Genomic DNA, 72,089 nt, shown 5'->3' with positions numbered 1-72,089 from the left:
AATCTTAAAAAAACACAAAACCTTCAAAAATTACGTCATTTATTCTAATTGTTGTTTTTGCAATTTACGAGCTGCGTTCGCTTCCCGCGTTCGCGCGTCTTACTTGTATATGTGTACTATGTAAACTCTCAATTTCCATTTCCCAGCCATTCAGTTGCAATTTTCTTTTTGAGTGGTGCAACTACTCCAAGGAACAGCAATGTCCATGTTAACCTATGTGTTCGTTCACCTATGTGACTATGTGACCACTATGAGTACCAGTGGGGGAAAAAGTGGCGCTGTTGTGCCAGAAACAGAGAGAGAGAGAGATAGTGCTGCACTGTTGCCTGCTAATGAGAGACAGAGAGAGAGGGGGGGGGGGGGGGGGGGGGGGGGGGGGATTGCACCACTCAGTTCACACAGGTGTGATTTTTTTTTAAATAATAATTTGGGGACCCACCAAACTAATTTGGCGACCCCCGAGGAGTTGCGACCCACGGTTTGAGAACCCCTGGCCTAGCGGAGAATTTTACGCCACAGTGTCTGAGCACTATTTTACGTCATGATCACTTCACACAAGTGTGATTTTTGAGTGGTGCAACCACTCCAAGGAACAGCAATGTCCGTGTTAACCTATGTGACTATGTATGTGTATGTGACTATGAGTACCAGTAGGGGCAAAGGTGGCACTGTTGTGCCATAAACAGAGAGAGAGAGATAGTGCTGCACTGTTGCCTGCTAATGAGAGAGAGAGAGAGAGAGAGAGGGGTAGGGGGAGAGGGGAGTTGCACCACTCAGTTCACACAAGTGTGATTTTTTTTCTTCAATAACACGGGCTAGGAAGGTCGGACGCGACAAACTAGAAATACTAGATACCCGAGTTATCTATTTTGAGCAGCATGCAAGAGAGCCGTATCTCTCTCTCTCTCTCAGGACGGTGTTGTGGACTATATCTGCCAAGTCTCTCCGTGTGCCAAAAACATGCCGTCATCTTTACAATAAGTGGGACGACGCGCGCTTCCCTCAGCCGGCCATGATGTCAGCATGAAGTCACCACATTATAACTTATAACAGGAAGGTTAACCCATTTTGGGGCGGGAACCCCTTTTGGTGTTTTAAACATTATGTTATAATTTAGCTATTGAAAAATAGCAGATCTACAAGCTCATAGCGCGCCACCGAGTGGCGCGCTACGAGCTTGTAGATCTGCTATTTTTGAAAAATCGTGAAAATGTGCCTGAAATCTTTGAATATATGTTCTTTCAGAGCGAGTTTTTAACTCAAATCTTTGCTACTGAGAGGGTTCCTGGAACAACATATTTTCAGATGGGGGTCGGCGGCCAATGTCATATATATTTGGGGTTCCTTGACATGAATAGGTTTGAGAACAACTGACATAGAAACATGGGTTTTTAATAAAACTGTCTTTATTTAGAAGAAGACTTTTTTTTTATTTCAACGTCAGGCCTAAATGGGTTAAATGGTGCCGTGATGTCATCGTCCGCGTCCCGGCACAATGAGGTGTTCTCTGCAGTCCACAGCTAATGGACGTCCATATATCTGAATAGATATTTTGAATCACTTACTGTAAACTGATAATATTCTAGACCGTAAACCGATAATACCCAAACATGGGTCGGGAGTCGGGACCCATTTGTGGGGTTTGCGAGTAAATATCTCCTTTTTTTTATTAATTTCCTATATAAATCAAATCACACCCGTGTGAAGTGAGGGGCGCTCTTATCATCGTACAACATGCTCTCGCCAAAGCACTGTGTTGTCTGTGTAATGTATTTTTATTTTTTTTAATCATTTTTTGTATTTTTTTTGTGTTTTAACAAAACAAACATGTAAATCACCAATGCACATAGGTACACAGGGACAGCTAAAGCAATGAGACAAAGACAATAAAAAAAGGGGGGGGGGGGGTGGAGAAAAAAATGAACCATTAAAGACAAAAACAAAATCGATATTCATAAATATACTGTAACTTGAAAAACTCATGAGTCAGCCAAATATAATAGGAAAAAAACAACAACATACATAACAAATACAACACATACAGACTATACAGACCAGTACAAGACAAACACAAACAAACACAGACAAGGACTAGACAAGACAAATAAGACATGTACGGTACACGCAAGCACTGTGTAATGTCTGACATCTCTCTACCAGCAACACATTACACACACATGGCACAGTCGTTATGGGATGCTCAGACAATGACACATCTCCCAAATGGAGCTTTCTCTGTCTACAGCTATCGGAAATCTATTCTTAAAACCTGTACGTTATTTACTCCCCCAGGGCTTAGTCTTAGTGACGCATATCTTGGGGAAAAAAAGGTGCGATAAACGAAAAAAGCTGAACAGAGGCCGAAATAGATTTAGCAGTGAATGAGATTAAAAAAATATATGTGAACAAACAACCAAGGAAATGCAAAAGAGATAGATGTGGACACCAGTTCATGTCAGTCGAGTTCACAGACCTCAGGTCAGATTGTGTTCTATATAGATGTGGACACCAGTTCATGTCAGTCGAGTTCACAGACCTCAGGTCAGATTGTGTTCTATATCGATGTGGACACCAGTTCATGTCAGTCGAGTTCACAGACCTCAGGTCAGATTGTGTTTTATATAGATGTGGACACCAGTTCATGTCAGTCGAGTTCACAGACCTCAGGTCAGATTGTGTTCTATATAGATGTGGACAACAGTTCATGTCAGTCGAGTTCACAGACCTCAGGTCAGATTGTGTTCTATAGATGTGGAGTGGACACCAGTTCATGTCAGTCGAGTTCACAGACCTCAGGTCAGATTGTGTTCTATATAGATGTGGACACCAGTATATGTCAGTCGAGTTCACAGACTTCAGGTCAGATTGTGTTCTATAGATGTGGAGTGGACACCAGTTCATGTCAGTCGAGTTCACAGACCTCAGGTCAGATTGTGTTCTATAGAGATGTGGACACCAGTTCACGTCAGTCGAGTTCACAGACCTCAGGTCAGATTGTGTTCTATATAGATGTGGACACCAGTTCACGTCAGTCGAGTTCACAGACCTCAGGTCAGATTGTGTTCTATATAGATGTGGACACCAGTTCATGTCAGTCGAGTTCACAGACCTCAGGTCAGATTGTGTTCTATATAGATGTGGACACCAGTTCATGTCAGTCGAGTTCACAGACCTCAGTACAGATTGTGTTCTCTGTAGATGTGGACACCAGTTCATGTCAGTCGAGTTCACAGACCTCAGGTCAGATTGTGTTCTATATAGATGTGGACACCAGTTCACGTCATCGTGCAGTGCTTTGGCCAAAACATGAAACTCAGGGGTAGAGTGGCCGGATGGGGACCGCGAGGTTCCCAGTTCGATCCCTGTGGGCTCCTCCAGAGTTAGTGTCGAAGTGTCCTTGAGCAAGACTCTGAACCCCTAATTGCTCCTGATGTACAGGTTGGTGCCTTGCATGGTTTCCTCCGCCATCGGTGTAGGGATGGGTGAATAAAGCAATAAGCCACGAGAGGTCTCAGGTTACCGGGTATTTTACAATGGCTGGGAGGCGTCGGCAGTCTTCTACCCTCCCAGCCATTGTAAAATACCCGGTAAGCTGGGGCCTCGAGTGGCTTATTGCTTTTCTAAAACGCTTACAAACATATAGCAATATTAACCTAATAAAACTATTACATTCACAAAAGTAGCTACGCTTTGCGCCACCAGAGCGAGCCACATCACTTCCTTGTTTTGCTGCAAGTAGGCTATGTGCCACACAGTCATATGAGCCGGGCGGTGCTTAGACGCCCGCACGGCATGGGTTTGCAAGGCAATCAAGCGCTCCCCTTCCCCAGTACAGCTACAGAGATGCGGAATCAGCTGTGAATGATATAAAGTGATTGAAGGTGTGGATTAACGGTCACGTGACGGTAACCAGCCAATCAGAATCAAGTATTGGGACTAACCGTTTTAGAATGTAATCCAAACACTGGCATATTATCCAGTCAGACCCTGGGCCACGGATGTGCGTGCCCTATAGCCTGGCTAATAAGCCAGACCGAATCAGCCGTTGGCAAAAAAAACATTTGCCTGCCGGCGGATTACGGTCTGGAGAGGCTCAATTGTACACCCATTTCCTACACCAGAGAACTAGTGTGGCCAATCGGGACACGGTATGCAATATGGGCGGGCTTTGGTACAGTGACATTCAATGCTTGAGACCTTTGACTGACAGTAGCTCTGACCAATTGCGTCAAAGAGAAAATGTTTGAACCCGCCCCCCGGGAAACAAGATCCATACACAGCATCTCCAGACTCAAATACCACACAACAGTGTGATTTGAGTCTGGCTTATTAGCCAGGCTACGTGCCCTATATACCTTCTTCAAACATTCACCGGGCAACCTCTTCCAGCACAAAGACACTGCGCCGAAGACGTGCACTTCGAACTGATCCAGAATATGGATCCTGGGATTCAACAGGACCGACCCCTTCCAAAAGGTTAACGAACACCTCGTGTCCGACAGCTGCAGCAGCAGCTTGGGAGTGTCTCTCTGGTCCTCCTTTGAGCAACACCGTCCGTTCTGGTCAACTCACAGATTTGGGCTGATGGTATGCAACGCATAGCGCAGTTCTAGAATGTGTATTAACCCATTTTGGGCCCTTTTGGTGTTAGCATTATGTTATGCTTTAGCTATTGAAAAATAGCAGATCAAAAGCTCATAGCGCGCCACCAAGTGGCGCGCTACGAGCTTGTAGGTCTGCTATTTTTGAAAAATCGAAGAGCGACTGACATAGAAACGTAGCTTTTTCAGAAAACTGTCAGGATGTAGAAGACATTTTTAGAATCTGATCTCAGGTCAAAATGGGTTAATCCCGGGATTGGGAGGGGACGGGAATAAAGGTCGACGGGAGCGGTCAGGAGCGGGAATGACATCAATTAGCCTCACTATATGTTACCACAGATCAACTGTTCCTGGTGCCATATCTTTAGAATTAAAACAAACAAACAAAAACTAAAATTAACACAGTAATCTAAAAAGAAGACAAACTTCCATTGCCTTTACTAATGGATAAGTTATTAATACAAAATGTATCTTTAATATTTATCTTTGTCTCCACCAGGCTGAAGGCATGGGGAGAGAGTATGTTTTGCACTCCGTCCGTGTGTGTGTGTGTGTGTGTGTGTGTGTGTGTGTGTGTCCTTCCTTCCGTCCGTCCGTCCTTCCGTCCGTCCGTTATCAGCTAATCTCCGGCACCATTGGCCCGATCCATGCCAAACTTTGCACACACACTCCATGGATGCCAACGACGAACCTCTGCCCCAAATATTCCTCAACACCATGAGGCCGATTTAGGCAAAACACATTTCTGTAGATTACTCGTACACATTTTATCCATACCTTACACAATTCGGTATACACTCGTGTTGATCTCCATAGTCATGTGATCAACACGGAGCGGCACCATTTCCCATCTTCCATCCTGATTGGCTAAGATTGGCTTCCAAAGCTCACACGATTGGTCCGTTCGAACAAAATGCCACAAATCACAAACACAGTGTGCAATTTCCGTGAAATTATACACGCACATTTCCACTAGGCCGAGGACGACATGCCACAAATTCTTTCCCCAAATCAGCCTCACGGTGGCGCTATAACAGGCCAATTCCTGTTTTTAGTCGACTGCATCGATCTGTATACAACTTATGTATGCACACTCCCTAGAGGCCATGGAAAAACATTGTCCCTGCATCCCTCCACATCTGCCGGTTATAGCGCCACCATGAGGCCGATTTCTGCAAAACACATTGCTTATGTTAGTCGCACAGATTTCATCCAAATCTCACGCAAATCGGTCCACATGATCTCTATAGTCATGTGATCAAGACGAGTCTGTTGGATTTCTCAGATTCTACACTGATTGGCTAAGATTGCCAATCAGAGTGGCCCGTTTCGTTCAAAATGCTGCACAAGTCCGGCTCATCCAGAATTCTATCCTCAGAGATGCTATGAGTGATCTGGCTCTGCATTTCCTCAACAAAATGAAGAAAACAAAAAAACATGTTTATATTACTCCTAAACATTTTGCCAAACATCTCACACAGTCCTATCCTCCTGGTGGAGACCTGTGCCCAGAAGGGCACTTTTCTAGTTTATTATTATAATGTTTTTACTCTGGGAGCAGAAATCCAATCCAAATGTGTCAGTCTCTAGTGTGTGTGTGTGTGTGTGTGTGTGTGTGTGTGTGTGTGTGTGTGTGTGTGTGTGTGTGTGTGTGAGAGAGAGCACTGCGCGGTGCCGTGTGGTGTGGGGTGGTGTGAGGAGAGAGAGGCTGCTGTTGTTAACATGCAGAACACAACGACGTTCATATAGCCCAGAGCTGATGAGAGCGCAGCTGTCAGACTGCACTGCTTGCTAATCAGAGCACACGGCTGTCATCACTTCAGGCTGATGAGAAGGTGAAGTTATTTGGCACCGACCTTCCCTTCAATAAGCTGGCCAAGGGCTGGGCCGGGCAAGGGCTATGTTGGGGAGCTGTCCACGGTGCTGAAGTCCTACTGTCCATCAGACCTTCCCTTCAATCAGCTGGCCAAGGGCTGGGCCGGGCCGGGGCTGTGTTGGGGAGCTGTCCACGGTTCTGAAGTCCTACTGTCCATAAGACCTTCCCTTCAATCAGCTGGCCAAGGGCTGGGCCCAGGCCGGGGCTGTGTTGGGGAGCTGTCCACGGTTCTGAAGTCCCACTGTCCATAAGACCTTCCCTTCAATCAGCTGGCCAAGGGCTGGGCCGGGCCAGGGCTGTGTTGGGGAGCTGTCCATGGTGCTGAAGTCTCTGTCCATAAATGGTTAAATTATGCATCTATATTAGCCTGGCTAATAAGCCAGACTAATATCACACAGTCTGGTTTATTAACCAGGCTACATCTATATAGCACCTTTATCCAAGACGCTTTACATAGATTGTGCATTACATTCATACGCACACACAGTCACACACAGTCACACACAGACACACACACACACACACACACACACACACACACACACACACACACACACACACACACACACACACACACACACACACACACACACACACACACACACACACACACACACACACACACACACACGCACACACACACACCTTGCACTTCTTGCTTACCTATGGTACTTCCTCACTAAAGTCACGCAGGGCCCCACTGGCCTGAGGAGGAAAAAAGGGGGGGTGATTGACAGCTGGGACAGCCAATCGGGTCCACTCAGGTTAAAGTGATTACCCGAGTTCCGAGAAATGTGGGAGCCACTCCAAAAATACCCAGGAGTCACTTCTTGTAAACGGAACCGGACCCGCTGAGGGTCGGTTCTCTTTCTCTCTCTCTCTCTCTCTGTCTCTCTCTCCTCACAGAATACTACAAAATAGAACTCAGATATATATATATTTAAATAAAATCACACCTGTGTGAAGGGACGCTCTTATCATATACATCACATTCCGTGCTCTGCTCAGCCAATCAAATCATCACAAATGTCATTCAAGCTTTTTTTTGGATGATATATAGTGGTATATAGCAGGGGTTCTCAACCTGTGGGTTGCAACCCCTCGGGGGTCCCGGAATTATTTTGGGGGGTCCCCAGATTAAAAAGAAAAAAAATAGTGTACAGTACATATAGTACATGCATAAACTTTCCTTAATGATTATATCTGGTTTCAGTATATATATATATGATGTATTTTCTCAATTTTTTCCCACCCTAAAACATGATCATCAGGTATTATTATAATATAAGGAGGAAGAACTTTTTCCAAAAAGTGTACAGTATTTGTTAAAAATCATGCTTTTATGTGGACACGCCCACCAGTTCATTAAGTATGCCTGGTTTGCCTGGTGGGTGGTGATGGGTGGTGATCCACCTGAACTGAAGCCGCACCCACAGCTGTAGTTGTATGATAAAGGGGGAGGGGTTAGGGGAGGGGCTGATAGTGTCATGTCACTACATTACTGTTTATTTCATTGGCACGTTTGACTGTCAAGGATTCAGCCTCCAGGAAGAAACCCTAAATACAAAGTTAATACACCGTTGCACATAAAAACGACTCCAGGGTGTCTAATGAAGTACTGTCACCTCATAGACACATGAAAAACTGGAAAAATACAAACATTAACTTTAAGGTTACTCTAGTGGCCAACTTGTATTGGGGGTGGGGGGCGGGGGTCGCGAGACATGGCCAAAGCATTTCCGGGGGTCCCCAGCCAAGAACGTTGAGAACCCCTGCAGTATACCGTATAAGAATGTTAAGTTAATATACAGTGTAGTCGGTGGTATAACATGGTAGCAGTCCACGGTCGTGCTCAGGGACAGATTAACCCCCACAGGGCAGGGCCCCCATTTTCGTGTTTTTATCATCTTTTTGACCTAAATTTAACAAAGTCAATGGCCAATGAAGGGCCCCCGCAGGAGCCATTTTCAGGGCGTCAAACCCCAGTACCGTGCGGTCCAAATTCCCCCAAAGGGCCACTGAGAGCCAATAAGGGCCCCTGGGCCACGGCCCCACTGGCTAATTTGTCCCTGGCCGTGCTCTGTGAAGAGACCTGCTCATCTCTCTCTGATAACTGTGCACTAATGTGTCTCTAAGGAGTGATTGATTAGCGGTGATATTGATGCATCTGTCAGGGCAGACGGAGAGGCGGACCCAGATGCAAAACAGGCCAAAAGGAGACGTACACGGTATATAAATGGAACGTGTTCGTTCACTATTTACAATTTTGGCATTTAGCAGACGCTCTTAATCCAGAGCGACTTACATTAAGCAAGAACAAAAAAGCATGGGAATACATCACATATATAAAAAGCATTTATCAAGAAACATGCGTAAGCTAAGAACGTAACTAGAACATATCTATATAATGACACTATACATATAAACTATACTATACTATGCTGTACATATACTATGAAGTGCTATGACTACATACAATGCAATTATTGTGCTGTCTACATGACATGCTATAAGTCTGTTTCAAATGCTATCTGAGTCTAAAAAGTGCTGTCTAAGGGGGGTAGAGTAAGTGCTATGGGCCATGATGGAGTCTGAAAAGGTGGGTTTTCAGACTACGGCGGAAGATCGGGAGTGATGTTCACTATAGAACCAACCAAGCTACAGGCTTGGTAGATATGATAACTTAAAGATGGATTTCACCAGAACAAGGAGAATACACAGGGGTCCAAGTAGCAAGGAACAAATAGGCTTTATAGATCTCCGCTCTCTTCTGTATAGCCAGTGTTGTTTTCGTCGACTAAAACTATGACGAAAAACGTTCGTCGACTACCTTTTTTCACTGGCGAAAACTGAATATAAACGAAATGAAAACTATAAGCTATGACAACTAAAACTAAGACTAAATATATTGACAATTTCGTCAACAAATAAAAACTAGACTAAAATGCTAGGAAGGGACTAGTGGACAGGAGATCCAGTATGTAATTTTACACTTGCCTATCTATTTTCAGCAAGTGTAAAAACAGTCATTACGACGGCATAAAGGCCCACCAAAATAAATGTTAGTCGACTAAATCTTATGATATTTAGTCGACTAAAACTAGAGTAACACTAAGACATTCCGGGTGACTGAAATATGACTAAAACTAAATGAAGTTTAATTCCAAAGACTATGACTAGACTGAAATAGAAATTTGCTGCCAAAAACAACACTGCATGGTACTAGCTGCCCCAGCATGTTGTTCACTCTCTGGTTAATATCACTCAGCTGTACCCTTGTACACTAATGTGTATCTAAAGATTGATTAGGAGTGATAATGATGCATCTCTCTAATAACTATACACACTAATGTTTATTTAAAGAGTGATGGATCTGAATACGAATTGAAACTGAATTTAAAGAGTGAGGGAGCGAATACAAGCGGCCGAAATGAGTTTTCTTCAACGGGTGGCTGGCATCTCCCTTAGAGATAGGGTGAGAAGTTCAGTCACACGAGAGAGACTCGGAGCTGCTCCTTCGCCTGGAAAGGAGCCAGCTTAGGTGGTTCGGGCATCTGGTTAGGATGCCTCTCGGGCGTCTCCCTAGGGGGAGGTCCTCGACGCACGTCCCACTGGGAGGAGACCCCCGGGGGCAGACCAAGGCGCAGTTGGAGGAAACACATCGACTCACTGGCCTTGGAACGTCTCGGAATCCCCGAGGAGGAAGTCACTAATGTTGCTCTGGAGAGGGAAGTCTGGAGCACTCTGGTGGAGCTGTTGCCCCCCGCGACCCGACTACGGATAAGCGGTTGAAGATGGATGGATGGATGGATCTCTCTCTGATAACTGCACACTAATGTGTATCTAAAGAGTGATTGATTAGCAGTGATATTGATGCATCTCTCTGATAACTGTATACACTAATGTGTATTTAACCCATGTTGTGCGGGAACCCCTTTTGGTGTTTTAAACATTATGTTGTAATTTAGCTATTGAAAAATAGCAGATCTACAAGCTCATAGCGCGCCACCGAGTGGCGCGCTACGAGCTTGTAGGTCTGCTATTTTTGAAAAATCGTGAAAATATTTATTTCAGAAAACTGGAGGATTTAGAAGATTTTTAAAAAAATGTTGAGGTCAGGCGTAAATGGGTTAAAGAGTGACGGATCTCTCTCTGATAACTGCCAGCCGGTATAAAGTGTCTCTTCTTGGCTGAGGTCGATGCTCTTTGGCAGACTGGCTTTGACTTTAATCCATTTTGGGCGGGAACCCCTTTCGGTGTTTTAACTAAGCATCATGTCATGCTTTAGCTATTGAAAAATAGCAGATCTACAAGCTCATAGCGCGCCACCGAGTGGCGCGCTACGAGCTTGTAGGTCTGCTATTTTTGAAAAATCGTGAAAATGTGGTGCAAATCTTTGAATATATATTCTTTCACAGTGAACGTTTTGAACTCAAATCTTTGCTTCCCAGGGGTCCCTGGAACAACATATTTTCAGCTGGGGGTCCGCGGCAAAATATATATAATTCTGGGGGCTCTTGGCATGAAATAGGTTGAGAACCACTGACATAGAAACAAACTGTAGGCTTTTTCAGAAAACTGTTAAAATGTAGTATACATTTGTAGAATCGATGGTACTGTAGGTCTAAATGGGTTAACCCATTGAGACCTGGAACGCATCCATGTCACGTTAGCGTTAGCGTTTTAAACATTGTTATAATTTAGCTATTGAAAAATAGCAGATCTACAAGCTCATAGCGCGCCACCGAGTGGCGCGCTATGAACTTGTAGATCTGCTATTTTTTTTAAATCGTTAAAATGTGCCTCAAATCTTTCCGAAAATTGTCATGATTTAGAATTATTTTTTATTTTATTTCGACGTCAGGCCTGAATGGGTTAATGCTTCCAACACGTGCACAAGTCAAAGGTTTACACCCCGTCTAGGAAATAACAGTTACCATATTATGAAATATAGATCGTGATCGGGTTTTTTAAGTGGTGCAACTGCAAACCACTTCCTTAAGTGACTATGTGTGTGGGTATAGCTGGCTGGCTGCCTGGGTATGAGCACGAAAACAGCATGGTTGTTTTTCACCACCTGTGCGCAACCTAACACACACACACACGCACATATTAACTGTATATATGGTGATTTCAGGTGTGCCAGTACAGTACAGTGACAGTACAGTAGAGGGACCCCAACACGGTAACTCTGTCATTTCTCAACCGCTTCGGACGCGGGGCGGCTCGCCGGAATCGGGCCGGTACCCTGGGTGCGTTGCTGTGGGTCTGGACTCCTCCGGGGGACCCCCACACGGAGTTGCACCACTTACTTCACATGGGTGTGATTTTTGATTATCATCATTTGATTTTGAGTAACTGACGATAACCGATCTTCCCGATCCGAGGTGTGAAGGCTGAAGCTAATTAGCTTATTTTGCTTACCTCACCAACTACAAATAATATATATGACAAACAAAGAAAACAAAAACAATCCCATCCCAGACAATATCCAGTCTAATACCATGATATGGATATAATATTGATATAAGGATGTCCCGATCACTTTTTTTTTGCCCCCGATCCGATTCCGATCATTTGAAAATGACGTAATCGGCCCCCGATTTCTGATCACGTGATCAGATCGGTACAACCCTACTATGAATGGATTGATTGATATTTACTGCATGCTTTATTAGCGTGTGTGTTAACAGTACAGTCAAAAGTTATGGTAAAAAGGATCACACAAAAAGCCTGCAGGGGGCGTGTTGTTTCAATTGCGTTCCATTGTACTCAATTCATCAGTATGGGAGGGTTTCACTTCGGTAAGGTGGAAGGCGTTTCCACCCCAGTCGAGGCGAGATGCCAATTAAATTAGCACGGCGTTTTAGGACAGCTGTGTGATGCCGGGGCTCCACCGGACATGTTGCGTCTCCGTCGCGTGCGTCAAAAAACGAACAGGGGCAATTTTAATGCAGTCACGCAACGCAACGCGAGAAGTGGAGCCACCCTTCATTGATTAAAAAAGGAACATTCCCTGACGGTGACGGAGACGCGACGCTGACGCGCCCGGTGGAGCCCCGGTGTTACTCTGGTGGGGTGAGTGTGGAGGACGATAGAGATGGGTGCATGTGTATGGACCGACGTATACTTACAGTCCGACAGGCCTCGGTCCAACACGCTATACCTCAAACCCTATAACCTCACAGGGAAGCCACATAATGCGTCTTAACCCGGCCACGCATGTCGGGAGCCACGGGTGAGTCTCAGAGCCATCTAATAGAAGAGTTACGATATTGAGGGGGCAGAAACGGCGCGCTCGACAAGCTGGAGATGGAAATACATTGTTTTCAACGAGGGCGGCGCAAATAAGAGCAATTTTAGGCATGTGTGCAACATGACAACTGTTTTAATGTATTGTACAGTAACAACTAAAGTGTCTGCAATGTTTATGTTGTACGTTTACTACAAAACAATCTAAAATAAAGGGATTTAAGATCATTAAAGCTGGGCTGTTGCCTGGGTCCAATGCATTTCTGCCTACTTCCGGTCCAGGTCTTTATTTGTTGTCCCCATTCTCAATAGAAGTCTATGTCGGAGAGCCGCCATTGGACTGAAGCCCCATGAAGTGAACAGAGTTGTCTTACTCTATGGCTCTGGTCTGGTGAGTCTTAACCGGCCACACATGTGTCAAACTGTTGCATGTACGTACTATTCGTACTAACGTACAAGCAGTCTGTTAGTACGTGGGAGCGACGTATATGCACCGATATAGATGCTATAGAAATGTGTTAAATAGAGAGATGTCATGCCACCAGAACCATAACAAATTGATTGTTATACATCTTTTAGCGTTATATCCTAAACCAGCTGTAAAATGGGATCCTTACAGAGAAATCTCGTCATTGGCAGACAGTGAGGTAACAGTGATATCGGCTCACATTCAGAGTGGAGTGAAAACAGGAGGGGGGCCTAGTACGCAGCCCTGTGGGACGTATAGAGAGGTTTAAGTGGTACAACAAACAATAATAATCATGTCTCCACAGACAGTAAGTAGCTGAGCATACGGTCAGTTCATATGGTAGACATTTATTTGTGCACAAATACAGTACAAGGGATTCGAAAACCAACTCATTCGACAGACGACAAAACAGTCGAGATTGATCACACGTCACATGATCACTCGTCACATGATCACACGTCACATGGTCACACGTCACATGATCACACGTCACATGATCACTCGTCACATGGTCACACGTCACATGATCACACGTCACATGATCACTCGTCACATGATCACTCGTCACATGATCACACGTCACATGCTGTAAAGAACGATACCGTACAAGTCCTGATACCGTGGGCATGGCAGCGGCGGCCATTTTCTGGTTCCACCGATCCAAACCCTGTTCATTTTTCCTGCAGAGATTTCCAAAAATATATTTGTTTTAATATGAATTATTTTATAGAATCAAGCCATGCAGGATCCTGGTGAATCATGGCCATAAAACATTTGATTCAGCAAAAAAAAATGTTACTGTAAAAATAATAATTGAAAACCGAAAAACAATATAGTATATCATATAATTAAATATATAAAGAAAACATTCCCGTCACCATAAAACATTTGATTATGTGGAGGGAAAAAAAATAATAATTATATCATATATTATAAATAATACCCTTTCTTTTCAAAAGAATCACATGTTTTATGGCCTGCATGGCTCACCATGGATGACTTGATTTTAGGCTTTAATTCATATCAATATTTTTGGGAAATTCTCTATGGGGGGGGGGGGGGATGAATGGGGTTAGGTTTCTGGTCTAGAGGGGCGGGTCGCGGCTGAGACTTGCGCACGGCCCTGATTGGATCTCACCGATCCGTCAGTCAGAGCCATTTAATAGAATAGTTGCGACATTGAGGGGGCAGAAAACAGCCCGGTCGCGTGGTTCATGTACTCGCGCACGGAGCCCATAGACTCCAATGCATTCCGTAAACTTCCGGTTATCCCCATGCTCAATAGAAGTCTATGTAGAAGGTCTGCTAATTTTCAAAAATGGTGAAAATGTGCCGCAAATCTTTGAATATATATTGGACTGAAGCCCCACGAAGTGAATGGAGTTTGCGTAACTCTGTCTTACTCTATGGCTCTGCTGTCGGTCAGCCCCGGCCCCTCCTCTCCCCCCCCTATGCGCTACGTCACATCATTTGGAGCGACGCCCACCCTGACTCCCACTTCTAGCGGCCAATGCGTTCCTCCAGGTTTTCAATTTTCACGCCGACGATGAAATGAAAGCCTGCAATGGGTACCGAAGGCTATGCTCGGTGGAACATGGAAAAATGGCCGCCGCTCCAATGCCATGTACATGTGGACGCCAAAAACAACAGCTCAATTCTACACATAAATACATAGCAGGTGAGTTACAGTTCCTTAATGAAGCCAAAAATCATGACAAATAGCTTCTCCATAATATGCTGTATGTACACACTATATAAACTATAAAGGCAACACGCAATCCTGTACAAACATAAATGACACGTATACATACGTTTTTTTAGATAAAACAAAATCTAGCTGCCTCAGCAGCAGTCAAATAACTTATAAAAAGGAATGGAAAGAAGAAAAAAAAAACATCTCGGCTGACGCACAACAGAGGACCCACCCCCGTTCACTTCCCTGTTTACCACTCAGAAAGAATGCCTCGCATCTCCTAATCTAGGGCGCTCTCCGTGGTTTTGACCAGATGGATATACTAAGCTCTTCATTTCTGACTTCAACATGCCTCTCGTTTTAAAATATGAACGCGAGGGATTATCGAGCGACTTTATCGTAATCATAGCGAGGTAAGCAAGCAACATTATTTCTCCCGGTTTTTGTACGGAACGAAAGGCGGGGGAGGGGGGTTGAGCTTTCAGAGTAAAAGCTGGCATATCTGCACGGCACCCCGAGCTGTTATTTTGAAAGAAATCCCGGCACTGATTGTGTTAAAGGACCACTTCACCACTTTTCAACATCTCTTCATATAATTGGTCCTCACTAATGTTCATGATAAAACACCACCATTTTTTTCCTACTCAGTCTGTGTCTCATAAGAGGGCTTTGGGCAGTACGGACACCCGTCCACCAGTGACATCATCATTAGGCAGATTTTCTTTTAAACAAGATTTGTTTTAAAATATATTTAGATTCTTATTATCGTGAGAACGATGGCTTTCAACTTTTGCATTGCAACTTTTCAGGAAAAGAAAGCCTGCCGTTTCTATTAGCTTGGATTCACCATTGATGATGTCACTGGTGGACGGGTTTCTGAACTGCCCACAGCATTCCTATGAGACACAGACCGAGTAGGAAAAAATGGTGGTATTTTATCATGGACATTAGTTAGGACCAATTATAAGAAGAGAAGTTGAAAAGTGGTGAAGTGGTCCTTTAAGGGTCAATTTGGTTACCAACTCTCCATCATTTAGCTGGGGACCACCTGGAACCCCCTCAAGGACCATTGGTGGTCCCCGGGGCCCGGACCACTGGTTGAGAAACACTGCCCTACTTGGTCATACTACGGTCACACAAAAATAGCCGATCTACAAGCTCACGAGGCGCTTATCATTTTTGATCTGCTAGTTTGTGTTTCATATATTTAAAAAGAAAAGAAAAAAAACGTTTAAGTGAAAGTGCTCAAGTCTGTCGTTTGTTCGTATGAATATTGAATATGTAACCAATGAAATCTATTAACCAGAGCATGTGACTAAATGTATTAACCAATTAAATCTATTTACCAGATCATGTGACTAAATAATAACCACGCCGTACCCAATGGGAAACAGGTTATTGGTTTTGTTCCCCATGCACCATTTCCTATAAAAAGAACAGTTTCTGCCCGACAACAATGATTTCAGAATGGAAGCTGCTGGTCAGACAGAGCCCAGTCTCTCACTTAACATTGATTTTACAATATACATTGGGGATAGGAATGTAGACTAATTCATGTCAAACTAGAGGTCCTTGAAATTAAACGGATTTGACAATCACTGCGTAAAAAGGTAAATGTAATTTGTCACATCATCCCAGTGACATCTGCTGGCAGATTCCTATGTCATATATGGGATTTGTGGACTCTTACCTCACAGTCCACATGAGGCAAATCAGAGCACTTGTTTGAACCAGAAAACCCTACAGTCCACATGAGGCAAATCAGAGCACTTGTTTGAACCAGAAAACCCTACAGTCCACATGAGGCAAATCAGAGCACTTGTTTGAACCAGAAAACCCTAAACCACAGAAAATCTACTGAATGTTAAAAGTTCAGGTTTTTTGGGGTGCAATTGAGCTCAGAAAACCTAAAGAAAATAAGTATGTCACGAATCACGATCCCTTTAAACACGTAGCATATGGAACAGAGACATGTTGAGTCATAATTAATTAATAACCAATAATTAAGAAAGAATTCATTACTGAAGGTATACTAAAAACCATATAAGCATTCCAGCGTATTTGGTTGTACTTGGTGATTGCGACCCCTGAGAACCAGCGTTACAGTGAACTTAACCCAATCAGGGCGGGAAGCCCTTTTGGGTTTTTTAAGCATAAAGCTAAAGTTTAAAATAAACTTTATCTATTGAAAAAATTGTGAAAATGTGGCGTAAATCTTTGAATATATATTCTTTCACAGTGAACGCTTTTAACTCAAATATTTGCTTCTGGGGGGGGGGGGGGTCCCTGGAACACCATATTTTCAGATGCGGGTCCGCGGCCAACTACAGATAATTCTGGGGGTCCTTGACATGAAAAAGGTTGAACACCACTGACATAGAAACATAGGCTTTTCCGAAAACTTTTAGGATTTAAAAGACTTTTTTCTGTGTGTGGGGGGGGGGCTATACAATAGCCCCCCGGCTATTGTATCCAGACAATCCTTAGCCTCCCCGGGAGCTGGTGGGCGCTGTTACCTCTCCCGGACACCGGGGGGAGCTCTAGCAGTGGGACTCTGCCACGTCCTCCTCGTTGGGAGGTCTCTGTTTGAGGCTGTACAGTTCCTCCTCGTAGTCCGAGTCCTGGAGGGTGAGACACATAGATATTAAAAAAAATAGATGCCTCATTGGCCGCTGCAGTTCGTTGGAGCGATGTGTGTCGACGGGAGGGCGGAATAATTTACACTGGGGGAATGAAGTACGCCGGAAGAAAGGCACGCTACGTCACGCTGCCACTCAAGTGACTACTGGCCAATCACAGCGCATCTTTTCCGGGACTTATCAGACCCGAACATGCGTTCTGTGACGCACGCTCATGCTTCCGAATTTTTTGCTCTCCCTCGAGCACATACGCTCCAGAGGCGAAAGGGGCGTCTACCTTTATGTGTCTATTGTGAGACAGGCAGGCAGGCAGTCAGACACGTTGTACAAAGACAGACAGACAGACAGACAGACAGACAGACAGACAGACAGACAGACAGACAGACAGACAGACAGACAGACAGACAGACAGACAGACAGACACAGGCGCGAATAGTTCTTAACAGGCAGTGGGTGCCCCCCGCCCCTTAATTGCTAATAAACACAGTGGTACGCTTTCAGTTCACAACAAACACATTACATTGTTTCAGCATCTTGTTTCAACATTTCAGCATGATCAATGATCAACGGTAAAGAATTAAATTGTTTCAGCCATAAGCGGCGGGTGGATTTCACCTTTAGGTATAGGCTAGAATTGTGTGGAGGGGGGGGGGCGGAGATTTATTTATTTATTTCTGAGATGGGTCTTTTTCTCAAGTCTCAAGTCAGTGTGGAGATTACCCCGGCGGTGTTGCTGCCCCTCCCCTCCCTCCCGGCTCATGGCTCTTTACAGTCGGGCCGACGGCACACAGACAGCAGCCTCTCCGCTGACCGTGTCAGTGTTGCTGCAGGAGTGTGAATGGACCGTGCGGTCACTGGTGCTGCTGACAGTGACAGCCAACTCACAGCTTCTTCTGAATTACTTACTGTATCTTTGCCTCAAGTATGGGCTCAGGGGCAGGCAAAATCGCGCGTGCGTGCGGAGTCCCCGTACATGCGCACTCTACAGATCTCGCCTGTAGCGCCACCTAGGGCCCAACCGGCCCTGTATGGGCTATATCCATTTAGCTTTTTGCCGTTTTCCAAAACAAACCAGTGCGCGCTACCGTTTGCTACAAAGCGACTGGAAGTACGAGGTTTACAGACATACCAAGTAGCCAATCATATGCTGATTAGGCCCGTTGCTGTATTATTAGCCTACCCGTTCAGTGATCACCAGGGGGCAGCGACAACACACACACACACACCACAAATAGGTTTATAGTCTACCTGGCAACAGTGAAACAAAGGCCACCATACACCATATTAGCAGTTGAATACCTCTTCTGTGAACAGGGAACAGGCGGACAGACAGACAGACAGACAGACAGACAGACAGACAGACAGACAGACAGACAGACAGACAGACAGACAGACAGACAGACAGACAGACAGACAGACACACTTTCACATGAATAAAGAATAAACAAACTGTCGCACGCACGTACGCACGCACACACGCACACACACACACAGTCAGACAGACACCATGTAACATTAATTATGTGAGAGGCATCTGGCAGACATGTTTCAATAAGTTATTCATGGGTTGAAACTTGAAATTAAAGTCGATGCACGATATTGAAATTGTGCTGATGCATGTGTCCCTAGCGATGACATCAGGGAACAACCGTTTTCTGTACCTCTGGTCTGCTTTTAGAGGCAGCATTCCAGAGAAGAAGGGAAGATATATAACCTCATTGTCAGCTCTGTAGCAGTGGCCGGCAAACTGTGTTCTTCTGGATCGGACTAGTGAAGAAACACGGGGAAGGTTGCCTTATATTAGATTAGTCGGTGGCTCTTCCAAGACCATGTGCCATCCAACCGTTTCTCTAGTTTCTTTGAAACTGTCTCGGAGCCATAGAGTAGAGGGGCTCAACGGTCATCCTAAATATTTGTACTATTCAATAACTGTTACTGTAACACGTGCCATCAGATAGAGTTCACACCGTTACTGTAACACGTACCATCAGATAGAGTTCACACCGTTACTGTAACACGTACCGTCAGATAGAGCTCACACTGTTACTGTAACACGTACCATCAGATAGAGCTCACACTGTTACTGTAACACGTACCATCAGATAGAGCTCACACTGTTACTGTAACACGTACCATCAGATAGAGCTCACACTGTTACTGTAACACGTACCATCAGATAGAGCTCACACTGTTACTGTAACACGTACCATCAGATAGAGCTCACACTGTTACTGTAACACGTACCATCAGATAGAGCTCACACTGTTACTGTAACACGTACCATCAGATAGAGCTCACACCGTTACTGTAACACGTACCATCAGATAGAGCTCACACTGTTACTGTAACACGTACCATCAGATAGAGCTCACACTGTTACTGTAACACGTACCGTCAGATAGAGCTCACACTGTTACTGTAACACGTACCATCAGATAGAGCTCACACCGTTACTGTAACACGTACCATCAGATAGAGCTCACACTGTTACTGTAACACGTACCATCAGATAGAGCTCACACTGTTACTGTAACACGTACCGTCAGATAGAGCTCACACTGTTACTGTAACACGTACCATCAGATATAGCTCACACTGTTACTGTAACACGTACCGTCAGATAGAGCTCACACCGTTACTGTAACACGTACCGTCAGATAGAGCTCACACTGTTACTGTAACACGTACCATCAGATATAGCTCACACTGTTACTGTAACACGTACCGTCAGATAGAGCTCACACTGTTACTGTAACACGTACCGTCAGATAGAGCTCACACTGTTACTGTAACACGTACCGTCAGATAGAGCTCACACTGTTACTGTAACACGTACCATCAGATAGAGCTCACACTGTTACTGTAACACGTACCATCAGATAGAGCTCACACTGTTACTGTAACACGTACCATCAGATAGAGCTCACACTGTTACTGTAACACGTACCATCAGATAGAGCTCACACTGTTACTGTAACACGTACCATCAGATAGAGCTCACACTGTTACTGTAACACGTACCATCAGATAGAGCTCACACTGTTACTGTAACACGTACCATCAGATAGAGCTCACACTGTTACTGTAACACGTACCATCAGATAGAGCTCACACTGTTACTGTAACACGTACCATCAGATAGAGCTCACACCGTTACTGTAACAAGTACCATCAGATAGAGCTCACACTGTTACTGTAACACGTACCATCAGATAGAGCTCACACTGTTACTGTAACACGTACCATCAGATAGAGCTCACACTGTTACTGTAACACGTACCATCAGATAGAGCTCACAGCACGTCATCTTCTTCTCCTTGCCTCTCATGGACTTCACTGCGTATTCCTCCCTGGAGACCAAACAAACAGGAGGAGAGAGGACACTGCATTTAGCCGCATGGATCAACACAATTTAGGCATTTAGCAGACACTCTTAATCCATTGAGACCTGGAACGCATCCATGTCACGTTAGCGTTTAACCACATTAACCATTAACCCATTTTGGGGCGGGAACCCCTTTTGGTGTTTTAAACATTATGTTATAATTTAGCTATTAAAAAATAGCAGATCTACAAGCTCATAGCGCGCCACCGAGTGGCGCGCTATGAGCTTGTAGATCTGCTATTTTTGAAAAATCGTTAAAATGTGCCTCAAATCTTTCCGAAAATTGTCATGATTTAGAAAACTTTTTTTTTTTATTTTGACGTCAGGCCTGAATGGGTTAATCCAGAGTGCCGGGGCGTGAAATGCGTATGGCAGGATATGGCAGCTGCCATACCTCGGCTACAAGGGGGAAAATAACATGGACTTTGAAAAACGTTGTGCTGGTTGGTGCCTTGCATGGCTTCCGCCGCCATCGGTGTATGAATGTGTGTGTGAATGGTGGGTGAATCGATTGCACAATCTATGTAAAGCGCCATGGATAAAGGCGCTATATAAATGCACCATTTACGCTTACGTGTTTCGGCTATGCAGCCTTCATGAAGGCTGCATAGCCGAAACGCGTAAGCATTCCTTTTTGGATTTTTTTTAATTCCTATTTTTTTATGTATACTGGAATTTGGGTTTAGCACTCCACTGAAAACCATTGCTGATGCGCAACCTCTTTTTCTCATTAAATTCCTAACATGTTTACACAAGTGTAGCCTTCGCATACACCTGCAAGGTTGTCCCCAAAATTATGTTTTTAGGCCGCAGACACCAACCCCCCCCCCCCCCCCCCCAATCTGAAATTGTTTAGTGCCAGGAACCCCCAGAGGAGATTTGTGTTACAATTCTTTTTAATACCGTCGTGATGGGTCAAAAAGTAAAATATAGCACATGCCTACAAGCTTGTAGATGTGCTATATTTGACTGGCCAACGTATAAAATATGGATAAAAGGTGATAAAATGACAGTGATGCTTTATTAACCCATTTTGACCTGAGATCAGATTCTAAAAATGTCTTCTACATCCTGACAGTTTTCTGAAAAAGCTATGTTTCTATGTCAGTCGTTCTTTGATTTTTCAAAAATAGCAGACCTACAAGCTCGTAGCGCGCCACTCGGTGGCGCGCTATGAGCTTGTAGATCTGCTATTTTTCAATAGCTAAAGCATAACATAATGCTAACACCAAAAGGGGTTCACGCCCAAAATGGGTTAAGACATTATGTTGCTGGGGGTCCCTCAAGGACCCCTAGGGGTCCCCGGACCACACTTTGAGAACCACTGAAATCCGAGCCTTAACTCAGCCTTCAACCTCGTTTAAGACACACCCATCCCCCCATCCCCCCCCGGGAACCACCCCCGGCCACTGATTGATTGGTCAGACTCACCCCTCGGTGACCTCTATGGGCGACCTGTAGGCTTTGGATTGGCCGCGCTGCGGTGACGAGCAGCAGAGCATGCGTCCAATCAGGCCCAACGTGATGAGAGCGGAGGGAATCAGCACGAACGCCAGGAGAACCGCCACGTCGCTGAACCTGACGGAGGGGGCTGGGGGTGAGACAGGCAGAGAGAGACAGACAGGTTAGAGAGACAGACAGGAGAACCGCCACGTCGCTGAACCTGACGGAGGGGGCTGGGGGTGAGACAGGCAGAGAGACAGACAGGTTAGAGAGACAGACAGGCAGAGAGACAGACAGGTTAACACTGAACCTGATGGAGGGGGCTGGGGGTGAGACAGGCAGAGAGACAGACAGGTTAGAGAGACAGACAGGCAGAGAGACAGACAGGTTAGAGCAGGGGTCGGCAATTGAGATTGTCCTCGGGCCAATATTATTCCCAGACATTCCATCGCGGGCCGGCCGTCTGGCGCGTGCGCGCGTGCGCGCGCGCAGCGCGCGTGCGCGAAAAAATTCGGGTCTAATTCGGGTCTAATTCGGTCTAATTCGGGTCTAATTCGGGTCTATTTGACCAATATAAATCAACTTTTTTCTTTTTTTTTTGCTGGAAAAATATGGTGCTGACACGACGTTATGCTGCTTTCACACGGGCAGATGCAAAGCTACACTAGTACACCTAGTCACAGAACAGTGTCGTCGTTAAGCAGCAGGAGGATCCCACTGGCAGCACCTGTCCGTTTATCATTAGCACAACCACGAACGTCCAACACTAATGATAAACGGACAGGTGCTGCCAGTGGGATCCTCCTGCTGCTTAACGACGACACTGTTCTGTGACTAGGTGTACTAGTGTAGCTTTGCATCTGCCCGTGTGAAAGCAGCATAACGTCGTGTCAGCACCATATTGACTTTAAAAAAAAAATCTCAAAATTATCTCACGGGCCAGATATTATTTCTGGGGGGCCAATTTTGGCCCGCGGGCCGCCTATTGCCGACCCCTGGGTTAGAGAGACAGACAGGAGAACCGCCACGTCGCTGAACCTGATGGAGGGGGCTGGGGGTGAGACAGGCAGAGAGACAGACAGGTTAGAGAGACAGACAGGCAGAGAGACAGACAGGCAGGTTAACACTGAACCTGATGGAGGGGGACTAGGGGGTGAGACAGGCAGAGACAGACAGGTTAACACTGAACCTGATGGAGGGGGCTGGGGGTGAGACAGGCAGAGAGACAGACAGGTTAACACTGAACCTGATGGAGGGGGCTGGGGGTGAGACAGGCAGAGAGACAGACAGGTTAGAGAGACAGACAGGTTAACACTGAACCTGATGGAGGGGGCTGGGGGTGAGACAGGCAGAGAGACAGACAGGAGAACCGCCACGTCGCTGAACCTGACGGAGGGGGCTGGGGGTGAGACAGGCAGAGAGACAGACAGGTTAGAGAGACAGACAGGTTAACACTGAACCTGATGGAGGGGGCTGGGGGTGAGACAGGCAGAGAGACAGACAGGTTAGAGAGACAGGCAGGTTAACACTGAACCTGATGGAGGGGGCTGGGGGTGAGACAGGCAGAGAGACAGACAGGTTAGAGAGACAGACAGGTTAGAGAGACAGACAGGCAGAGAGACAGACAGGTTAGAGAGACAGACAGGTTAACACTGAACCTGATGGAGCGGGCTGGGGGTGAGACAGGCAGGAGAGACAGACAGGTTGGAGAGACAGACAGTAGAACCGCTACGTCACTGAACCTGATGGAGGGGGCTGGGGGTGAGACAGGCAGGAGAGACAGACAGGTTAGGGAGACAGACAGGGGAACCACTACGTCGCTGAACCTGATGGAGGGGGCTGGGGTGAGACAGGCAGAGAGACAGACAGGTTAGAGAGACAGACAGGTTAGAGAGACAGAGAGACAGACAGACAGACAGGCAGAGAGACAGACAGGCAGGTTAACACTGAACCTGATGGAGGGGGCTGGGGGTGAGACAGGCAGAGAGACAGACAGGTTAGAGAGACAGACAGGAGAGGGGGTAAAATGTGTACCTTTAGGGAGGAGAGGGTTAAATGTGTACCTTCAGGAGGAAAGGGTTAAATGTGTACCTTTAGGAGGAAAGGGTTAAATGTGTACCTTCAGGAGGAAAGGGTTAAATGTGTACCTTTAGGGGTGACAGGGTTAAATGTGTACCTTTAGGGGTGACAGGGTTAAATGTGTACCTTTAGGGGTGACAGGGTTAAATGTGTACCTTTAGGGGTGACAGGGTTAAATGTGTACCTTTAGGGGTGACGGTGAGCACCGTGTGGGAGGAGGGGGGGTTAAATGTGTACCTTTAGGGGTGACAGGGTTAAATGTGTACCTTTAGGGGTGACAGGGTTAAAAGTGTACCTTTAGGGGTGACAGTGAGCACCGTGTGGGAGAAGAGGGTTAAATGTGTACCTTTAGGAGTGACAGGGTTAAAAGTGTACCTTTAGGGGTGACGGTGAGCACCGTGTGAGAGGAGGGGGTTAAATGTGTACCTTTAGGGGTGACAGTGAGCACCGTGTGAGAGAAGAGGGTTAAATGTGTACCTTTAGGGGTGACGGTGAGCACCGTGTGAGAGAAGAGGGTTAAATGTGTACCTTTAGGGGTGACGGTGAGCACCGTGTGGGAGGACAGGGTTAAATCTCTACCTTTAGGGGTGACAGTGAGCACCGTGTGGGAGGACGGGGCCCCGTGCACGTCGGGGGGGTTCCTGACGGAGCAGGTGTAGGTTCCGTTGTCGCTGAGCGTGGCGTTGATCAGGGCCACGGAGGCGTCGCCCCGCGCGGGGCCCCCATGCCAGTGGATACGCCCCTTAAACTGACCCTCTGTCGGTGGGAAGGCCTTGGACGAGAAGTGGAAGAACTGGATGCGCACACAGACACAGACACAGACACAGACACACACACAGACACAGACACACACACACACACACACACACACACACACACACACACACACACACACACACACACACACACACACACACACACACACACACACACACACACACACAGTTAAACTAGAGAAGTGGAACAACACAACCACACAGTTAAACAGTTATGGGTGGAAATACACTACAATATCGTAAAATGATTTTGAAGTCTCAATAATCGTGTAACGTAAGGCAACCCGACCTGGAACGCATTCTGTGTGACCTTAGCTTTTAGTGTAAGAACGGCACAACACAACAGGAACATGTGCCAATCAGAATCAGCTTCATTGTCACATCACAGACTTACAGGAACATGTGCCAATCAGAAGCAGCTTTATTGTCACATCACAGACTAAAAGAGTGGGTGAAATTTGTTATGTTCTAATTTCACTCTACACAAATGGATTCGCCAAAAAAATAGCAGGTCTACAAGCTTGTAGATCTGCTATTTTTCCGTCAAACGATCCCGTCAGAATAAAGATGCTGGGTGCTATTTGGTTAATGGAGAAGCTGGATGAAGTTCTGACCAACTCCCTCTCCACAACATTTCATTCACCAGGGCAGTCGTTTTGGCGACAGAAATCTTTTCAATCGACATATTTCCACTTTTCTCGCTTTCTCTCGTTTTAGAATAAACTAGAAAAAGTGCCCCTCGGGGCACAGGTCTCCACCAGGGCAGGTCAGGTTGTGGCCTCCTGGTGGCGCTATAATAGGCCAATGTGAAAAGGGTGCCATTTCTTCATACGCCTTTGATGGGAATTGGATGATTTGAGGCATTGTGTTCCAAAAATGTGTTTTGCAAAAATCAACCTGTTGGTGGCGCTATAACAGGCCAATGTGAAAAGGGTGGGATATATTCCTCAGCCTAGTAAGAAAATGTGTGAAAGATTTCACGTAAATTGCATGCTGCGTTCATGATTTGAGGCTTTTGTTAAAAACGGGGCAATCTTGCAAACTGTGAAAGCCAATTATAGCCAATTAGGATGGAATATGAAATATCGGACAGATCCGACTTGAGCACATGACCATAGAGATACTGTGTAACGATTTGTGAGATTTTTGGACAGAATCTGGAGGAGTAATATCAAAAAATGTGTTTTACAAAAGTCGGCCTCCTGGTGGCGCTATAAAAGCAGATGAGGAAAATGCAGGTCAAATGACCAGGTTTACGGTGCCGGAGATTAGCTGGTAACAGACGGACGGAAGGACGGACACACGGACGGAGTGCAAAACATACTCTCTCCCCATGCCTTCGGCCTGGTGGAGACAACCAGGGATTAGGCTATGGGTGCCATGTGCCCGACGAGCAGCCCAAGCTGCATGCACACTTCATGGAGGAGACTCGTAGTACAGCAAACACACGCGTGTGGCCAGTGTCACGTTAAAGAGATTATTGTTGCATTTATTGCTACCGTGTTTACACACTCGCACGTTGCCAGTGGCTGTTAGCTAGTATATGATGGCTTCATAAAACACAACACTGAAGCTTTACGGCTTCCTGGTTTTATAGAGCCGTCCGTCCGCCCACCCGCCTGCCTGCCTGTCACTTAAAGGTTTTGTGACGTTAATTTTCATTTATTTTTTGTTTTTCTTTTAGGTTTTATGACCTCATTTACACCCCAAAAAACCTGAACTTTGAACATTCAGTGGATGTTCTGTGGTCTGGAGTTTTCTCTGGGGTTTGGAAGCCTTTTGAGCTGCAATGAAAACAGGCAAAACAGTGAAAACAGTGACATCTGCTGGCAAATCCCATTGACATAATATGGAATTTGCAGGCTCTTACATCACAAACAGCAGGAAAATCAGAGCACTTGTTTGAGCCAGAAAACACCAGACCACAGAAACTCTACTGAATGTTAAAAGTTCAGGTTGTTTGGGTGCAATTGAGCTCAGACAACCTAAAACAATTAAGAAAAATTACAAAAACATTTTTTTCATGTCACAATACCTTAAACACCTAAAAGGTAGGAAAGTAAAAGGACTTTACTCTTTGCTCTAAATCTACGTCGCCAAAATGACAATGTTCTGTCTTCATCTCTGACTTAACCGATCTTCTCGTCTGGAATATAAACGCTTCTAAAAGAGAGATCAGACGAGGTAGCGCGAGGAAGTAACGGAAGATCATGCCTCGCGGGTTTGGGGGGGAAATGGAAGGCAGGGCTTTTCAGAGTAAAATCTGCCCAATCTGCTTGGCACTATAGCGCCATTATTTTTGAAAAATTCCGGCGCATTCTAGGTGTTAAAAGGTAAGGAAATAATTATGAAAAAGAAAGCTGGCACTGCTGATTTAGGTATTTTTAACCTGACATCTTATGTCGTGTTTGATAATCAGGTGATCAGGGTTTAATTAATCATGGGTTTAATCTTATGTCGTGTTTGATAATCAGGTGATCAGGGTTTAATTAATCATGGGTTTAATCTTATGTTGTGTTTGATAATCAGGTAATCAGGGTTTAATTAATCATGGGCTTAATCTTATGTCGTGTTTGATATGATAATCAGGTAATCAGGCGTCGTTGGAAAAGACCGCCTGCCCTCAATTGGCCCGATTTGAATAAATGAAGCTCAAATGAAAAGTATATTTTATATATAATGTCATTATTCAGGTAGAGAATCGGAGCAGCAGGGGCGGTATTGCAGTCGCTGTACCGCTCACTGTTGTGACGAAAAGAGAGCTGAGCCAGAAGGCAAAGCTCTCTGTCTACCGAGCAATCTTCGTTCCTACTCTCACCTATGTGTCATGAAGTGTGGGTCATGACTGAAAGAGTACAATACAAGCGGCCGAAATGAGTTTTCTTTGACGGGTGGCTGGCATCTCCCTTAGAGATAGGGTGAGAAGTTCAGTCAAGCGAGAGAGACTCGGAGTAGAACCGCTGCTCCTTCGCCTGGAAAGGAGCCAGCTTAGGTGGTTCGGGCATCTGGTTAGGATGCCTCTCGGGCGTCTCACTAACGAGGTCCTCCAGGCACGTCCCACTGGGAGTAGTCCCCGGGGAAGAGTAGTCCCCGGGGAAGAGTAGTCCCCGGGGAAGAGTAGTCCCCGGCGCAGTTGGAGGAAACACATCGACTCACGGGCCTTGGAACGTCTCAGGATGCCCCAGGAGGAAGTCACTAATGTTGCTCTGGAGCTCTCTGGTGGAGCTGTTGCCCCCGCGACCCGACTACGGATAAGTGGTTGATTCAGGTATCTGAGTCTCTCTCTCTCTCTCTCTCTCCCTTATTCAAAAATAGCAGATCTATGAGCTCACAGCGCATCGCTTAGTGCCACGCTGTGAGCTTGTAGATCTGCAATTGTTTTAACACAGCGCTTGCTATGCCACCCATGTCGCTGTGCAGAGGGCTATAGTGGTGGCAGAGTGGCAGAGTGCCACCACTAAAACGGCATAATATATAATGACATTCATGGTGATTGAGCTTTTCAAATGCGTATTCATGCTCTGGTTTTTTTCCCTCTCCCATGCTGATATACGACCGGCTAGGAGGTACCCGTAAAAATAAATAAAAAATAAATAAACACCGGGCCAAAGCCGCTAATGAAATTGGACCGAGGAGCGAATCAAACGCCCTTAAGGAATATAAGAAAAAAAGAAAAAAAACATACATTCACATTATTGTGTTGTGTCTGTGAGCTTCTTTGTGCAAACAGAGCGTGACAGTGTGTGTGTGTGTGTGTGTGTGTGTGTGTCGAAGTGTCCTTGAGCAAGACACTGAACCCCTAATTGCTCCCGATGTGCAGGTTGGTGCCTTGCATGGTTTCTGCTGTCGTCGGTGTATGAATGGGTGAATGTAATGCACAATCTATGTAAAGCGCCTTGGATAAAGGCGTTATATGAATGCAGCATTTACCATTTAGCAGTACTAGTATTGATACTTTTACTTAAGAAAAGAATGCAAGTTTTTTTAAATCTTTTTTCCACCACTGGGGGAGGGAGGGGGGAGGGGCTTTGCCACAGTCCAGGGCAACGGGTTCATTTGGCAGCTCAGATTAAAACGATTGATAGAGTGTGACGTTCTGTCTGCCGCTTGTTTCTGATGTGCCGCGCACGCACGCACGCGCGCGCGCGCGCGCACGCACACAGGCGCACACACACACACACACACACACACACACACACACACACACACACACACACACACACACACACACACACACACACACACACACACACACACACACACACACACACACACACACACACACACACACACACACACACACACACACACACACACACGGCTGAGTACAATTTAGGCATTTAGCAGACGCTCTTAATCCAGAGCGACTTGTGCAGTAATCAAGAACACCACATGGTGATACATCAAATACATAGAAATAGTCGTCAAGGATCATGAGTATAAGCTAAGAACCTAACATCCGTCTAACAGTAGAATATCTGTACTGTGCAATGAGAGAGAGAGAGAGAGAGAGAGAGAAAGAGAGAGAGAGAGAGAGAGAGAGAGAGAGAGAGAGAGAGAGAGAGAGAGAGTGTTATTGTTCAACGGCAAATGTTGTACTTTTGTGTAAAGTGTATCACTTTGGAGATTTCTGTATTATATTGTATAGGTACTTTGAGAGGTATCATGGATGTATTATTGACTGTTCGTTGTACGATGTAGCATTGATGTGTAATTTTATTTCTGCCTCTTGGCCAGTTCCCACTTGAAAAAGAGATGTGATTTTACTGGTTAAATAAAGGTTACAAAAATAACAATAATGAAACTGCATGTACACTATAGAATGCTACACATACACTACTTTGTCTTACGACGGAGTCGGGCGCTCGAAATAGCCGATCTACAAGTTCACGTCGCGTGGCATTCTGCACCACATTGTGAGCTTGTAGAGCAACTAAGCAACTGAACTCTGTCGTGCAATGAAGATGTTAATAAAAAGGTATGGCACGCCCCATATCAACCCCTACGGATATTCCACTGTTAGACGCTATGCAATTCACCCTTTGTCAAGTCCCGCCCATGGCTGTTCCCTTCTTCGCACCCATTGGTTGCCGTTTCGTGGCTGGACAAAAATCCTCTCTCTCCATCCACTACCATTGAAATAACGTGTTTTTCAGTTGCTTCATATTGATATTCTGTGCACTCAATTCTTATTTTAAACTTGGTGTCAGTAAAAAAGGAACATCACAGGTGCAGCATGGAGACTGGGCATTATCATGTTTGTTTTTAGTTTTTTCCAAAAATTATGTTTTTTTACAAATTCAACATAAACAAGGCGAAACCAGGGCGGAACAAGGCAGAAAGAGCCTGCATGTTAGTCAGCCAGGGACCAATCAGAAGGCTGACAAAGGGTGGATTGATGTATTACCATGTGTTGTTCCTGCTTACTGTAAATCACTCTGGATTAGGAGCGTCTGTTGCTCTTGTTTACTGTAAATCCCTCTGGATTAAGAGCGTCTGATAAATGCCCGAATTGAAAATTGCACAAGACGAGTATAAAATATAAGCGGCTCAGTGGCCTTGTTGTTGTCAGAGTATGTAGTTGAGAGGTTTGGGGTTCCATGTTCACGGCTGGGTCATACCAAAGACTAGAAGAAGAGGTTTGGGGTTCCGTGTTCACGGTTGGGTCATACCAAAGACTAGAAGAAGAGGTTTGGGGTTCCGTGTTCACGGTTGGGTCATACCAAAGACTAGAAGAAGAGGTTTGGGGTTCCATGTTCACGGCTGGGTCATACCAAATACTAGAAGAGGTTTGGGGTTCCGTGTTCACGGCTGGGTCATACCAAAGACTAGAAGAAGAGGTTTGGGGTTCCGTGTTCACGGCTGGGTCATACCAAAGACTAGAAGAAGAGGTTTGGGGTTCCATGTTCACGGTTGGGTCATACCAAAGACTAGAAGAAGAGGTTTGGGGTTCCATGTTCACGGCTGGGTCATACCAAAGACTAGAAGAAGAGGTTTGGGGTTCCATGTTCACGGTTGGGTCATACCAAAGACTAGAAGAAGAGGTTTGGGGTTCCATGTTCACGGCTGGGTCATACCAAAGACTAGAAGAAGAGGTTTGGGGTTCCATGTTCACGGTTGGGTCATACCAAAGACTAGAAGAAGAGGTTTGGGGTTCCATGTTCACGGCTGGGTCATACCAAAGACTAGAAGAAGAGGTTTGGGGTTCCGTGTTCACGGCTGGGTCATACCAAAGACTAGAAGAAGAGGTTTGGGGTTCCGTGTTCACGGCTGGGTCATACCAAAGACTAGAAGAAGAGGTTTGGGGTTCCGTGTTCACGGCTGGGTCATACCAAAGACTAGAAGAAGAGGTTTGGGGTTCCGTGTTCACGGCTGGGTCATACCAAAGACTAGAAGAAGAGGTTTGGGGTTCCGTGTTCACGGCTGGGTCATACCAAAGACTAGAAGAAGAGGTTTGGGGTTCCGTGTTCACGGCTGGGTCATACCAAAGACTATAAGAAGAGGTTTGGGGTTCCGTGTTCACGGCTGGGTCATACCAAAGACTAGAAGAAGAGGTTTGGGGTTCTGTGTTCACGGCTGGGTCATACCAAAGACTAGAAGAAGAGGTTTGGGGTTCCGTGTTCACGGCTGGGTCATACCAAAGACTATAAGAAGAGGTTTGGGGTTCCATGTTCACGGCTGGGTCATACCAAAGACTATAAGAAGAGGTTTGGGGTTCCATGTTCACGGCTGGGTCATACCAAAGACTAGAAGAAGAGGTTTGGGGTTCCATGTTCACGGCTGGGTCATACCAAAGACTAGAAGAAGAGGTTTGGGGTTCCATGTTCACGGCTGGGTCATACCAAAGACTAGAAGAAGAGGTTTGGGGTTCCGTGTTCACGGCTGGGTCATACCAAAGACTAGAAGAAGAGGTTTGGGGTTCCGTGTTCACGGCTGGGTCATACCAAATACTATAAGAAGAGGTTTGGGGTTGCGTGTTCACGGCTGGGTCATACCAAAGACTAGAAGAAGAGGTTTGGGGTTCCGTGTTCACGGCTGGGTCATACCAAAGACTAGAAGAAGAGGTTTGGGTTTCCATGTTCACGGTTGGGTCATACCAAAGACTAGAAGAAGAGGTTTGGGGTTCCGTGTTCACGGCTGGGTCATACCAAAGACTAGAAGAAGAGGTTTGGGGTTCCGTGTTCACGGCTGGGTCATACCAAAGACTAGAAGAAGAGGTTTGGGGTTCCGTGTTCACGGCTGGGTCATACCAAAGACTAGAAGAAGAGGTTTGGGGTTCCATGTTCACGGCTGGGTCATACCAAAGACTAGAAGAAGAGGTTTGGGGTTCCGTGTTCACGGCTGGGTCATACCAAAGACTATAAGAAGAGGTTTGGGGTTCCGTGTTCACGGCTGGGTCATACCAAAGACTAGAAGAAGAGGTTTGGGGTTCCATGTTCATGGCTGGGTCATACCAAAGACCAGAAGAATTGAACTAGGGGTGTTAATAGTTAATTGTTGATTGAGCAAGACCCAGAACCCCTAATTGCTCCCGATATGCAGCTTGGTGCCTTGCATGGTTTCCTCCGGCATCGGTGTATGAATGTGCGTTTCTTTGGTCTTTATGTTTTTGTTTTGTTTGTTTTTCCAAACTACAAGCTTGCGACGTGGTGTGGGCTTGTAGATCTGCTATTTTCAGTGCACGACTTTCTTCCACACACAAGTCAAATTAGTCGTGGTGGCGACTGAGAAACTGGACTCCATGCGGTCCTCAGTCATAATGCTCTCTCTCTCTCTCTGTCTCTCTCTCTCTCTCTCTCTCGCTCTCCCACATCCACTTTGAGGGCTAACCAGAACTAGTACATTTTAATGACCAAACCCAACAGCACTCCATATGTCGGTCAGAGCCGCAACTGCATTAGCCTCTCCTCCACTTAGTCCATTGAGACCAGGTTCTATACACACCATGACAGTTTTCTGACAAAAACCCTATGTTTCTATATCAGTGCAGGTGCCCAAACGCGTTTTTTCATGTCAAGGAGCACCAGAATTATCAGTATTTGGCCGCCGACCACCAATGTGAAAATATGTTGTTCCAGGGACCCCCCCCCTCCCCCAATAAGCAAAGATATGAGTTAAAAACATTCGCTAGGAAAGAATATTATATTCCCAAAAATGTGAACACGTTTTCACGTTTTTGAAAAAAAAATAGCAGATCTACAAGCTCATGGCTCGGTGCCACGCTATGAGCTTGTAGGTCTGCTATTTTTGTCCAACAACTAAAAGTATAAAATAATGATTAAACTGGTTATAAGAGCTATAAAGTGACACGGATGCGTTCCCGGACCTTAACCCATTTTGACCTGAGATCAGATTCTAAAAATGTCTTCTACATCCTGGCAGTTGTCTGAAAAAGCTATGTTTCTGTGTCAGTGGTTCTTCGATTTTTCAAAAATAGCAGACCTACAAGCTCGTAGCGCGCCACTCGGTGGCGCGCTATGAGCTTGTAGATCTGCTATTTTTCAATAGCTATAAAGCATAACATAATGCTAACACCAAAAGGGGGTTCCCGCCCAGAACGGCTTAATGGGTTAGCTGTGAGTGCTCCTATAGGAAATAACATACTGTATGCACACACGGTTATAGGAGCAAGACCGCAATCTATGGATTCTGCACGTCACGCAGCCAGCCCCGCTGGTCCAAATGGAATTACCACGCAGACCGCACTTTATGGCCCTATTGCTGCTGCTGCTCTATACTCTGCTGCTGCCGCGGCTCGCTGCAAATGGAGAGAGAGAGAGAGGCGGTCCGCTCGGCGTGCGTCGAGACGTGTATGGGGTTACACACACCGCCGAGTGCACTTATATGAGCAGGGCTTGGAGGAAGCCATCCACATTATCAGTGGTGGCGAGAGTAACTATAAGTATTTGCGCAAGATAGTGTTGAGCAAATGGGGTGTTGTTGTGTTGTTTGTGTGTGTGTGTGTGTGTGTGTGTGTGTGTGTGTGTGTGTGTGTGTGTGTGTGTGTGTGTGTGTGTGTGTGTGTGTGTGTGTGTGTGTGTGGAAACGCCAGGGGAGGAAGATGATCACTGCAGCCAAGGCCACAACTAACACTGACACTTCATATGCCCTCACTGCAATAAACAATGTGGCGCTCGGATTGGACTTCACAGTCACCTCAAAACTCACCAGTAGAAGAAGTAGAAGTCATCATCGGATACGATGGACTACCATAAGCAGTGTGTGTGTGTGTGTGTGTGTGTGTGTGTGTGTGTGTGTGTGTGTGTGTGTGTGTGTGTGTGTGTGTGTGTGTGTGTGTGTGTGTGTGCGTGTGTGTGTGTGTGTTGCGTCAGTGCAGTGAGGCGGCAGTGGCTCAGAGGTAGAGCTTTAGAGTATATATTAATAGAGACGTCACCGGATTTCTCCTCCCATCCGCTTGCATTAAGTTGCTCAAAAGCGCATGAGAAGCGATTTCACTCGTCCTTCCGGGTAGGAACAGAGTGCATTCTCTAAAAATGGGACCCAGTGCCTCCCTGCTTGACACTCAGCATCAAGGGTTGGATTGGGGGTAAATCCCTGCGACATACTAGCGTCATGTCCAGGGGGTGTACTTGTACACCAAGCTGCCGGCTCACGCTACAGAAACAGGAGATAGGCTCCTGCCCTATGGGCCTCATGCAAGGCTACTACTACTACTACTACGTATGAAACATAGCGTTCACGTGTCATGGGCCCATGAATGTGCGCAATGATAGTCAACGGCCCAGCGCTGGCTCAGCGCTGCAATACCAAATTTGGCCACTATGTCCATTTCGCCACAGGGTTTCCTCCCGGTGCCGTCTCTATGGGTAGAGTGACCTAATGGGAACCGCAAGGTTCCCAGTTCGATCCCTGTGGGCTCCCCCAGAGTTAGTGTCGAAGACGTGCCCTTGAGCAAGACTCTGAACCCCTAATTGCTCCCGATGTGCAGATTGGTGCCATGCATGGCAACAATCCGGCATCGGTGGATGAATGTGTGTGTGAATGGGTGAATGTAATGCACAATCTATGTAAAGGTGTGTGAATGTGTGTGTGTGTGTGTGTGTGTGTGTGTGTGTGTGTGTGTGTGTGTGTGTGTGTGTGTGTGTGTGTGTGTGTGTGTGAATGGGTGAATGTAATGCACAATCTATGTAAAGGTGTGTGAATGTGTGTGTGAATGGGTGAATGTAATGCACAATCTATGTAAAGGTGTGTGAATGTGTGTGTGTGTGTGTGTGTGTGTGTGTGTGTGTGTGTGTGTGTGTGTGTGTGTGTGTGTGCGTGTGTGTGTGTGTGTGTGTGTGTGAATGGGTGAATGTAATGCACAATCTATGTAAAGGTGTGTGTGTGTGTGTGTGTGTGTGTGTGTGTGTGTGTGTGTGTGTGTGTGTGTGTGTGTGTGTGTGTGTGTGTGAATGGGTGAATGTAATGCACAATCTATGTAAAGGTGTGTGAATGTGTGTGTGAATGGGTGAATGTAATGCACAATCTATGTAAAGGTGTGTGAATGTGTGTGTGAATGGGTGAATGTAATGCACAATCTATGTAAAGGTGTGTGAATGTGTGTGTGAATGGGTGAATGTAATGCACAATCTATGTAAAAGGTGTGTGAATGTGTGAATCAGGGGTGCCCATGCACACTTTTTTGACTCAAGAACTACTTTTAAACTGACCAGCTCAACAATTATCCCATTGCTGAAAATAGTTACCTGAGGCGTTAGATATAAGACAAACACACTTAGAATGGGAAATAGAAGAGCAAAATGGAATTGGTAGGTTTTTTATATATATATTATAATAACTTTGTAATGTTTGTCTGCAATGCTCTTGAAAACAATGTATTGCTTTGTGGGTTTGAGCTGACAGGTCCTTTTTATGTCAATCAATCAAGTCACCTGAATTCAAGTGGCAGTTTTTTTCATTATATTATATATTTCAGGGGCATGTCATGTGGTCTACCTGCACAGCCTATGTGATCTACTGTTAGATCACAATCTACCTTTTGGGCACCTCTGGGCCGCACAGTGAATTTAATGCACTATTTAACCCATTTTGGGCAGGAACCTCTTTTGGTGTTAGCATTATGTTATGCTTTAGCTATTGAAAAATAGCACATCTACAAGCTCATAGCGCGCCACCGAGTGGCGCGCTACGAGCTTGTAGGTCTGCTATTTTTGAAAAATCGTTAAAATGTGGCGCAAATCATTGCATATATATTTCAGAGCGAACATTTTTAACTAAAATATTTGCTTCTGGGGAGGTCCCTGGAACTACATATTTTGAGATGGGGGTCTGTGGCCTAATAGAGATAATTCTGGGGGTCCTTGACATGAAAAAGGTTGAGCACCACTGACATAGAAACATAGGTTTTTCAAAAAGATGTTAGGATTTAGAAGCCTTTTTTTTTTTTTTAAATCAAACTCAGTCCAAAATGGTTTAAAGGTGTGTGAATGTGCGTGTGAATGGGTGAATGTAATGCACAATCTATATGTAAAGCACCTTGGATAAAGGCGCTATATAAATGCACCAGTGCTTGTAGTATAGTTAGTGTGTGTTGCATGCTGCTCCTGCTTGCTACTCTGCTTTCAGCTGTATGCTGCATGCTGCTCTCTGCTTTCAGCTATACTGCCTCCGGCTAGCCCTCCCTTTGGGAGTTAAAAGAGGAGCCTACACAGCCTCTCCACCAAACTAGACTCCTGCAGTGCCTCCTTGTGGACACACGCTAACTGTGCGTACGTAGTCAGAGGATATTAACCCATTTTGACCTGAGATCAGATTCTAAAAATGTCTTCTACATCCTGACAAAAATAGCAGACCTACAAGCTCGTAGCGCGCCACTCGGTGGCGCGCTATTAGCTTGTAGATCTGCTATTTTTCAATAGCTAAAGCATAACATAATGCTAACACCAAAAGGGGTTCCCGCCCAAAATGGATTAAAAGAGGAGCCTCTCCACCACACAAGACTCCTGCAGTGCCTCCTTGTGGACACAGACATTAACTGTGGGTGTAGTCAGAGGATATTAATACAATCTGGGAATACATTTCTTACCGAGAACTTTCTTCACCAATGTGTTTGTAAGGGTGTCTACTAACATATCCCTATATTCAACCACATTAGGGGATTTTTTTTGACAGCTGCTGAAAGTTGGGGTATACCATCGACAACCAATACAAGGCAAAATGTTCTAAATTTCATTATGCTTTAAGTAGCATGTGACATGTCAAACTAGGGGGTTTTCATGATTCTGAATCCATTCCAAGCATTAGTTTTGCACGAAAAAACACTCCTTGGGCTAAAAACGGCCATAACCATCATCACAAATGTGATGAAGTCGGCACATTTGGGCAAGTGGCTATGGCCGAATTTAGCCCAAGGCGTGTTTTTCATTCGCTTATTTCCATCGAAATAAGTAGTAAACTGTGCCGCTTGGGATATTATTTACATTATGAAGAGAGGATATATACAAAAAAATTCTAATTTTGAGCGATGGAAATAAGCGAATTAGCACAACACCCCATAACCCCATTCAATTCCTATTCATTTCAATGCAATTCATTTAGGGATTATGGTAAGGGAAATAGCCAATAAGGAGCTTTTGCACAAAATAACACCTGGACCTCTTTGGTGGGGACGTAACGACTACAAATAAAGGTAAGAAAGCCTTCTAGCATGGAATTCTCCTTTAAAGTATAATGAAATTTAGAACATTTTGCCTTATATTGGTTGTTGATGGTACTAGGGGGGTGGGTCCCGAACCTCAGGACCAAGCAGGTATCGAACCGTACATGCATGGGTACCGCGTACCCATTACAATAATTCAATTTCGGTTCTAACTATCGCTTCCTACAGGCGTGCGCAGTCACGGTCACGCGCTAATTATTTATTTATTTATTTAACAGCAAAATCCTGTTGTAAGTAAGGAGTAGAGTAGCTGCGAGCGTCTCTCTCTCTCTCTCTCACTCACTCTCTCTCTCTCTATGCAGCATTGACGACGGGGGACGTGGGGGTGGGGGGGATCGTTTGGGGATAATGTTTGCGCTTCAGCCAGTCAATCAGTGAGACAATAGCACGCAGCTGAGTGATCTGTGAAGGCTGCATCAAAGGCAGAGTCTCACGGCTGTACAGAGTTGCTAAGCTCATCTGACTGCACTCCCAACGCACGCAAGCAAAGAAAGAATCACTTCTGTCCGTGACAATAACCATTCTTACAGTTTGAATTGTACAATGTGTGTGCGCGTGTGTGCGCGTGCGTGCGTGCGTTGCAGTGCTCCTGCAGATAGGCTTTCTTTCCTTATTGTAAAAATGTGTTATTACTCTTCATGTGACCACTGCGCTCTGACTTTAGGTGCGTTACCCGTTCAAAACAAATCAGATAAATAACGGTAGTGGGTCGCACTCACCAAGACTGCTGTTCAAAACATTTATTTAATTTTGAACAGGGACAAGACGTTTCGGCTATCCAGCCTTCATCAATGTGGAGAGTGACTGAATGTAGGTTCCTTTTAAAGGAGTGGTGACATAGTGCAGGTGCACAAAACCTCACATCACACCCAGGTGGGTAATCTGGGTAAACTGTGTAATAAAGTCTCTGTTAGCAATCAACAATGTGACTAGCAATTACATCTCAAAATATACATATATTGTGGTCTAAGGCAGGGGTTCTCAACCCATGGGTCGCGACCCCTCGGGGGGTCGCCAAATTATTTTAGGGGGTCCCCAAATTATTATTTTTTTTAAAAAGTTTTTTTTTTCTTTTTTTCCCCAAAAATAGCAGACCTACAAGCTCGTAGCGCGCCACTCGGTGGCGCGCTATGAGCTTGTAGATCTGCTATTTTTCAATAGCTAAATTATAACAATGCTTAAAACACCAAAAGGGGTTCCCGCCCAAAATGGTTTAAGGTTATTGTAGCAGTCAATTTATATTGGGGGTCGGGAGGGGGCGGGGCGGGGGTCCCGAGACATTGCCAAAGCATTTCCGGGGGTCCCCGGCCAAAAACGTTGAGAACCCCTGACTTAGCCTACCCTTAAAAGGCACCCCCCTATGTTGGTTCTGTTGCTTAGCTACGTGACGTCACGTGCCTCTGTCTCCCTGTCAGAAAACGAAGGGAAAGAACTGTTATACTAAATACCCTCCTCACGCCTACCGGGGACCTCGGGAACCTGGAAGGAGAGAGGAAGAGGATAGACTGTTTATGTTGCCTGAGTGCCTCTATGTGAACGCCTAACTTAAGTTCATCTTTTCGTTGTCGACTCACTTCTAAATAAATCAAGGCCACAAATACCTAGTAGCACTGCCTCTGTGTCTTGGTTTTGTGATCAAAGTGCGACAATACACAAAGCAAAAACAATTTAGAGATTGTTTAAACAAAGCTAATGCAGGTCGCTGAGGACATCAGGCTTTTTTACCGTTCATAAATCAGACATGCATTAGAATAAAGCATCATTCTTTTCTACCGTCAATAGCATCCACCCAATACATCATGTGCGTGGCACCGGGGAAGCGGCCGTGCCCAGATATCCCCATTGCGGGATTAAATACATTTGATTTATTTTTTAGTATTTAGAATAAATAATCCTCAAAATTGACTAAGGCAATAAATTGGGATAAAACTTTTTGTTAACTAATAATTTGACTGTCTTTTGTCCTCTTTTGTCCTAAAGAACCTAAGTTATTTCATACTATTTGGAACCAAAATAGGAAACCGCTAGGAACCGGAATCGATAAGCAGAACCGGAAACGGTACCGGATTCACAAAAATCCCAACGATACCCATCCCTGGATGGTACCACAACTTTCAGCAGCTGTCAAAAAATCCCAGAGGGTGGTTGAATAGAAACCAATGTGGGATACCGGTATGTTAGTAGACACCGTTACAAACACATTGGTGAAGAAAAGTATTGGTAAAGAAATGTATTCCCAGATTTGACATTATTCTGATAATATTCCCTGACTAACTGTGAGGTCCCGGGCTGAACTGGAGGGGATCTCGGAGCAGCGGTGGGCCCCAGAGGCGAGGTGCGTGGGCAGGCCCCCCGGTGTCTGAACACGCCCTGGCAGCCGCCAACCACTGCCCCACATATGGGTCAAATAGTTCTAGATTGTGGAATTAGTACCGGTACTTAAAAGTAAAACAATGTGAGTACTTCTTACATCACTGCATGCTGCATGTGAGCTATGATGACATCGGACCTATGATGTCATCAGACCCTGCTGTGATGACATCAGACCTATGATGACATCAGACCTATGATGTCATCAGACCAGAAGGCCCAAACCCAGACAGAGGGTGTCTTTATTTGGAACGCATCAGTGTTATTTTACATCTTAAATGATTCTCCTATACCTATATACTTATACTTTAACTATTCAAAAATAGCAGATCTACAAGTTCCATATCACTGCACTTTGTGTCGTGCTATGAGCTTGTGAATCTGCTTGTAATTTTGAAAATCGTTTTGAACTCAAATCTTTGCCTCTGGGGGTCCCTGGCTGGAACAAAATACTTGGAAATGAGGGGGTAGGCCATAATTAGACCATAATTAAAATAAATTGTGTAAACAGTAAAACATACTGTAATGTAAATTGTCCACAATCTACACGCTCACAGCAACTTGACACACTATTTAACATAACAATGAACAGAGATGAATGTGAACAATTCAGGAGAGCATGCCAAATAATTGTTATCATCTCAAATAATTGCAATTAGGCGATTCATATAATAATTGACACAGGCCTAGACAGAGTTGTGAGCGAACAAGAAGAGAGGTTTCAGGCCTCAGGACTCATGCAGGAGGAGTGGTTCATTCTTGGCACAAAGACAAGACGGACGTGGGAAAACCATGACGACCAAGCAGACACGCCCGTGACAACCGCCGTGCGTTTCCAGTGGGCGTTGATGAGAGGGCAGGGCAGCTGTGATGAAATCTAGAGCAAACTATAACGCCTGGAAACTCAGCTACACGCTGTGCTGTTTTGTTTGCATAGCAGGACAAAAGAAAATACTTCTGTGTGACACAGCTGCTTTATCAGTGTTGCACACAAGCCTTTAGAGCGTGGCTTTCTACATATTCACACTTTTACACTACAATGAATACTGCTATTAAACTCTGCCATAAGAATATCTCTGTTATTCTTACTCATGGTCATGTGTCTTCTCTAAAACACCCTAAAACACCCTGGACAACGCTCCACACGTCCTAGACTATTCTCCCTTCTCTAAAACACCCTGGACAACGCTCTACACGTCCTAGACTATTCTCCCTTCTCTAAAACACCCTGGACAACGCTCTACACGTCCTAGACTATTCTCCCTTCTCTAAAACACCCTGGACAAGGCTCCACACGTCCTAGACTCGTCTCCCTTCTCTAAAACACCCTGGACAATGCTCTACACGTCCTAGACTCTTCTCCCTTCTCTAAAACACCCTGGACAATGCTCCACGTGTCCTAGACTCTTGTCCCTTCTCTAAAACACCCTGGACAATGCTCCACGTGTCCTAGACTCTTCTCCCTTCACTAAACACCCTGGACAACGCTCCACATGTCCCAGACTATTCTCCCTTCTCTAAAACACCCTGGACAACGCTCCACACGTGATAGACTCTTCTCCCTTCTCTAAAACACCCTGGACAATGTTCCACGTGTCCTAGACTCTTGTCCCTTCTCTAAAACACCCTGGACAATGCTCCACACGTCCTAGACTCTTGTCCCTTCTCTAAAACACCCTGGACAATGCTCCACACGTCCTAGACTCTTGTCCCTTCTCTAAAACACACTGGACAACGCTCCACACGTCCCAGACTCTATTTGTGTGACTGTATTGACCAGAGTTAATGTGGCTCTGGATAAGAGTGTCTGCATAATGTTTAAATTGTACATTGTCATTGACGTAAACGTCCACACCTGTTGAGATGACCACTGTGAATCGACCGGAGAATCCGCCCGGTTGCCATAGCAGCGCTAATTATAATCCACGTCCCCCCGTAGGCTATGGGAACATTACGACCCCCTGTGGGCTATGGGAACATTACAACCCCCCCGTAGGCTATGGGAACATTACGACCCCCCCGTAGGATATGTGGTGAGGTGGGAACATTACGGGGACAAACAGAAAGTAAACTTATCTTGAGGGGGCTTTAAGTAAAGCTCAGATTTGACATGATTGAACAGAACATCGATGTTTGGGGCTCATAAAAGAAATTGTCACTACTTCGCGGTTACAATATTAATGCTTCTGGTGACTTTTAAATCGCCACATTCGATATAAGCTTGACAATAAGCCGACCTGCGAGCTCACAACGCGTCGTTTCGCGCCGCATTGCGAGCTTGTAGATCGGCTTATTGTCACCAATTTGGGGCTGGAGCTGGAGCTCTGGACGTCGGGGAAGCAGCGCTCTGTACTCACGATCTCCGGAGGCCCCCCGGTGGGCGGTCGGTAGGACCAGTCCACGGACATCTTACTGGTGGGTCTGCTGGTGGAGGTGAAGGCGCAGGACAGGGTGACCGATTCCCCCATGGAGGCGTGGAGCTCTGGGGGAGATGTTACCGTGATGGAGGACACCGAGGAGATGCCTGGAGGGCAGAGAGAGAGAGAGAGAGAGAGAGAGAGAGAGAGAGAGACATGCAGACGTGGAGGAGATGTTACTGTGATGGAGGACACTGAGATGGTTAACCCTTAGAAGATGAAAGACGCCAATTGGCGTCTTCATCAGAATTCCGTAAATGATCAATGACGCCAATTGGCGTCTTCGCCGTTTTTGATTAATCTAAACATATTAATATGCTCCGAAGCGCTGTTTAAATTCCTGAGCTTATATTCCAACTACATTACCCAGAAAACCCGTGTCACGTGACACACGTGTACGTGTTGCCATTGGAAGCTGGTCCCACCCCCTGTAAACAGTGGGGGCAGAGGGAGTCTTCATAGTTTTCATTGTTTTGCCTGTTTACCCGTCTCGCCCGAGCGATTTTCTAGCAGAAAAAGTTGAAAGCAGTACTATTTATTTGAGCGAGTTTTGTGGTAGTAGTATTGATCCATACGCGTCCCAGTCGCCTTCTCCAGGCGGAGTAGCCCTGGTCCAGTGCTTACAGCGAGACTCGCTGCTCCCTCCCTCCTTTTTTCATTGTCTCCCCATCGTCGTCCGATGAGCTATACCGGGAAACCATTGAAGAAGACGATCAACCCGGAATGTTTTGAGGTAATCTTATTGTAGATCCTTCTATAGTGATCAGAAATCATAAGATGATCGCTACAAATAGATGCTTGGATAATTACTACTACTAGTCAGATCATGACGCCAGAATGACTCACCACGATGGCCCCCAGCCATTAGCCAGCACCAAAGGTGCTGGCTAATGGGGGGGTTGGTGTCGGTCGGTGCATTGGTGCTGGCTAATGTCTGGATGGTGGTGTCGATCGGTTGGTCGGTGCAGTACAAATGTATCGTAGCAGGCATGCACGCATGGCAGTACAAGTATTTTATATTGTAGCGTGCCTTATAGGCGATCTGATCTTTAGAGTAATGTTCGCTCCTTTTATTTACTGTCTACAAAGACGGAGAACAAACATGCATCGTTTACTGAAGCAACGCGTGGTTGTTGATGACCTTGCTACAAGGATCGGAGGGGGGACGGGGAGTGAAGCTAACAGTAGCGTATTATATAAGATCTGTATGACGTTTCATTGACGTCTGAGCTTGCATGATAATCGCATTCATTGAATATTGTATACTATCATGATTGTACATTGTTTAGTGTGTCTCCGTGTGATGATGATGATGACGATGATGTCAGATAGCCTACGTCCCCCCCCCCCCCCCAACTGGCTATTGGCCGGGCTGACTACAGCTAAATGTTTATTTTTATATATTTAGAACTGGCATCGGAGGAGGAGGATGATGATGATGATGATGATGATGAAGACGAAGAGTCAAGACTGCGATGGAGTTCTCCGACACTGAACCGGATGCATTCATTCATTTCAGTTGTTGTTTTTTTTTAATTTAGCCTACACACACACACACACCGTCAAGAACAACTGGAATGCAGTGGTTTGGGGACACTGGGGAGTTTGGGGACAACTGTTTTGTATGTAGGCCTATTTATTTTCTGTAATATTTATTATAATTGTATTATGTTAGTAGTCATAAAAAATAAAAGACGCTTTACAATGAGTTAGACCTGTCATGGCTATTTTGTTCACTATTCTGAGGTTTATGGTTTGACTAAGCGAGTTTCAACTGTGATTTACTCTGTAACGGTAGATGGTAAGAACCCAATTTTTTGTTATAATACAGTATACATTCAAGTCTATATTTTGATACATATCATGGGCACAAAGTCATATCAAAACAATGTCCTTGGATGTGTTTGTTTATCAAAACTGTTTCTTCACAACAGGTTTTTGAGATACATGCATGAATAGACAAGGTACTGGTAAGACTATGTAAACATGGTATATATCAAAATGTGCGTTAGAATGTCTAATTTTACCCCAAAAAAGAATTGAGTTTATATGATGTTCCATTTCAGAGCTAGGGGGACTTTTAGCTGGATAGGTCAGATTGATCATGACTGACCATGCTATTTATAGATGGCAAAATATCTACAGTGGTACATGTGAGAAACTTTTTATTTTATTTTAATTGAACTAGACAACTCACCCTTTAAAATGAGATATTGCATGGCTATGTACGCCCAGCAGAAAAAAAGTTATTTAGAAAATAAAACTTCAACCGGGCATAACTTTTTTTGTTGTCCTAGAAACACTACCCAGTGTAAATGCAGGCTCTTTTAAATGGCTTCCAACACAAAAACTAAACATTTTATCAACTCAGTTCATTTTTTTCCTGGAAGCAGACAAGCCAAGCTTTCTCTGAAGGTCTTTCGTTGTCACACATTCACAACAGAGAATTTTCAATAAATCATTCAAAAACGCCATTCTGCCATAGAGAAGTCTAAAAACTATATAGAAATCCATGAAACTCTCAAAGAGTTAAAGGAGAATTCCAGACCAGCGCTTTTCTCACAGTAAAAACAACAACCCAGAGCTATTCATACGATTGCGATCGATCATACGGTAAACCACTACGTATGTAAATGTACGCCATCTGCGCTTAACCTCTGGATTGGAGGTGGCATATACTAGTCCACACAATGGAAATCCACATACACTTAACTCTTGTTTATATTTGTACCTCCCTGGCCCTCCACCTATGGGACATTATTTGCTAGGTACTTACTGTACATATTTGTACCCCCCAACTATGGGACGTTATTTGCTAGGTACTTACTGTACATATTCGTACCCCCCAGCTATGGGACGTTAAGTATATGAAGCGGTTGAGCCCCAAAGCAGCTTTTAACATTGGTCCGGTTGCTATGCAACGCATCCGTCACCACCAGCTATGGGATCTTTACTACAACTCTCCATTTACCTTGATTAAAATCAGGGAATCAGAATCAGGAAAATACATTCCAGTATTTTCTGCCTTTTCATTATTTTCAAGAAAAAAACAAAAAGGAAGAAAACTACTAGTCAGGCAACGGTGGATTTAACATAGCTTTGACGTACCAACCAAAATGTGTCAGCATACATAGACAAGATGCAAGTTCCAGTTCCACACTCTGAGCTGGTTCAATATTAGATGGTAAAAAGAAGCAAAGCGGTTCCACCCCGGTGGAGAACAGGAGTGAGAGAGTGAGAGAGTGAGCAGAAACAACAGAGGGAGGGATGGATGACACAGTGATGGGAGGAGGTTGTAAACAATGCCTTTCTTCTTTTGTTAGCAAAAACATTGTTGAACGTATTCTTTGGACCCCTCAGGGTCTCAGTGAACCTACTGAACGTATACGTCTTGGGGGTCAGGGTCTCACCCTACTGAACGTATATGTCTTGTGGCCAGAGGGTCAGGGTCTCACCCTACTGAACGTATAGGTCTTGGGGCCGTAGCACTTGCCGTAGCCTCGACGACCTTACAGGCGTATGCAAAGACTAAATTATGTAATTTAGATAGCATATTAATTATGTAGACATAGCATGACTCTATAGTGTATACGGTTCTTTAGCTTACTCATGATCCTTGATGACTATTTCTATGTATGTGATGCATTTATACCATGTTTTGTTCTTGCTTACTGTGAATCACTCTGGATTAGGAGCGTCTGATGAATGCCCACACATTGTAAACGGTATAAGAACAAGGAGTTTGTAAATCAGGCTAAATCAGAACTGCAGACAAACAAGGAGAGAGAGGGTGCTGCGGGCTCACATGAGCACAATGATTAACCAAACGAGCACTGACTGATGGACGGCTGCATTACTCAATAAATATATAAATACCCTTCTCTCCTCAGCCACAGGCACGTGTGTACATTATTTACAACGCACGCACGCACCCACGCACGCACGCACACGCACACGCACACGCACACGCACACGCACACGCACACGCACACCAAGTGATAACAAGAGAGAGAGAGAGAGAGAGAGGTGTATGTAAATCTCACAACAAACAGCTGTGGTTCGAATTTGAGAGTGTAAACGGAACCCCTCCTGGTCTCTTTAACCCATTCTTGGTGGGAACCCCTGTTGGTGTTCTAAGCATTGTGTTATACTTTAGCCATTGAAAAATAGCAGATCTACAAGCTCATAGCGTGGCACCGAGTGCCGCGCTACGAGCTTGTAGGTCTGCTATTTTTGAAAAATCATGAAAATGTGGCGCAAATCTTTGAATATATATATTCTTTCAGAGCGAACGTAATAAATTGGGGTCGGACGGCCAAAGACACATAATTCTGGGGGTCCTTGACATGAAATATTGAACACCACTGACATAGGAACATAGGTATTTCAGAAAACTGTGAGGATTTAGAAGACATTCTTTTAAATTTCGACGTCAGGCCAAAATGGGTTAAGAGGACCAGAGCAGAGTTTTCTCTATCAGAGTTCACCTCCTCCCGGCCTCTTTAAGAGGACCAGAGTTTTCTCCGTCAGAGTTCACCTCCTCCTCCTGGCCTCTCTAAGAGGGCCAGTGTTTTTCTCTAAAGCCCGGGTATACGGTACGGCCCGAGAGGCATTTCACGTCCAGGCGTCACCGGCGTACAGATAGCGTGTTTCACACGTACCCCCGCGGCAGAATGTCCAACGGAACACGTGCCTCCGCGTTTCTCCGTGTTTGTCTGACTCCTTCTCATGACCCTAGATCCCTCCTGTGAGAGAAAGGTCGCACGAACAGCCCGGGCCGTCACACAGAGAGAGAGAGAGAGAGAGAGAGAGAGAGAGAGAGAGAGAGAGAGAGAGAGAGAGAGAGAGAGAGAGAGAGAGAGAGAGAGAGAGAGAGAGAGAGAGAGAGAGAGAGAGAGAGAGAGAGAGAGAGACAGAGAGAGAGACAGAGAGAGACAGAGAGAGACAGAGAGAGAGAGACAGAGAGAGAGACAGAGAGAGAGAGACATGAGAGAGAGAGACATGAGAGAGAGAGACAGAGAGACAGAGAGAGAGAGAGAGACAGAGAGAGAGAGACAGAGAGAGACAGAGAGAGAGACAGAGAGAGACAGAGAGAGAGAGAGAGAGAGACAGAGAGAGACAGAGAGAGACAGAGAGACAGAGAGAGACAGAGAGACAGAGAGAGAGACAGAGAGACAGAGAGACAGAGAGAGAGACAGAGAGACAGAGAGAGACAGAGAGAGACAGAGAGACAGAGAGAGACAGAGAGAGACAGAGAGAGACAGAGAGACAGAGAGAGACAGAGAGAGAGACAGAGAGAGAGACAGAGAGACAGAGAGACAGAGAGAGAGACAGAGAGACAGAGAGAGACAGAGAGACAGAGAGAGACAGAGAGAGACAGAGAGACAGAGAGAGACCGAGAGAGACCGAGAGAGACAGAGAGAGAGAGAGAGATTCACTGTGTCTTGTGTGCTTTAGATGAGTGGTTTTTCACCCTTTTCTTATCGAGGTCCATTATTTATTCGGCATTTAGAGCCACGGAACCACCATTTGATGAGATTCGGTCTCTCAGACCCCGAAAACGAAAGAATATTTTGTTATCGTTGGATAACATTTCGCCCACAATTCATTCCATGCTGTTATTGAATTGATGTTGGTACCATTAGGAGAGATATCAGGCACACGCTGATCAAAGTGACAATTATTCTACATTCTCTAATTGCGTAGACTTCTTGTAAATTAAGTGATGCAGATGTTTAACAAAAACATAACTCTTGAAATGAAACCACATTAATGGACCCTTCATGGGTCCATTTGGTTTCATTTCACGCTCTCAAGAGTTAAAGGATCTATAAGGGTCCATTTGGTTACAAACTCCATCATTTAGCTGGGGACCACCTGGAACGCCCCTCCCGGACCACTGGTTGAAAACCAGAAAATAAAAAATAAATGAAAAAGGAGAAAAAAAGTGTTAAATTGAAATGGTAATTAAAATTCTATCTATAATTGTACAATGGACAATGTACTTTTTGGGCGAGTGGGCATAACCAGAACATGACCTGTTCTTGCCCGACCGGCAAGTGCCTCTGAGACCTTAGTGTCAACCCCTCGGCGAGTAGCAATGCCACACGTAAACATACGAGCTTGTAGATCGGCCAACTCATTGTGCTAGGGACCACCTGGAAGGCCCTCGGGGACCCCTGGGCTAGCCTGGGGGTCCACAGAGCACGCTTTGAGAACCGTGAGTGCAGTGAACACACAGTGTTGATGTGCAGACGCAGAACACCAGCCTGCGGGCTCAACAGGGTCCTCACAGACAAACGTATGTATGACCCAGGCAGCTAATGTTTGGAACAAATCAAATAAGACAGACAGTCGGTCATGTATGGGTTTTTGGTTTTTTTCCAGATGTGTTTAACCCATTTAGGCCTGACGTCGAAATAAAAAAAATAGAAGAATATATATTCAAAGATTTGTGCCGCATTTTCACGATTTTTTCAAAAAATAGCAGACCTACAAGCTCGTAGCGCGCCACTCGGTGGCGCGCTATGAGCTTGTAGATCTGCTATTTTTCAATAGCTAAAGCATAACATAATGCTAACACCAAAAGGGGTTCCCGCCCCAAAATGGGTTAACACCCGGGATTCGAACCCAGGTCTCCTGCGTGGAAAGCTATCATCTTAACCACTAAGCCAAAGGCTGTGCCTGTGGCTAGGGGGAGATATTAAGACTTTTGAGGCCATCAGGCCGAGGCTGTGATAGTGCTGCACGATTCTTGCTCAAATGTGAATCTCGATTTTCCTCCACAAGAATTGAGACCATGATTCTAATTTTTTTCCCCCTGAAAATATGTATTAAAAAAAACATAAGCGAAAAACAAACAAAACTGTAGTGCTGCACGATTCTTCACAAAATGAGATCGCATGCAGGGTGTCTGAATCTGGATCTTTTTGTGATGAATTGTGCAGCACGAGTCTGCGAGCCACTCTGCTTGTATACCATAATCATTCCCTGCACGACATGTATCCACGTATGGGCTAGAGTCTAGCCCATACGTGAGTGTCTAGCCGCTAGACACTCACGTGTGGTCAATGGATCACATGATTAGCAGACGGGAGATGGGTATATGCTTTTTTTCCCCCCACCCCCTAAAACGTCACCCCAGCATACTATGTAAATAGCGCATAGTGGTAGAACACGCACACCACTGATATGGGCAGGCCGGCTACTCCATATGCAAAGGTCAAAGTTCAGTAAACTACTAGTTTTGGGACGCACTGACTTTTTTTGTGTATCCCAAAAAGGTCAAAATTAGCTTCCACAATTTTGTTTTGGGGGGGAGAGAGAGAGAGAGAGAGAGAGAGAGAGAGAGAGAGAGAGAGAGAGAGAGAGAGAGAGAGAGAGAGAGAGAGAGAGAGAGAGAGGTTTGCATGCAGGTAGTTTGAACTCTCTCCTTGGCACAGACTGAGTCAGTCAGTCGTATCAGAGCACATTCCAGTTGGCAGAACAATGCCAGCCCAGACGCCTCTGGTCCTGTTCTGACCTGTACTATACTTCATTCACTTTACATGTCCGTCTAACCTCATTTCAACACACACTGTTAACCAGCAGCACAGCCCTGGGGTAGGCTGTATGCTTCCAAAACAGCCTACATCTTATGTAGATAGATTGATTGATTGATTGAAGTAACAGTTTGCAGAATTACAGTACCTATCTTATGATGAATTGAACAAGGTGGACCCTCTTGTAAACAAGTGTAATGCTTTATTGGGTCGTCCACTGACTCCACTCACAGTTAGGTTTTTGTATTGAGTTGTGCTTGAAATGTACTGTAATTCTGCAAAATGTTAATAAATACTTCAATCAATCTATCTATCTTGTACACAGGATACTTTCACTGTTTTGAAAACTTCACATATACATACCAAAGAACACTATGTACACTATGTAAGAACAGTATGTAGCTTAGTATAGTCTGACATGTAATAATAATAATAATAATAAATAATAATAGTGTTGGCCTATTGACACTTCCACAGCCCTAAAACAACCCCTGTCCCCCCCCAGGGGCAAGGCCCAGGCAGGGGGTCTGCAAGGCCGAGGGATCGGTCCAGCACGTCCCCAGGGGGTCCCCAAGGGGAGGACCATGATAGGGGGTCCCCCTGCCACAGCAGCAAAATAACAAGAAGTTCATTGCTGTCGATGCGACGCGCTGTCAGCTTGTATGGATCAAACTTCTCTCATGAGGGCAGGGGTGTGAAACAAAGGGGGGGGGGGGTGGGACTGTCCATAGAGTAGACATATACACTATAAACCCCCAGGGGGTCCGTAGATATGCTGCCTGTAGTGTTACATTAGTATCCCACCCACCCCTTTTCCCCCTCACTGTATATGTTTTGTCCCCCTTTTTACCTCCTCTATGATGATTTCCTGTTTTTGGCTAGAAGTGTATATTTGTATGTCTCTAAATGTTATGATGAATTGAACAAGGTGGACCCTCTTGTAAACAAGTGAAACGCTTTATGGTAAAACTGTTAACAGGTTTTGTATTGAGTTGTGCTTGAAATGTACTGTAATTCTGCAAACTGTTAATACATACTTCAATCAATCAATCAGAGCCTATTTATCAAGCGGGGGGATGGGGGGGGGGGTCCGTAGAGTGGACAGGTACACTAGAATCCCCCAGGGGGGTCCGTGGACATGCTTCCATTGTAGCGGCCTGTAGTGTTACACAGTATCGGTCAGGTTCGGTTCACTCGCCCCGGACACAGCGTCAGATAACAGCAGCCTTTATTTGCCCCTTTAGTTTACCTTCTCTGTATTTGGGACGTCGGTAATAACAGACTTCAGGGTCCCGATGATAAGGGGCTACAAACAAACGAACAGCAGCAACTTTTACTGTTCACTTCAGACGTGTTTGGAATTGGAACTATAATCGGTTCGGTTCGGTTCCCACTAACTACTCACCCCATAGCGTCACATAGAGCAGCAGCACTGTGTTCAGCGGCGTGGAGGTTCTGCTCGTTGTTGTTGTTGTTCGTCGCATTATTGTGACTCCTGAATGGTTCCGACGACGAACGACCATAGAATCCTGTTGTTGTTCTTGTTGTCGTTGAGTTAAACTGTGGTTCGGTCCATGTTGTTGTGATCGTATTGTCATGATCTGATCTCTCTCCGTGTGTGTGTCAGTGTGTGTGTGTGTGTGTGTGGGACGGATCAACTACCTGACAAACAGGTGGATCAGGAAGTGGAGTATTCGCCTACAGCCACCAGCTGCGGCCGGGTGTGTAGTGTGAATGGGACAGATAATCTGTCACAGATTACTACATACTATTATTATGATTATAAACCCCTGGCTATACACCACAGCAGTGGTTCCCAAACTGTTTCATGTCAAGGACCCCCACATTAATTAATACACTAATTATAGCCCGCGGACCCCCATTTGAAGAGATAATGCCAGGGACCCCCATATTATACATTTTTAGCAGTGATTCTCAACCAGTTTAATTTCAAGGACCCCCATGCAGTTTGACATGCTGCATGCATTAGTGTATGGACCCCCATGTAATGGTATTTCTATCTCTTGAGAGACAGAGACCCCCAATTTATATTGTAAAATTAATGTTAATTTAACTCTGAGAGTGTACAAATGGAACCAAATGGACCCGTTAGGGCGCATTTGGTTCCATGTGTATCACTCTCAGAGTTACAGACCCATGGCCCATTTGGTTCCTAACTATCATTTAGCTGGGGACCCAGTGGAACTCCCTCAAGGACCCCTGGGGGTCCCCGGACCCCATTTTGGGAACCACGTACTGCACTTATACCCTTAGTAATGTAATGCACTGTAGAATATTTGTTTAAATTGTATTTTCTTTGTAATGCTGAGAGTGTAACCAAATGGACCCTTATGATCCGAACGAATACATTTCATTAAAAATATCAGGCTACAATTAAGGTCATACAGTACATTATTGCGCCTATATCATTGTATATGTGATTATGTAGGTGTGCTATAGGCCTACCTAAACAGTAGCTATACTGTACTGTACTGTACAATAGGTTACACCAGGTTCTCAACGTTTTTGGCTGGGGACCCCGGCCCCCGGAAATGCTTTGGCCATGTCTCGCGACCAATCATTTGGGGACCCCCAAAGGGGTCAAGACCCATGGGTTACACATATTTAACATTTGAATTAAAATGTATAATGCAATGTTAATTCTTATGTATTTATTCATTCATTCATTCATTGGGCCCACACACACACATATATACACATGCATATCTGTTGATATCATCTGATCTTGCTGTGCAGTCTTAATTTAATCACATCCCATGTGGGTGTCGGGACTGGCATATTTCTCATGGTAGATGCTTGGTATTGTTGACCTTACTGTATACCTGGAATTGTTGGCCTATATTTCTACCATATATAGAACAACTCTCGTTCAACTTTGACCCCTCTGTCACAGGGAACATGTCAACATGAACGAAAGTTGCGCTATATGGTGCAGAACAAAGCATGAGCCACTAGAGGTCTCAGGTTACGGGGTATTTTATAATGGCTGAGAGGCGTAGCAGCTGCCTTAGGCTTCATTCACACGTACCAAACACCAATCAAGCAATGTTTGGTCGTTTTTTTGTTTTTTTGGGCCACCACAATGCTTTTCCAATGGGAGTCACATGGTTTGATCAAACATTTGTGTTTGATTGCTGATTGCTGATTGCTCCCCCCTCATCAAACAAAAATGTTTGGTCAAACCATGTGACTCCCATTGAAAATGAATTGGAGCAGCAATCAAACAGCAATCAGACATCACACACGGACCAAACATTTGTTGTGTACGTGTGAATGAGGCCTTAGGCCTCATTCACACGTACCAAACACCAATCAAGCAATGTTTGGTCGTTTTTTTGGGCCACCACAATGCTTTTCCAATGGGAGTCACATGGTGTGATCAAACATTTGTGTTTGATTGCTGATTGCTGATTGCTCCCCCCTCATCAAACAAAAATGTTTGGTCAAACCATGTGACTCCCATTGAAAATGAATTGGAGCAGCAATCAAACAGCAATCAGACATCACACACGGACCGAACATTTGTTGTGTACGTGTGTGTACGAAGCCTCACAAGCACGGCCAGTGTTTGTAAGGCAATCAAGTGCTCCCCTTCCCCAGTTCAGAGCAGCTGTGTGATCAATGTAACGCAGCTGGGAATGATATAAAGTGATTGAAGGTGTGGATTTATCGTGAGATTTACCATGGCAACCAGCCAATCAGAATCAAGTATTGGGACTTAACCGTTTTTAGAAGTGTCGTTCTTGATTGCGTTCCACGTAAACGGAACACGAATCACACGCTCGCGACGCGCATGCATGATGTGGCCTTTTGATTTGGTGTAGCGCCAAACGGCCCTAGCAGGGTTCATCCGTCACTCTGCCCTCGGTCACTCTGCCCTCAGTCTGTCTGTCCGTGTGTCTGACACACTCACTCTCCCACCGTCTCCACACCTTAGCGCAAAACGGTCTTAAGCTGCGCACTTCTTAAGCTGCGCGCAGCTTAAATTCTGAGTTTTTAGACAGCTGGTGGATGGAAAAGAAGCTCCACCTCCGCGGACTTTTTGGGCAGAGGAGAGCGTTTCCGGGAATCTGGCCGTCGCGCAAGTATTCCGCGGAGGTGGAGCTTAATTTCCATCCACCAGCTGTCTAAAAACTCAAGCTTTAAGCTGCGCGCAGCCGAGAACGTGCGCAGCTCTTTCGACCGTGTGGCAGCACCTTCCCCCTGGGCACACCTTAGCGGACAGCCGCAGACAGAAGAAGCTGTCTTTTACGTAATTTCCGAGTTTTTAGACAGCTGGTGGATGGAAAAGAAGCTCCACCTCCGTGGCTGACTGCCGCGGAGGAGAGCGTTTCCGGGAATCTGTCCGTCGCGGCAGTCAGCCGCGGAGGTGGAGCTTCAGGCAGGCAGGCAGGCAGGCAGGCAGGCAGGCAGGCAGGCAGGCAGGCAGGCAGGCAGGCAGGCAGGCAGACAGACAGAGTATCAGTGTAAACCATCATCTGGATCAAACCACTGCTCTGAGGGGACAGGCCGGGCCGCTATCTGATGTACCCTTTATTTTATTTACTCGAGTAGTTCCATTTTTAAATATTTGAATACTCTCATACGCCACTACTACAGCAAAGAGGCAGCTTTTATACTTTTTCTTTATTATTATTACAAATACTCTAACCAACTACTAAAAATAGCAAGATAGAAATTAAGATCTGGCCTGGGCCGTGGCTCAGCGGTCCAGGCACCTTGGCTGGCAATCCAGTCTGGCAGTGTGCCGCGGGTTCGACTCCCGATCCCGACGGCCTGTCACTGCATGTCACTCCCCCATCTCTCTCCCCATTTCCTGTCAGCCTACTGTCTGTCCCTCCATAAAAAATAAATAAAAATAAAAGGCGGAAGCCACAAAAAAAAAACATAAAAAAAAATAAAAAAAATAAGATCTTGACACCTTTTGAAACCTCTGCAAAAAAAAGGGCTATTCTGTATAACGAGTATACTTTGGATAAATTGGCATGTACATTTATATTTTAAGGGCAATACTTTTGCACTTTTACTCAAACAAAATGTAAGAGTAGTATTTCTGCATGGCAGGCAGCCAGCATTCCTATCCTTGTACTAACTACGTGTCTGCAGTGCATACTCTTCCACGGTCCACCAGAGCGCGTTATCTGTGAAGCCATCCTCCAACGCTCCTCTGATGGACCCAGCCTTTTATTTCTGGACAAATCCGTCTCCCTAAGCCCCGGCGTTTAGCCCCCCTGATGTGTTTAGCCTGCCGTAATTACCTCTAATGGGACAAGATATTTGTTTTTCTAGGCTTCACTGCTTAAACGTGACCGTGTTTATCTCAGCTCTCCCTCTCCTGAGCCTTTGATGTCTGTCTGTTTGATTTATTTAATTCATTTGTGTATATGCCTGTATTTGGTTTTGAGTCAGAACATCACAACCAAAGTGGCGATCTGGTGTTTGGAGAGGAGAGGAGGAGGGCTTCAGTTATGTAAGCTAGTTGTTCCTAAACTATTTTGGGGGAAGATACGGGATAACATTGATCATTTTCATATATAGATAGATAGATAGATAGATAGATAGATAGATAGATAGATATTGTTGTTGTTAAACATCTGCATCAGTTAATTTAATTTAGTCTACACAATTAGAGAATACAGAAGAATTGTTATTTTGATCAACGTTTGCCTGTTATCTCTCCTAATGGTATACCAACATCAATACAGCATGGAATTGAGGACAAAATCATATCCAATAATGACAAAATATTCTTTCGTTTTAGGCCTGAGAGGCTAAATGTCATCAAATGTTGGTCTGTGGCTCAAATGCTGAAAAAAATAACGGACCTTGAAAAGGGTTGAAGGAAAACAATACCTGCCTGGGGTTTCATAATGGTTTAATCCGTCATGATCATCCCTGCAACAACAATACCTGTCCGGGTCGGTCCAACTCACACAGAGGTAACACAGAGTCTCGTTGTATTGCGTGTGCGTGTGTGTGTGTGTGTGTGTGTGTGTGTGTGTGTGTGTGTGTGTGCGCGCGCGTGTGTGAGTGTGTGTGTGTGTGTGTGTGTATAGAGGGTCCTCTGTCTGCCCACACTACACTACAGTAGTGTGTGTTTCAGCTCAAAATCTTCCCATGTCTCGGTGAATAGAGGCCCCCCCCTCTATCCCCCCACCTCTGGCATCGCTCAACAGCACCCCTGTTCTCCTGTCTGTCGTCAGCACCCACTGGGTGGGGGTGGGGGGTCCCAGATATAGAGCTCACAGGTATTATCCATGCAGAGGTCATTATTATTCTGAACATTTCGTTTGTGTTGTTTTTTTTAGTACCCCCACACAGTTCACCCGATTCGACTGTTATCAAAAGACCACTGCACAGTTGATGAAAGATAGGAACCATCTCTGAGTCATCTGGGCGCCATGCACTCTGCAGCACGTTTTAGAGCAGGGGGGCTTCAACGTGTTTCTCAGGCCAGGGACCCCTTAGCTGAGAGAGAGATGAAGCAGGGAGGGACCCCTTAGCTAGAGAGAGAGAGATGAAGCAGGGACCCCTTAGCTGAGAGAGAGATGAAGCAGGGAGGGACCCCTTAGCTAGAAAGAGAGAGATGAAGCAGGGACCCCATAGCTGAGAGAGAGATTAAGCAGGGAGGGACCCCTTAGCTAGAGAGAGAGAGATGAAGCAGGGAGGGACCCCTTAGCTAGAGAGAGAGATGAAGCAGGGACCCCTTAGCTGAGAGAGAGATGAAGCAGGGAGGGACCCCTTAGCTAGAGAGAGAGAGATGAAGCAGGGACCCCTTAGCTGAGAGAGAGATGAAGCAGGGAGGGACCCCTTAGCTAGAGAGAGAGAGATGAAGCAGGGACCCCTTAGCTGAGAGAGAGATGAAGCAGGGAGGGACCCCTTAGCTAGAGAGAGAGAGATGAAGCAGGGACCCCTTAGCTGAGAGAGAGATGAAGCAGGGAGGGACCCCTTAGCTAGAGAGAGAGAGATGAAGCAGGGACCCCTTAGCTGAGAGAGAGATGAAGCAGGGAGGGACCCCTTAGCTAGAGAGAGAGAGATGAAGCAGGGACCCCTTAGCTGAGAGAGAGATGAAGCAGGGAGGGACTCCTTAGCTAGAGAGAGAGAGATGAAGCAGGGACCCCTTAGCTAGAGATTGATTGATTGATTGATTGATTGAAACCTTTATTTATTCTCCCTCATTTTCAATGCTGACGAGATTACATACAATATATGAAACAATTTAAGACATGCAGGTATAAAACACAAATCAAATCTTCATGTAAGGCATAGAGACATTATTATACAGACATTGAGACAAAACACAAGTTAAAAACAGTTACATATTGAGGTAGGGAGGTTCAAAAGCAGGTTATTAAATTGACCATAAGATATTGGGGTATTCATTTTCAATGTTTGCTGTAAGTGTTCCATGTCGTAGGGGGCATCGATGCAAAAAGCTGATTTTCCTAGTTCAGATTGTACGGATGGGACCTCTAGTTTAAGCCATTGAAATGAAATGAAATTAAATTAAATGAAATGATTACTATATTTACCCAGGGTATCTGGGCTAAGCTCAAGAACTTGTTTCCAGCCAGGCCCTGCTCATAGAACACATTTCATCGTAGTGGTTCAATGCCTTGTTCAAGGGCACTTCAGCGGTGGTAATTTTAACGCGTCGGACCGCTGATTCGAACTGGCGACCTTCCGGTATCAAGACCGCTCCGCTATCCGTTCGGCCACCGCTGCCTCCGTTCGGCCACCGCTGCCACTTGAACGGGTCTGGCGACTATTTCTTTTCCATTTTAACAGCAACGTGATGTACAATTTACAATTTACAAGCAAGAACAAAAAAGCATGGGAATACATCACATATGTAAAATGCAGTTTATCAAGAAACATGCGTAAGCTAAGAACGTAACTAGAACATATCTATAAAATCACACCCGTGTGAACTGAGTGGTGTAAGGTCATATATAGCCTGTCTGACGTAATGAAATCATGTCTGACGTAATGAAATCACACCCGGGTGAACAGGGTGAACATAACAACCATGCTCATTTGTTCTGCACTAACAAAGCCAGTTGTAGGAGTGGTTTACACCACTCAATAATGACACTATACATATATGCTATACTATGCTGTACATATATAGTATATATATTATATACATATAAGTGCTATGACTACATGCAATGCACTTATTGTGCTGTCTACATGACATGCTATACAGGTAAGTCTGTTTCAAATGCTATCTAAGTCTAAGAAGTGCTGTCTAAGGGGGTAGGGTAAGTGCTATGGGCCATGATGGAGTCTGAAAAGGTGGGTTTTCAGACTACGGCGGAAGGTCGGGAGTGATGCTGCAGTTCTGATTGCAACGGGAAGTGCATTCCACAGTTTTGGGGCCAGAAGGGAGAAGAGTTTGGGACGTGTGGAGCGGTGTACGATGGTACGATGTACGATGTACGTACGTACGTTGTACGATGATAGCTTTCCATCAATGGCTTTAAAGATAAACTGGTGCCAGTGCATGGTTCTCCTCTCAGAGAGGGAGGACCAACCTATACTTTATCATAGAGGGTGCAATGGTGAGTGTTATAGTTTTCACCTGTAATAAACCTTAGTGCTGAGTGATAAACTGTATCTAGGGGTAGAAGAGTGGTAAGGGCAGCATTTCTATAAATTACATCACCGTAGTCCAGAACCGACATGAAAACAGCATCAACAACCCTTTTCCTATACAGATCATTGGGAAGTTAGCTTTATATCTGTAGAGAAAACCAATTTTCTGCCTTAACTTGGTGGTAAGGTCAGTGATATGGTGTTTAAAGGTACATTTTTCATCAAGCCAGATACCCAGATACTTATATTCAGTGACTCTGTCGATAGAGGATCCATTGATAGTGCGAATGTGCAGGGAGTTGAAGTCTATATGTTTTTGGTTTTTGAAAATAGCATACATTTGGTTTTACTGGCGTTCAGGACGAGTTTGAGTGAGATGAGTGCATCTTGCATGGTGTTAAAGGCTTGTTGGAGTTTTTCTATTGCTAATTGGGTAGAGTCAGCTGTACAATAGATAATGGTGTCATCAGCATATAAGTGGGATTGGCAGTATTTTAGTGTGGATACTATGTAATTTATGTATATGGTAAAAATAACTGGACCTAGTACAGAACCTTGAGGTACACCATTGGTAACCTGCAGGAAATCTGATTGTGTATCCCTTCCCCTGACACACTGGCGCCTCTCGTTTAGGTAGTAATGGAACCAACGATGGGCCCTATCGTCCAGAGATGAAGAGATGAAGCAGGGAGCGACCCCTTAGTAAGTCCCGGTATCGGCTAACACAGAAATGGTGGTATCGGGATCAGATCGGGAACGAGAAAAGTGTATCGGGACATCCCTAAAATTAAGGTTTAGTTTTTCTCAGACATTTAACCCATTTAGGACTGAGGCAGATTAGTTAATGTGAACATATCTTATAACGTGAATGTTAATGTATTCCTCATAATATATATCTGATAATGTTAATGTGAATGGACTCCTCATAATACAGTATATGGTATAATACATTTATTCCATTGCATTGTAGAGACTCGTGACTCGGTGGGTCACGAGTCCCCTAATCGGTCCCTTAATTAATGGTCCGACACAGAGTCAAGTCCAAGTCAAATTAAGGGTGAGTAAATGAAAAATGTGGACCAGAGACGACTACAACAATACGTTTGTTTGACTTTTTGCTTTGTGAGCTTGTAGATATGTTATTTTCATCTAATGTTTGTCCCATAATAAGGATGCTATGGTTCTGTGGAACCCCTGTTCTGAGGACCCCCTGTTCTGAGGAACCCCTGTTCTGAAGACCCCCTGTTCTGAGGACACCCTGTTCTGAGGACCCCCAGTTCTGAGGACCCCCTGTTCTGAGGACCCCCAGTTCTGAGGACCCCCAGTTCTGAGGACCCCCTGTTCTGAGGACGCCTTGTTCTGAGGACCCCCAGTTCTGAGGACCCCCTGTTCTGAGGACCCCCCTGTTCTGAGGACCCCCTGTTCTGAGGACCCCCAGTTCGGAGGACCCCATGTTCTGAGGACCCCCAGTTCTGAGGACCCCCTGTTCTGAGGACCCCGTGTTCTGAGGACCCCCAGTTCTGAGGACCCCCCCTGTTCTGAGGACCCCCCCTGTTCTGAGGACCCCATGTTCTGAGGACCCCCAGTTCTGAGGACCCCCTGTTCTGAGGACCCCCAGTTCTGAGGACCTCCAGTTCTGAGGACCCCCTGTTCTGAGGACCTCCTGTTCTGAGGACCCCCTGTTCTGAGGACCCCCTGTTCTGAGGACCCTGTGTTCTGAGGACCCCCAGTCTGTTGGAGAGCCCTATAGTGTGAGAGTAAGAGGAAAAGCTATTTTATATTCTGAGTTCTGACACCTGGAGAGAATTCTGTGGGAAGATGATGTTTGAACAGCTGTTGCTTTTCAGTATACGACAGCACCAGTCACCACCTACACTATATCTAGCCTGTGTGTGTGTGTGTGTGTGTGTGTGTGTGTGTGTGTGTGTGTGTGTGTGTGTGTGTGTGTGTGTGAGAGAGACACCTTAGAACTGTTTTTGGCATACAAACTATCACAACTGGCCAATAAAAATAAGGTTCTGTTCAGAATGAATTGTCTCCCGTCTTTCCACAAAATAATAGCAAATGCTCGATAGTGGGCTCGATAAGGACCCGGCTGTGTGTGTGTGTGTGTGTGTGTGTGTGTGTGTCTGTGTGTGTGTGTGTGTGACTGTGCGTGCATGCATGTGTTTTTTTAAATCCTCAATGTATTGTCTTTTTAAACCTTCAATGTAAACGTCTATGTATGTTAATGTTCTGAGCAGCCATTCAATTATTAATCAAATCAAAAATCTAATCAAAGTGTGCAGAGAGAGAAGTCAATCAATGCAATATCAATATAGTCAATCAATGTGTTAATCTGTGTTATGTTGACATGATGAACAGGGATGGTCAAATGCATTGGCCCACTGTTAATGTCTTCAAAATAACCTGGCCTCCAAATCCCACTGCTGTGGAAAACATCTGTGGTTATTAGATTTATTATGAAAAGTAAGAAGATCAAAAACATCTCTATTAACAGGCATTGCATCACCTTCCCAACTGGAATCGGCCTGGTTCAGAGTAATCTGAGTTCCCAGAACTTTACTCGCCACTAGGGGGGTATGTGCGTAGCCTGGCTAATAAGCCATAGCCTAGCTAATAAGCCAGACTCAAATCTAATCCAGGGGCAGGCAATTTTCTTTTCGGTCTGGCTTATTAGCCAGGCTAGTATGTGCGTGCGTGTGCAGCCTAAGTATGTGCGTGCGTGTGCAGCCTACAGCGTGTGTATGCGTGCACGTGTGTGCGTGCGTGCGTGTGCAGCCTACAGTATGTGCATGCGTGTGTAGCAGAGTCGCTCAGTCACAACCTCAGCCTGATGACCTGAGAGTCTAATATCTCCCCCGAAACACAGGGAGATCCCTTTAGTGTAGTAAAGTTAAGATGTTGGCTTTCCGCGCGGGAGGCGCCGGTACGAATCATTGGTGTTACATGTGTGTGCGTGCGTGTGCATGCATGCGTGTGCGTGCGTGCGTGCGTGCGTGTGCATATTGGGACTCGGGAGAGGCCTTCAGAGTTTACCTCTGTCTGACACTCAGGTGTTTAGTAGCATTCCAATGCCAGGTGTCTGCTGCTTTTAGTACCGGTTGAGCCAAGCCCCACCCCTCTGCGTGCGTGTGTGTGTGTGTGCATGCGTGCGTGTGTGTGTGACGTGTGTGTGCGTGTTAGGGAGGGTGTGGTGAAATATTAACTTTACCACACGTCTGTGCCAGGTACAGCCACATGCATGGCGCAGAGGTGTGGAATGCACTCGGCAGAAAGAGAGAGAGAGATAGAGAGACAGAGGGAGAGAGAGAGAGAGAGAGATAGGCCGTGAGCCAGGACCCCAAATCTGGGGTCATCTGTACCGATGGGGTGAATAAGTCTCATAGTGATTTTTGGGAAGGTATACATCCCTAGTGCTAGGAAAAATGTGATAGCATTGCATCTGTGGTAGCTTTCTGTGTGTTATCACTCCATTTATAACCACATGCCAAAACACAATTTTCAAAATCCGAATGGAGCATTCTACTTCAAACTGATGGTTCTCTCCTATTATTGATCATATATCTTTGAAGAATGGTTGGGATACAGCTCAGACTATATATTTCTCTGAAAAGTTGTTAAAATTAGCACATCTAGAAATGTTATCTATTACAGGAGAGACAACATATAGGGACTATATATTACATGAGACGTACTTCTGTTTTCATGAAAGATGCAGCACAAAGGTTCTCTCTGTAAATAACTGTAAATATTTAAAACCATCTTAGAACATAAATTCTAATAATGTTTTATGAAATTCAATAAACTAAATATAGTGTAAGTGTACAGTGTAAGTAATGCATAAGATAACTTTCCGTTCACCATTACATCACCTTTTAGTCCATTTGACACTTCTATCTGTTCAATACCAAACCTAATAATGCTGTTTCATATTACGTTTTTGTTGTTGATTTGTATTTGGGGACAATTTTAGCTTGGTTGCCCAAACTTTGGTAATTGGCATAATCAGGTCAATCTCACATGTTAAAGGTCTGGTCAATGAAACAGAAACAACTATTTCTATTTCTATAACAACTTATACTTATACATTTGTAATAATAGCATAAGAAAATATGATAATATGTATCTTTTGCAACTACATTCAATATCTGTAAGCTTCAACTCATAATCAGGAACATAAAATCAACCCACCACATCCCCCTAGCCCTCCTGATTGGCAGCAATATCTTACCCAAATCCTGATCTACCTCATCGTCAAAAGTATATCCTCTTTATTATCAATATCACTTCTCATTTGTAGCTTCAACATCTCATCAGGTGTCAGGTCACCCTTAGCAAAATGTGGATCTCCCATCCAAATTGTGTGACATCACCTGAACTTTCAAATTGAGCTTGGTGGTCTGCCACATTCCACTATATAGTATATGAGTACAACTGTCGTGGTACAACAGCAGCAACAGATTGTTACATTGTGACACCCAACTCACCCAGCACATCAGGGTAGTCTGGGAAGTTCCCTGCCAGCAAAGTATTTTGTGCTCTGATCTTGCCTTTGCACATGGATATGAGGTTGCACAGGACTGTCCCATTGAAGGTCGTTAATGTCAAGGCAATTATGTTTATGCACTGTCAAATAGGTCTACATCTATTCTATGGTAACATATAGCTGTATAGTCATATTATCCTGCTCATTACTGTGCACAAATGTATACATCTTTGTGTTTGAGCACAAATGCATTTTGAGAACCCCCACATTTTCAGTAAAGCGTGCACGCTGTGCAGCCCCCACACACCATCATTCTACAGTTCAATCTAGTTGAATACCCTTGCTGTAGGTTACAACAACAAACAGCTGCATATCAATGGTAAGGTGAATACTGTGCATGTCAACCAGTGACCATACTGTATCTGCTGCATGCTTGGACACACCTGCTTATGAGACAGACATTGACCTGACCTTTAGCACATAAGATTGACCTACTTATAAGAAATTGATTTTATGTGACAGTTATTCTGTTCATTTTGTAATTGTATTGTTTTTACATAATGCAGTACAATAGAACATCACTTTGGGTGTGGTATGGACACCATTTTGGATTTGGCAATACATAATTAACTAGTGATGGGAGATTAATCGGCAAACACATCGGTATCGGACGATTTGAGTTGTTTTTAGATTAATCGGCATCGGTTTGATTAATCAGACCGATTACGTTTTTCAATAAACTTTTCCCTACTCCTTTTTCGAACATAGTAACTGCGAGAGTGAGGTCTAGCCAACACCAACTCGGGATTCCTGGAACGCTGCCCTCCACAATGTCCTATCCAACATCAGGTTATTGAGCTCTGCAGTGTTGTTAGCCAAGCTGTCGCACCGCAGCACGTCTACATAGGTGGTACGCTTCTTTCCCCCCCCTGGCTTTTCCCTGGGTTTGGCTCCCATAGTCAATTTACTTGCCTCAAGTTCTGGGTACCTGACGCAGTGCCCTGCCAGCCTCATCCTTCTCTCTCTGACTTTGTCCGTGACCCGTGGTTGTCCCCATAGAGGTACACATTTCTGATGTGACACCTAGTGCCATTCGTAGCATTCTTGTGTAGACTCCATCCAGGGATTTTTCCTGTTGTACTGTGAGGGTCCATGTCTCGACAGTATCTATGAACAGCCGCCTCTTAAGGTCTTCTCCCATGTCTGATTTCCACACTCTCCTCATCCCGTGCAAGGCTTTCCAGGCAAGTACTCTCCGAACCTTCAGATCCTTTTCAGTTGAGGCAGTCCAGACCCCGAGGTACTTGAAGTCCTCGACTCGCTCGAGCACCGTCCCGTCTGCAGTGGCAATGGTTTTGTCCTCTGTGTTGACTGTCATTACCTTTGTTTTCTTGGTATTGAGCTTGAGGCCGAACTTGGACCTTGGCTCAAGTCTGGCTGTAGCTTGACTCTATCATCTGGACCAACTTTTCTGGAACTCCGTAGGCACGTAGAATACTCATGGATGGTGTCGAAAGCCTTTTGTAAGTCAATGAATGTGATCACCACTGACAGGTTGCGCTCCCATACCCCTTCCAATATCCTCCTCAGTGCCAGTATCTGCCCGACTTTCGAACATAAACATAAGTTAAGGATTATGAAAGATCATTATTATTATTATTTTTGGACGTTTATTTCCTTTGTCTTTTCTCATTTATATTTTAACATGTTTGGAATAAATAAAAAATGAAATGAAATTAATTAATCGGTCTGTCTTTACAGATAAACAAGCCCAAAGTAACAGTTTGAACAGATCTACAAGCTCACAATATTATAAAGGTATTTAAGTTAGATGTGACTTGCCTAAGCCTGCAGTGCAGACACCCTGTTACATGTATTTTTAAGAATAGACAAAATTATAATCTTTCAATACAGAATGAGATCGACATTGGTAATATTGGTTATCGGCCATAACAGCAATTAATTATATCGGATATCGATATCGGCCAAAATGTCTCATCGGCACATCCCTATAATTAACTGATCACTTTCACTGATTCAGCCACATTCCTTTAGTCCTAAACCCCAAAATAATGATGAATTAGTATTAGTTATAGCCATTTTAAGCTCCTGGCAGCCATATTGGACGCCATCTTGAAAATGACGCCTTTCCAGAACATACATTTTCCTATATTTTCAGTATATTCTTAAGCATGCCTAGAGGTACCAGAACCAATTGGAAAAACCTTTTCTATCATTTTTGGGGGGTGTATTACTATTTTTTTTCATATTGATCCATGCAATTTTCGCCTAGTGTTATAAAATAAAATGCATGATAGCACTCATAAAGCTACCACGGGTGCAATGCTATCACATATTTTCTAACTCTAGACATGTATACCTTCACAAAAATCACTATGAGCCTTATTCGGCCAGATGGTACAGACCAACCCCCCTGGCTCACGGACTAAGAGAGAGAAAGACAAAAAGAAAAATATAAAGAATTTGAATCCACCATTAATAACTCATCATTTCAATATGTTCTGGGAGAACAGTCCAAATGCACAGTTTTGGCAGCAAAATACGTGTGGAGTTGTCAACTGAGGGACAGCCAGTGGACAGAAGAGACAGGTATATCTGTCTGAACAGGGTCATTAAGTTGCTGTTATGTTTCAGTTTGTTAATTTATTCTCATTGTTACTGTATTGCTTGTTGTTCATTATTGTTGGGATGTTTGTTGTTGTCTCTGTGTGCGCAATGTTGACTTTTGTTTTGTTGTATGCTTTGGCAATGTAGAACATATTTATCATGCCAATAAAGCCTTTTTTTTTTTTTAAAGAGAGAGAGAGAGAGAGAGAGAGAGAGAGAGACAGACAGACAGACATAGGGAGAGATAGAGATAGAGACAGACAAGACAGACAGACATAGAGACAGACAGAGAGACATAGAAACATAGAGACATAGAGACAGACAGACAGACAGAGAGACTCTCAGTGCTATGCCAACATTCTTTCCCTTGCGTTGCCATGGTGACATGTACACTATTGTTTGGTGAAATGTGTCACCAACGTGTCAGATCTGTCCTGTAGAGAAGGATGTGTTATGAGCAAGAACACACACACACACACACACACACGTGCACGGACACACACGTGCATGCGTTTGGTCCGACGTACTAAGAGTCATAGTCACGAGTCTGACATCCTACCCCAAAACCCAACGGATTTACCTACACAGGTTAAATAATGCTCACACATGCTCTGAATACAGCCTGTTTGTTCAATCACTGTGTGCATGGGCATGAATATGTTAGCCGTGCGTTGTGCACAGCGCACGTGTGTGTGTGTGTGTGTGTGTGTGTGTGTGTGTTGAGCAAAGTCTCTTCCTCTGGGCCCGATGCTAGTTATTGACTGACAGAGAGAGAGAGAGAGAGAGAGAGAGAATGTGTGTGTGTGTGTGTGTGTGTGTGTGTGTGTGTGTGTGCAGCAGAGATAGGATCCGACAGGAAGCAGGCACATCTCCAGAAATTCTACAGGTGCTGGTCAAAAATATACGTACAATGAAAAGGAAGGGATGTCCGCACACTGATTCACTACTCCCAGGAAAATTCTTTATTTGTTAGAACAACGTTTCGACCCTTGTGTCAGGTATGACGAAGACCCACAAGGGTCGAAACGTTGTTCAAGAAATAATGAATTTCCCTGGGAGCAGTGAATCAGTGTGCGGACATCCCTTCCTTTTCATTGTGTGTGCACAGCAGCCATACTCAAGGCTCTAACTGTCCCAGGTGTGTGTGTGTGTGTGTGTGTGTCACACGTGCACAGCAGCCATACTCAAGGCTCCAACTCTCACAGGTAAACAACTGATGAGTACAAACACCTGTAAAACATTGCATTGTTAACGGAACAATAACGGAAGCTAAAATTAGTTAACTGAACTAAATTTAAAAAAAAACTTTAATAAAACGAATAAAACCAATTGAAACTGTATTGTGTTCTTTACAAAACTAACTAAACCAAACTGAAATTATAGACAGAATGCCCTTAGTTTTAGCTTTTGAGTGGTGCAGCCACTCCAAGCAACAGAAATGTGTGTCCCTATGTCTGTTTAGAGTATGCCAACAGGTGACAAAGTGGTGCTGTTGAGCTTCACACTGTGCACAGGTGCATGATGGGAAGCAGTTTTTAGCAGCCATTACGTGATTTGGGGTGTGATAGCACAGTACAGTACAGTACAGTAGAGGGACCCCCCGGGAACCCCACACGGTAACTGTCATTTCCCAAGCGGGGGACCCCGACATACAGTACAGTAACTATAACAATAATAGTTACACCACTCACTTCACACGGGTGTGATTTTTCTCCTTACCAACAGTAACTGAATATATACATCTTTTTTTTTAAATGGTATCTTTTGCTGAGTTTTTATCAAATGGTAAATGGTAAATGGTGCATTTATATAGCGCCTTTATCCAAGGCGCTTTACATAGATTGTGCATTACATTCACCCATTCATACACCGATGGCAGCGGAAACCATGCAAGGCACCAACCAGCACATTGGGAGCAATTAGGGGTTCAGTGTCTTGCTCAAGGACACTTCGACACTAACTCTGGGGGAGCCCGGGTTCGAACTGGCGACCTTGCGGTTTCCATCCGGAGACTCTACCTCTGAGCCACCGCCGCCCCGGTATAGGCCTATTTACTCTGACCTTTTTGAATCCTGCACCTGGCAAATAACCCAAAGTATGAAAAGAATGAACTGTGTTAACACTGTTCCTCAATACCTGCATATCTGACTAAATACCTCCAAAAAGTGAGCAACGCCCACAGCCACAGAACTAGAGGGAGGGAGACCGCCGATCTGGTACGGCCCATGCATGGGTAAACACACATTCTCCTTCTACAGCACTGACACCTAAGTGTGGAATGCCATGACTCCTTCCCTTTTAAAGGCTGAAAAGAATGCTTCCTCTCAATCAGGCCCTGAACACACACCTTTTAGCAGGTCAAAGGGAATGGAAGTGATCTGTTCTCCCCTTTTCTACTCTGTACATACAGTGATTTATATTTAAAGATGGAGTGCTGGGATTTTTGTATTTTTTTTTCTCCAGTTTTTCCATGTGTTCATGAGGTGACAGTACTTCATTAGAGCCCTTGGTGTGGTTGTTATCAGTGCAAGGCTGAAACCTTGACAGTCAAACGTGCCAATGGAAAAGAACAGTGATATAGTGAGATCTGTTTTTGTATGTTTTTAATCCAAAATGAGTTAATAGCACAGACAATCTTCACATATAGTGCATGTCTGAAATAAGTGTCAGAGCTGAAATCAACATGCAAATATGAAATAAATGCTTAAACATATGTAGCTAGGTGTAATGTTAGAGACCACAGATGTGAACCTTTCAAGCCTGTTATATCTCCAAAACTGGTGGGTCAAACTGAACAACCAATATGTCAATTTGACGCTATGATTCCCTGCTTTCACATGACATGAAAAAACATGACATGAAAAAATGACTTAGCCTCGGTCAGAAGCGGTCACATATCATCCCCATACTTAATGAACTGGTGGGCGTGTCCACAAATACTGTACACTATTTGTGAAACAATTCTTCCTCCTTATATCATAATAATACCTGATGATCATGTTTTAGGGTGAAAAAAATCACAGCACTCCATCTTTAAGCAATATTACACGAGAGTGTGTGGTTTACTGTCATTAAAGGAGAATTCCATGCTAGAAGGCTTTCTTACCTTTCTTTCTTTGTAGTCGTTACGTCCCCACCAAAGAGCTGGTCCAGGTGTTTTTTTGTGCAAAAACTCCTTATTGTTATTGGCTATTTCCCCTACCATAAGCCCTCAATGAATTGCATTGAATTGAATGGTAATTGAATGGGGCTATGGGGTGTTGTGCTAATTTGCTTATTTCCATCGAAATAAGTAGTAAAGTGTGCCGCTTGGGATATTATTTACATTATGAAGAGAGGATATATACAAAAAAAATATAATTTTGAGCGATGGAAATAAGCGAATTAGCACAACACCCCATAGCCCCATTCAATTCAATGCAATTCATTTAGGCCTTATGGTAGGGGAAATAGCCAATAAGGAGCTTTTGCACAAAATAACACCTGGACCTCTTTGGTGGGGACGTAACGACTACAAATAAAGGTAAGAAAGCCTTTTAGTATGGAATTCTCCTTTAATGGCACGCATGCCATCTTGGTCGGGTCACCTATTGGCCGAGCAAAGTGTTGCCTAGCGACAGTGTAGACAATGGATATTATAACATTACACTCAGGGACATGCAGAGAGTGTTAGAGAGGCAGGTGCTGACGTAAGAGGGCACTTTTAGACAAAAAATAGCGAAAATAGCAGATCTACAAGCTCACAACACGTCGTGCTGCGACACGTTGAGAGCTTGTAGATCAGCTACTTTCGGTGCGCATCCCAGCACTCTTTAGCTAGTGGAGATGCGGTGTAACGACCTGGATTTCTAAACACATTTGTTCAACACAAAATGCTGCGTTCAAGTTCAGGAAAAAAGGAATTCTCCTGAATTCTGCCTTCTGGCATATGGCATGGAAAGCAGTGGCATTTGCATTTCTTTCACCATAGGAAATGCTGCATTCGTGGTCTGGAGAGGGCAGTTGTTTTACAGACGGGTAAAAGGGCAGGGGCTGAAGGCCCCTTTGATGTCTATGTGTGTACTTCCCTGATTACACTGACACAGAGACAAGACAAGACGGCTTGCATCTCATTTAAAAGTGATTTTATTATAAAATCTTCTTATAAAACTTCTATATCAAACAACACTTTGTCCTTTGAAAAGACAGGATTTAAAATACTTCTCGCATAATAAAGACAAAAAAACAAAAACAAACAAACAAACAAAAAGACAGTCATACCAAAAATAACATCGCTCAGTTTTAGAGAACGACGAACAACGAAACATTACGCTTTCTGCGGAGAGGAGAAGGAACACGGGAACAACAACAACAAAAACAACAACAGGGACATTCATTGGTTAGTAGGTCAGGACGTTTCTGAGTCTCAGGGACATTGATTGGTTCCCATACTGTGGTGCGTGCACCCCTTGTGGTGCGCGGGCGCCTTCTATAGGGGGGTGCACGGCCATGAAAAGGCTAATGGTGGTGCTGTGGTTTCATTTGAAATATATTAACATATCATGCCAATATATGGCAAGTATATGCAGAATATAGCCTATGCTGCATATATATGCCATATTCAGGTTCATATATGTGCATATATGTGGATAAATAGGAAATATATGTATCTATATAGCTTAGGCCATTTATACAGTATATGCACACATATTTATTTCCATGTTTGTGTGTGTGTTGGTGGGGGGTGCATCAGCTAGGTCAAGAGGTTTTGATGAATTGAAAATGGTGGGCCTTATTGTAAACAAGTGTAATGCTTTATGGTGTCGTCCACTCACAGTTAACAGTTTTTTGTATCGAGTTGTACTTGAAATGTACTGTACTTCTGCAAACTGTTAATAAATCAATCAATCAATAAATCAACAGGGGGTGCATGGCCAAAAATGTTTGGGAACCGCTGGCTTAGTAGGTCGGGACCTTTCGGAGTCCCAGAGACATCGTAGCCAATCAATGGGTTTTCAGATCTGTAATCTAATCTTTTTTCTCTCCGTCTCTCCCCCCCACCTCACACACACAGCTGCGTGCTTCTGGGCTGCACCCGCTTCGACTGTTATCAATGGACAAGACCGCAGTTATCAGTTCGGATCAGTACGATTGTTTTCGACGAGTATGGGCATGCCTGGCGACAAAAACAAAAAAAACCCGACAGGATTAAGGTTGGCGAACATGCGTTAATATTAGGACCGAGGACCGCGCTGCGACATGCTTGCGGTTAAGTTTAGGGGAGGGTATGAGGAGGCTTGTCATTTTTTTAGTAGGCAGTAGACTAAAACGACAGGATTAAGGTTGGCGAACATGCGTTAATATTAGGACCGCGCTGCGACATGCTTGCGGTTAAGTTTAGGGGAGGGTATGAGGAGGCTTGTCATGTCCAGTAGACCTGAGTAGACCGATAAGATCGGTTAATGTGTCATCAACGCCAATCGCAGCCAGTAGGCTCCAGACGAGCCGACCGGCTAGATAAGATCGGCTTAATAAGTAACCTACTGGGAATTATCGGTTGATTTTCGGTCGAAACGGCTGTTCTGGGGCTGTTCCTCCTCGCTCTAATCGACGCGCTTGTCCTTCGTCCCGACTAGCTACAGATAAGGCGGAAGTGTTGCGATAATGTGCTCCTCGTCCTGGAGTTAACTTCACTCCCAGAGCAGTGTCGTCTTGTAAACTCGCAGAGTTACAGTTTAATAATAAAAAACAAGGATTTGACTGTGCTGACCGGGGCGGTTCTTGTTCCAAGGCCAAATGCACGATAGCTGTTCTAGGAAGGAAACGTTCTTTTTTCCAAAGATTTTTTTGCATTGTGTCTGTATGAGTGAAACTGTCACACATTGAAGCTACAACTGTAGCTGCAATGATGTTTTTTTTTTCTCTCAATTTCCACCACCGCCCCTTCCGACACACTACGTCACTACGGACGCACGCTTCATGACGCCCACGACGACTGTGTGCGCAACAGATTTTTACAAAGCGACAAATATGCTTTTTGCTTTGCACATGCCTTGTATGAACGCAGCATCAGATCCACGGGCCGAGGCAGCAGACACTCTTCTGGAGCGTGAAGTGACTGACGCTGTGGGGTTTCCCCGTCGGGGCCCAGAGT

At 44.8% G+C, this 72,089-nt stretch overlaps 2 protein-coding genes across 10 annotated transcripts in view; both read right to left on the bottom strand.

The window, feature by feature from the left end:
- Window positions 1-13,510: 13,510 nt before the first annotated feature.
- On the bottom strand, window positions 13,511-51,929 carry mpzl3 (myelin protein zero-like 3). 6 transcript variants are annotated; one of them, XR_013791166.1, is made up of 7 exons: window positions 51,626-51,929; window positions 42,620-42,786; window positions 25,017-25,230; window positions 22,347-22,506; window positions 20,811-20,880; window positions 16,631-17,512; window positions 13,511-16,581 (listed from the first exon to the last, which is right to left on the bottom strand). XR_013791166.1 is itself a non-coding variant. In XM_079514788.1 (7 exons), exons 1-7 carry the CDS (start codon window positions 51,816-51,818, stop codon window positions 17,432-17,434), a joined length of 885 nt encoding a protein of 294 aa, XP_079370914.1. In that variant the 5' UTR covers window positions 51,819-51,929; the 3' UTR covers window positions 13,511-17,431. The 6 variants fall into 6 exon arrangements, 4 of the variants coding, with proteins under 4 accessions (XP_079370914.1, XP_079370915.1, XP_079370916.1 ...); XR_013791167.1 differs by having other exon boundaries at window positions 16,680-17,512; XM_079514788.1 differs by adding an exon at window positions 24,101-24,113 and having other exon boundaries at window positions 13,511-17,512; window positions 22,347-22,493.
- Window positions 51,930-70,063: 18,134 nt separating this feature from the next.
- Window positions 70,064-72,089, bottom strand: part of LOC306932844 (myelin protein zero-like protein 2) — a 59,171-nt gene continuing 57,145 nt past the window's right edge. For all 4 annotated transcript variants that reach the window (XR_013791168.1, XM_079514794.1, XM_079514795.1 and 1 more), the window contains one exon: window positions 70,064-72,089. This exon is cut by the window's right edge. The gene's annotated coding sequence lies outside the window, so the exon portion shown is untranslated.

Source organism: Electrona antarctica (assembly GCF_951216825.1).
Source record: "Electrona antarctica genome assembly, chromosome: 11".
Taxonomy (NCBI): Eukaryota; Metazoa; Chordata; class Actinopteri; order Myctophiformes; family Myctophidae; genus Electrona; species Electrona antarctica.
This window is presented reverse-complemented; position numbering and strand designations above follow the sequence as displayed.

What these genes read in the sequence shown, in the direction of transcription:
- mpzl3 (XM_079514788.1), bottom strand. Translation starts at nt 51,818, where the DNA reads ATGACAATACGATCACAACAACATGGACCGAACCACAGTTTAACTCAA. An exon ending in GCTCTATGTGACGCTATGGG is followed by an intron (nt 42,787 to 51,625) that starts GTGAGTAGTTAG and finishes TCTGCCCTCCAG; the next exon opens with GCATCTCCTCGGTGTCCTCC. An exon ending in CCCATAGAGGTCACCGAGGG is followed by an intron (nt 20,881 to 22,346) that starts GTGAGTCTGACC and finishes TTTGGTCTCCAG; the next exon opens with GGAGGAATACGCAGTGAAGT.